At 37.8% G+C, this 72,089-nt stretch overlaps 2 long non-coding RNA genes and 2 other non-coding genes across 4 annotated transcripts; all 4 read right to left on the bottom strand.

The window, feature by feature from the left end:
- Positions 1-15,873: 15,873 nt before the first annotated feature.
- Positions 15,874-15,980, bottom strand: LOC141625595 (small nucleolar RNA R71). The gene has a single exon (XR_012535366.1). It is a non-coding gene; the product is annotated as a small nucleolar RNA R71 (small nucleolar RNA).
- A 2,100-nt stretch (positions 15,981-18,080) lies between these two features.
- Positions 18,081-18,537, bottom strand: LOC141621506 (uncharacterized). Its single transcript, XR_012532399.1, has 3 exons — positions 18,474-18,537; positions 18,276-18,348; positions 18,081-18,169 (listed from the first exon to the last, which is right to left on the bottom strand). It is a non-coding gene; the product is annotated as an uncharacterized LOC141621506 (long non-coding RNA).
- A 10-nt stretch (positions 18,538-18,547) lies between these two features.
- LOC141621505 (uncharacterized) lies at positions 18,548-19,896 on the bottom strand. The gene is made up of 3 exons (XR_012532398.1): positions 19,655-19,896; positions 18,922-18,974; positions 18,548-18,580 (listed from the first exon to the last, which is right to left on the bottom strand). It is a non-coding gene; the product is annotated as an uncharacterized LOC141621505 (long non-coding RNA).
- Positions 19,897-58,659: 38,763 nt separating this feature from the next.
- Positions 58,660-58,766, bottom strand: LOC141624279 (small nucleolar RNA R71). Its single transcript, XR_012534087.1, has one exon. It is a non-coding gene; the product is annotated as a small nucleolar RNA R71 (small nucleolar RNA).
- Positions 58,767-72,089: the final 13,323 nt, after the last annotated feature.

The following is a 72,089-nucleotide window of genomic DNA, read 5'->3' as shown; positions in this document are numbered from 1 at the left end:
ATCCGGAAGCTTGAGACTATCGACTTCACTAAGGTGAGTAGTGCAATACTTCAAGGGAGTTCACCTCCAAAGCTAAAGGATCCGGGAAGCTTCTCAATACCGTGTACCATTGGCGACACGACGATCAACAAAGCCTTATGTGATCTAGGGGCTAGTGTGAGTGTCATGCCGTACTCGGTGAGTAAAAGGTTGGGGATGGGAGAGCTTAAATGCACCAACATCACACTCCAAATGGCCGATAGATCGACGAAGACACCATTAGGGATATGGGAAGATGTCCCCGTGCGAATTGGGAAGTTTTTCATCCCGGTGGACTTTGTCATTGTTGATATGGAGGAAGATTCCAACATTCCAATCATTCTAGGAAGACCTTTCCTACACACCGCGGGTGCGGTAATTGATGTAAAACATGGTGAGCTCACTCTAGAAGTGGGAGATGAAAGCATAACTTTTAATCTTGACAAGACTATGAGAGCTCCTCATTTGCATGAACCATGTTTCATGATTGATCATTATAGCCGAAAGGATGAGAGGAAGAAATCGGAACTCCAATGGAAGAAGAAAATTGAAGATGCTCCATTCAAAGAGCAAGTGAATTATGACAAGGAGAGCTTGCAAAGCTCATCAAAATCAACCAAAGAAGAAGAGGAAGGCCTCATTGGCCAAGAGAAGAAATTGGGAGAGTTTTCTCCATCAAATCAAGAGATTTTCAATGATCAACTTAATGAAGTTTGTGGTCTTTGGGACAACGAATTTGAAGGGATTTTTAATCCCTACATTGGTAATGCCATCGATCAAGACCGACAACAAGGGCCAAGGTCTATTGAAGACCTCTACCATGATAATGAACAAGCTTTCGATTACTTTTTCAAGGTGTTGAGCAACATCAACAACACCTTGGACATGCCCCCTTGACACTCATCAAGAATGAGAGTTTGGTGGAGTCCCCCCTAAACCACCACTTGTAAATATTTCTAACTCCCTAACTTACATTTCAATTCTTGTATTGCATTTTTTGTCATCTTTGGATTTTTATTTACTTTGATCAAGATAATTGTCATGTTTGAGAGAAGTGAGGGAGGGACTAACAATTTCAATTAATGTGTAGTGCTTTACCTTAGTGTGGGGATGACAATTGCCTAGGCTATCCATGCCCTAGTAGTGCCCCCACAATGACGAACATGAGACATGAAGAAAGAATAGAAGAATGGTAAGGGAAATGCATTATACACGGATGGAACTGAATCCGGGTACAAGGGGTCGAATCCGAACGGATTCCAGAGAATCCGCCCGTCTTCAGTAATCCGAGCGTACCGGGTCGAAGACGCACGACTTTATAAGCTGAGATTTTGGAAGATTTTTGACTGTAAGAGAATCCGGCGTCCCGAACGAATCCGCCCGTCTCTGCAAATCCGTCCGTCCTGGACTGAAGACGCCCGTCTTCTCTGCTGAGGAAAACAAGAAAAATTTCCTGGACTGAAATTCGTCCGTCTTCAGGCAAATCCGCCCGTTTCGTATCAAGCAAATCCGAGCGTCTTCTTCTGAATCCGCCCGTCTTTAGGCGAGTTTTATAAAACCCAGAAAGAGCAGAATCCGCCCGGATTGGGTAGAATCCGCACGGATTGCCCCTGCAGTTCGAAAATTTCGGTCTTTATAAAATCCCTCCCACCTTCCTTCATTCATTCATTCATTCATTCATAAACACTACCCACAACATCAAAACCCTCATCCTCTCCATCACAAAAACAAAATCCCTCAACAACATTCACCAAAAACAAATCAAATCATCCTTCTAACAACAAATCAATCACTCCTTCTTCAATAAAAATCAAAACCAAGCACAAAATCTTCAACCTTTGAGTCGATTTTTGAATTCATAAAGGAAAAGCCTTTCACCTTTAAATCGATTTGGGTACACTACAAATTGAAGATTTTTCATTCTTTTCTTGGTTAGTTCATCAATGGCAAAGACTAAGGGAGCAACAAAGGCAACAAAGGTACCAAAGGCTAAGGCACTCTCACAAAGGCAAAAGGCTCTTTAAACAAAGAAAGCATTGGCTATGGTGGTAGCAACACCAAACTTGGAAGTGCAACAACAACAACAACCTTCTATGGGAGCAACAACACCTTCTACTCCGGAAATTGATCAACTTTTGCATTATCCGGAGGTAACTTTTATTTCCGAAACCCATAGAAATACCTTTGTCAAGTTTGCTAGGAAGTCATTACAATCCACCAAATTTATATGTGAAGATACCTTAGAAAAATTGGGTGTTCTTGAGCAAACTAGAGCCTTTTTCAAAGCCATGGGGTTGAAGAAATTGTTTGAAACAAAGGAATTGACATACCCCTCCCTTACCTTGGAATTTTTGAGTTCTTTGAAAGTAACCAAAGTTGAGAGTAGGGAGAATCTCGAGTTTCGTCTAGCTAATGTTAGTAGACGCATTTCCTTTAGGGAATTGAGTGAAATTTTGGGTCTTAGTGATGAACCGCGTTATTTTAAGAATTATGGAAAGTATGACCCCGACCCTCTTTGGGAGGCAATTTCCGGGAGGAAATTTGAGGACTTTCATGCGAGTCGTGCTCTTTTGGTCCACCATCCGGGCATAAGAGTATGGCACAAGGTCATGGGAAACACCATAATTGCAAGGAAAGATACCAACCATTTCACCAAACTTGATTTTATTCTTCTTGAATCGGCTTTAAACATTGGAAGAGTACACACCAAGCCTTACAATTCTTTGAGGCTCTTGGTAGATACATGGCTCAACATTGATTGTGGGAAGAAGGGCACTACCGTTATTGTCAATGGCGGCCTAGTCAATATCCTAGCTAAGTACTTTGATCCTAACTTCAATAAGGATAACAAGTATAAAGCAAAGGAGGGTGGTCATCTTGTTGATTTGCATACTATGATACACAATTACAAGTGGGTTGCTCATAACCCCCTTGACACTAAGTATGGATGGCTCACTAGTGAAGCTAGATCGTTCACCTTGCCTTCAAAGATTTGTCGTCTAAGCGTCCACCGGACCAATTATCTACTTCCCCTTTCTAAAGAGGCCGAGTATATTATCCAACAACAAAAGGGTGAACTTGAAACTCCCTCCTCTTCCATTGTCATACCACCTTATCCCTTTGAGTATCAAGAGTTCAAGCCGGAAGGAGTTGAAGCTAGAAATGATTATGTGACTCTTCTCATGCAATCAATGCACAAGCAAGCCTTTGAGGACCGGAAAAATGCTTACTTGGCTCAATATCCACCCCTCCTACACTTAGCTAGGCAAGGACTACTTGACCCATCATGTCCTTTGCCTAGTTGGGCGGATAGAGAAGTCCTATTTTCGGGTGCATCTAGGGTCGTTTCGGGTGACAATGAGGTTGTTGGTAATGATGAAGAAGTTGATGATAACATTGATGAAGAAGCAAGTGAAGAAGGAGAAAAGGATGGTGAAGATGATGATAAGCAAGATGAGGAAGAAAGTGAAGAAGCAAATGACGAGGGAAGTGGCAATGTGACCACTTCTAACGAGGAAAGTGATGATGGTGATGATATGATGGAAGAGTAGCAAGCCTTGGAGACTCCTACCCTCTCATGGTTTGTCTAATTCTCTCTTTGTGTTAATTATAATTTTGATCATTGTCGGAGTAGTCCTAGCACCATAGAGGACTCACACCTCGGTACCATTGAGGTGTTTTCATTTTATGGTTCCCATTTTCAAAATCCAAAATGACAAATTAGTTTCATGCATTGCATAGTGTGTGCATGAACTACACCCATCCTTGGACATTAGCAATACTGTCTCACTCGGTTTGGGGAAGTTAATGCATGCACAACGGGAGGTAATTTAAATTATCCTCTCCGTCATAACAAAAACCATGCATCATGTAGTGTAGCTTAGTGTAGATTGAATTTAGTATAGAAATCATGCATCATCTTTGCATAATTTCCATCATTTTGGCCATTGAGGACAATACCCATATTAGTGTGGGGATGGGAATTCTAACATTTAACTCCTATTCAAAAATCCAAAAAAATTGAAAAATTTCGGAAATCATAAAAATTTGAAAATTGAAAACCCAAAAACATGTTTATTTCCCTTTGTAGTCTTGTGTATATATTGTTTTGTATATATTGTGTTTGTTCTATCCTTGTTCACATTAATTGACTACGCCACATCCGAGACATGAGGATATTGAAGACCGCATGGTATGATCTTTCCAATCTCCTTTTTCCTCTTTATGTTAATGACTATGTGGCTTTATTTTGATTGATGCGGTATAACAATGTGAACTTAGGACTTGCATTTAGTTTATATGTCATATTAGTTTATAGAATCACTTGCATTAGGATGTTTATATTAGTTGCATCATGGCATGTAGTTGCATGTTAGAAATGTTTTGAAAAATGCCTAATTAGGAACTTTGACAAGAGCAACTAAGCCATTACAAATACTTGTTCAACTTAAGACTTTGTCTACTAGAATGGTTGTAAAACACCCTAGATAGTGTCATACTAGTGTCTTTTGATCCATGACCCAAAGCCTAGTCAAGGGTTTGCATGTGAGTCACCTATCCAACCCCGTGATGCGATGTGGACTTGGTTAACTTGTTTAGGTGACCTTGATTGACCTTGTGGTAAGGCAACCCAAAAATATTTTATATCAATAAGCTTGAAGTGCTCATTTCAAAGAATTTTGTCATGTGGAAGTAATCTAATGCCAAAGGAACCTCAAATGTTATGAATTGTTGAAAGTTGAGAGATTTAAGTTGTTTTGATGGAGGCGTACCACTTCGATGTGCTTTGGTGCGGGATCCATTGAATTGGGCCCCCATACGGTTGTGAATTCGGCCGCCCAGAGACAGAGTGACTATCACCCCGAAAAGCTATTGTCTAGAGGTTAACCGGTTGCCTAATAAGCGATTGGCGAAAGCAAAGGACACTAGCCCGGAAGGGACAAACCCCATGTTAAATTTTTGTAATGTGAATGTGAAATGAGGACACTAGCCTAGACATGAAAGCTCATCGTCCTCATATCAGTAATGAAAAAAATGGAAGGGAAATAGGGATTAGAGTGATCATACCAAGCGGTCTTCATATTCCCTTGACAATGCCTCAAATGTAGTGTTATATCTATGTGAGAAAAGAACAAAAACACAAGTATATACAATTCTACACTATTAAATTATAGAACATGTTTTTGATTTTTGAAATTTTCAAATTTTTATGGATTTCGTTTTAATATAATTTAAAGAACATATTTTTGGGATTTTTGAAATTTTTCAATTTTTATGCATTTTGGAATATAAATTCCCATCCCCCACTTTATTTTGGACATTGTCCTCAATGTACATGTAGGAGTAGGAATGAAAGGGAATACATGTTTTTTTTTTGGATTTTTGAATTTTTATAAAATTAAAGTACAAATGTAATGATATGATATGAATGAATGCATGCGTGCGCTGACTAAATGCAATTCTATATGACATATAAAACAAATAATGAATGCAATCTAAACTACACTAGATGATGCATGATTTCTAGTAAACTATGGGCACTTATGATCAAACCTCCCCAAACCGATTTAAGCACTATTTCTAGTGTAGAAAGGAATAGGTTTGGTCATTAGTGACTATGTATGAATTCTAGTCTATATGCAACTAACTACATGAATTATGTGAGATATAATATAATGCAAACTAATCTAATCATGTGAGATATATTACAATGCAATTATACGTGAGAGATAGGGAAAGAAAGGGTCTTACAATCACGATCTCAATCAAAGCCTCCATCATTAAGGTTATCATAATCTTCACTTTCTTCTTCTTCCTCTCCTCCTCTTTGATCATCTTTATTCATGCCTTGGTTTGGGAACAGAAGGTGAGGTTGTACCCTAGAAGACCTAGGACCATTAGGATCAATAAACCCTTGTTGCGCCATACGGTAGTATTGAGGATAAAGGGCCAAATAGTTGTCTTCTTGCCCTTGGTGGATCCTAAAATCCATGTTGCTCAACATACCCATCAAGATATCCATGGCCGATGGTGGGGCGCCGGGAGGAGGAGGAGGAGGTGAATAGAGTCGGTAGACATGGGGGTATGGTGGTATCTCCGCATAAGAGGGCCGAACACTATGAAGGAACGGTGGAAATCCAAGGCTTGGACTTTGGGATGGTGATGGTGTATGGGAAGGAGTAGAAGGTGTCTCCTCACGTCTCCTAGGTGGTGAAGCCACAATCCTCTCAATGGGGAGTTAGCTCAGCATAGGTGCAAGGTAGCTCGACCTAGGCATGGTAGGAGGAAGGTCCCAACAAGGAAGGTTTAATGTAGTGCTTCCCTTGGTGTACCAATCAATGCTTCTCGAATCATTATACTTGCACCATTTGTGACGCCTAAAGATAGCCTTCTCATCAATCAAAGTGTCTCCAGGTAGAGCTACATACCTCTCATCATCATTAAACACCGGACATAAAACATTGGCCATCCTAGTGACACGACCACCCATCACAATTCCCTTTAACTTTGTCATGCCCTTTGCTAGATTCCGAAACCGGACAAGTAATTCAAGTGCGGGATTAAAGTTGTACTTTGGCAAACCTTGGACATTCAAATATGACTCGAGAAAAGTCATGTCAAGTTGACTCATACTTCCCGTATCAATCCTACCATTGATAGTCCCCGCAATAAATTGATGCCACACTCTAATAACCGGATGATGAATGTAGAAACCATGACACCTCTTAAAACCATTTAATTATAACCCGGTGATCGCTCTCCACAAGTGTGACTCCGTGAACCCCACGGGTTTCTCAAGGTCGGTCTCGGGTATCACAAGTCCAAAAATTTCACCAAAGGTACCCAAATGTATTTGGTGAGTCTCATTACAGAACCAAAATTCCAAAGACACCCCATATCTTTCTCCTTCAAAAACTTTGAGACTACACAAGAATTCCAATGTGAGGCTAAGATATGTCTCCTCATGCATATAAAACAAAGTCTCAAGGCCCATTCCTTTAAAGAAAGACTCGGTTTGTCCTTCAATACCAACTTTATCCAAAATTTAATGACAAATGAAACGAGTAGGCTCAAATTCTTTACCTAGTAGTTTCACAAATCGTCTCCTATGCTCATTTTTGATGAATACTACTTCCGGGAAATCATCAAGTTGCTCTATCTCCAGTACTAGCTCCTCTTCTTGCATTTGGAACTCCGGTGGAGCGTTAGAATTACTTCCTTTTCTCCTCTTTGATCCCTTAGTAGTAGTAGTCTAACTCTTGCTCCAAAAACTCATTTGTTGTAGTCTTAAAATCCACCAAGTATCACTACTCAAATATGCTTCAAATCTTCACAAATAAGAGCCAAACAGCCTTGAAAATACCTTATTAGAACACTAGAAGTATTGAAGTGAAGCTAGAAGGCAAAAATCAAACCTGAAACACAATTGTAACTCACGGATTTTTGGAGCCTCAATTTTTAAAATGATGAAAATGGGTGATTTTGAGTATGTAGAAGGTTGAAAAGTTGGTTTTTATTGTGTAGAAATGGATTAGAATTATTTTTAGAGTAATTTGATGGTGATTTGATTGGATTTGATGGACATTTGAGTGATATTTGTGAGTTGGGGTTAAGCTTGAAGGTAGAAGATGAAGATGGTAGGTGAGATTTGAGTGTAGAGCTTTGTCACGGCTGGAATAATGAGCAAACACGGTTTTACAGCTCAACACGGGCGGGTTGGTAATGATCTGCCCGGATTCCAGGAAAATTTTTGCAATTTAAGCCTGGACCCGCTCGGTTTGAAATGGACTCGCTCGAGTTGGCTGCTGACCCGCTCGGGTTATTTTGGACCCGCGCGGGTTGAAGTCTGGAATGCTCGTTTTCTCAGAAAATCGCGCAGATCCTTGGGCAGGGACATTTATTTCTTTTCTTGCCCTTCAATACGCACGGGTTGGGCTCGGGACGCACGGATTTCAAGCGATTTTGACCCAACACCTTTTTGATGATAGAAAAGATGTGCACAAGCCCAAAATCTCGATTTTCTTCATTTCTTTACATTTTCTACCTTCTCATTTTCATCAATATCCTTCAAAAAGCTTAATTAAAAATATGAGATCCTTCTCTTTCATCTCTCATGCAATTTATTAAATGATTGAATGCAAAATAACACTAAATGCATATATACAAATTAATGGTTATTGAGGAACTCCATCAAACCAAAGATTATCAATAAACAATTTCATAAAATATTATCACTAGCACTCAAAGCACGTAGAAGTCGGTCAAATTCATGGGACTGGGATATAAATAAGCATGGATAACAATACAAGTTTATGCAATCAAATAATGCCCAAGTAATAGACCGAACAAGCATGTCAAGAACGTTATGACAAAAATTATAAGAGATGTGATGGATTTTAGGAACATGAAATGGGTAGTTGGTTGGCAATTCACTCAATTTGTCCTCCAAATAGTCAAAATCACCACATTCAATGCAAGTACTCTCATTGTCATCTAAGGTGATTTCAAGGGTGTCTATTTGAGGTTCCCAAATGTCCTCATACTCCTCTTCATCGTCACTCACTTCATCTATCATACCATCTTCCCAAGGAGGGGCAAATTTGTGGTCATAATAGGTAGGCTCAAGGTTATAGGAAGGTGTCTCATTCTCACAAATCTCATTTTCATCATAGTTTTCCTCAATGAATTTTTGAAATGTGGTTTTTATCGCTTCCATACCTTCCTTGGCACTCTCAAAGATGTCATGTACAATTTTCTTGAGACATTGGGTGATCATGAACTTAACAAATTCCCAAAATTCCTCACAACTCATCTCACATATCCCACCACCACTCAAGTGAAATGCCAAGTTGCGGGTTTCAAGGTTCATACCATTATAAACAACACAACATGCTTCATAAGTTGAAAGAGTAAAACCATGATGCCAAGCATAGGTCATATATTCTTCAAATCTTACAATATACTTATCAAATGACTCATTATCAAATTGCCAAAAAGTGAATGTTGACATGTTAAACATATGAAATAATGTAAGTACAAGAATTAAAATTCTCAAGGAACCAAGATCTCTCAAGAAGAAGCACAACTAAAACTAGACAAAATAACGATTAAAATGCACAACACCGTCCCCGGCAACGCCATTTTGATGGTGCATTTCGTTGTACACCCTCAAACACATTTATACTCATCTATTAGTATAGCAAACAAGTCGGGGTCGATCCACGGGACGGGGGTTTTGAAATTGTTCAATCTAATCGTAGTTGTGCTAAGGGTTGTCATAATTGGTTTGGGTTGATGATTCTAAACTAAAGAAGGCAATGGAATAAAACAAGCAATAAAACAAATAAAGATGTAAACAAGTAATAAAGGATACTAGGATATCATGGGATCATAGAGGAATCATGGTAAGATAGCATAAATGAGTTATATAGCTGCAAGCAATTTATTATTGTTGAATTTAAGTTAGTTCATGTCATATAGTTCAGAAGAAGATTTGGGTCCCGGAGCCGAGTCATTTGTGAGTTTACAACACCTACAAGTCGACTTAATTCTTCCTATTAGACTACATGCATGATAAACCAATTCCTAGGGAAACTTACATCTCGGAGCCGAGTCGGTTAAGACTTTACAATACCTACAAGTCGACTTGGGTTTTCCCTATTCAACTCTATGCAAGGTCTAACAAGGCTTGAGTTGGTTTATATCTTACAAGCCTTGTTGAATAGATAAGAGATGGACAAAAAATGCAAGGTTTTATAGTCTAGCATTTCATCAAACATGATATCTGCATAAGTTAAAGAACAATAAGCAAGCATTCATATGAACTCATTAAGCATAAATCTATCCCATGATTAACTCCCATAATCCCCCACTAATCCTAGTTAAGTAACTACTTACTTATTATCATGGAAGACATGTTATCAATGGTGTCAATCATTACAACAAGTATAAACATGATTAAAGAGTGAGGAAATAAACAATAAAAATTAAAGAGTAAAGAGAATATACCAAACTTAAGATGAACAATTGGAAAGGAAAGAATAATAGAAGAAAACTTGATTGATTGATGAAGAGTTGTCAATTCTCCAAAAATAACCCAATAAACTTCAATTACCCAATAATAAACTTGAACAATAATTAAGGAATGATTAATGTGTAATTTTGTGGAATGATTGAGATTAATCTATTCTAATGTACTCCTAATGAGAGCTTAATTAAATCTAAGAAAGCTTAGTCTCTTGATTATTAAAAATGGAGTATATATAGTGGTACATTATTAGGTTAAGCAAGGTTAGATTAGTAAATAACATTCTTAAGTGTTGAATAGAGCTTTTCAAGTCCCGAGGGACATGCGCGGATCATGTAGCAACTCCCGAGGAAATCCGCGCGTCCTAGCCTGAAGCACACTTGGTCCTGTAAAGGAATTCGCTCGTCCCGAGAGAAAAAAGCGCATCCTAAGCCTCAACCCGAGCGGGTTGATATTGTCCCGAGCGGGTTGAGCTGTAACTCGCTCTACTTGAGCTTGACCCGAACGGGTTGAGCCGCTGTTTCCCTTTTTCTTGCTTTTAAGCCTATGATCCTTCTATATACTCTTTATTCCTACACCCTTGGTCATCATTCTTGCCTCCTCTTCATACTAGTCCATCTAAGATCATCAACAAGCTTCCGAATATGCACGAGAGATGGGAATTCCACCTCATTATCTCTTTTCCTATAAGACATATAAAATGCACTAGGAAAGCAAAATAGGAAGGAATTGACGGATAAAATGGCCATGAAATGTTATATTAGTATGCAAAATGGGTTGAATTAGAGGACTAAATATGCGCAATTACGAGTCACATCATATTCATAGACGAAATTTTGGTCTACTACAAGACCTAGGAAGAGCACGAGGAGCACCTAAGAATCGTTTTGCAAACCTTGCGAGAACACCAACTTTATGCAAAGTTTAGTAATTGCGAGTTTTGGTTGGAGAAGGTGGCTTTATTAGGTCATGTAATATCAAGGGAAGGAGTTGCCGTGGATCCTACCAAGATCGAGGCCGTGTCTAAGTGGGTGGCACCCAAGATTGTAGCGGAAATTCGATACTTCCTAGGGCTAGCCGGGTATTATCACCGATTTGTGAAAGACTTCTCCAAGATTGCTAGCCCTTGACATCATTAATAAGAAAAGAGAACAGTTTCAAATGGGACGGTATTTGTGAGATGGCCTTCTTGACTTTAAAGGAGTGCCTAACCACAGCCCTGGTGTTAGCCTTGCCGGAAGGGAGTGAGAATTTTAAAGTATACATCGAGGCTTCAAAGAATGGTTTAGGGTGTGTGCTTATGCAAAATGGTAGAGTCATTGCCTATGCGTCGCGGAAATTGAAGACCTATGAGGAGAACTACCTAACTCACTACCTAGAATTGGGAGCCGTTGTCTTAACCTTGAAAATTTGGAGGCACTACTTGTATGGAGCAACCTTTAAGGTATTTTCCGGCCACAAAAGCTTAAAGTATATCTACACCCAAAAGGATTTGAACATGAGACAAAGGAGATGGATTGAAATTATTGGGGATTATGATACGGAGATAATCTATCATGAAGGGAAAGCTAATGTGGTGGCGGATGCTTTGAGAAGGAAGTCGGTGCACTCCTTGTGTACCGCCTTGTCCATGTTAAGGTTAAAGGAAGAAGAAAGGAAAATGGGTATCTATGTGATACGGAAGGGGGAAGCAATGGGATATTTGACCTTGGAACGCGAGTTGTATAATGAAATTTGGGGGAGGCAAGCAAGTGATGTGAAGATCAAAGAGTGGAAAGGAGTACTAGAAAGAGGAGAGCCCTCAAGATTTGAGTTGCATAAGGATGGAAGCCTTAGATTCAAGGGGACGTGGTGTATACCAAGTGATGACGATCTTAAGAAAAAGATAATGAATGAAGCCCATAACACACCTTATTCAGTGCACTCGGGTGGCGATAAGTGGTACAAGGATCTTAAGAAGACCTTTTGGTGGTCAAATATGAAGAGGGATGTGGCGGAATTTGTGGCAAGATGCTTGACTTGCCAAAGAGTGAAATGGGAACACAAGAGACCACAAGGGAAAGTGCAACCTTTAGATGTACCAGAATCGAAGTGAGAGTCGATATCTATGGATTTGTATAGTCGGACTACCAAGAACTGAAAAGTGGAACAACATGATTTGGGTTATTATAGATAGGTTGACCAAATCGGCTCATTTCATTGCAATGAAGGACACTTGGAGCAAAGTGAAGTTGGCTAATGCCTATTGCAAATATGTGGTCAAACCTCATGGATTCCCAAAGGACATTGTGTCAGACCGAGATTCGCGATTCATTTCAATATTTTGGCAAGAACTTCAAAGCTCCTTCGGTACCCAATTGAAGATGAGTACGGCCTTCCACCCGACAATGGATGGATAAATGGAGAGGACCATCCAAACGTTGGTAGATACATTAAGAGCTTGCATCCTAGAGTATGGGGGTTCTTAGGAAGATAGGCTACATTTGATTGAGTTCTCCTACAACAATAGCTACCATGCTAGACCGAAAGGTTAGGAAGACAAGACATGGCGAAAAGGTCTTGGTGAAAGTGTAGTGGTCTAACCATCTTGTCAAAGAGGCTACTTAGGAGGCCGAGGAAACCATGAAAGAGCAATACCCTCACCTTTTCGAGTAGGTATGAGTCTGTTACGAGTTCATAACCATGTTTCTAGAGGGGTAGGGAGTATTACGCAAGTACAAATAGCACGAGTTTTCTTAATTCTTTTACTTAGCCTAATAGCTTTTCGTTGTTCATAGCACATTAGTTTCATGATACCCGACTCACCCTACCCCACCTTGAGACTTTCATGGGATGTAGAATTGTGACTTTTATAATGCCGGGTGTGAACTTCGGGGACAGAGTTCTTTTTAAAGGGTGGAAGATTGTAATACCTCGCATTTATAAAGACATAGACTTGACCGAGTGGACGATCCACTCGGTCGAGTGGAGGACTGAGTACACGTTGGGCAGTAGGCTGGAAACCTGGAAGGGTGGTCACTCAACCGATTGACCATCCACTCGACCAAGTGGAGCCCCACTCGATCGAGTGGACCGCCCACTCGACCGGGTGCCGGCCGAGTTCAGCTTATACGGGAAGTTTGTTTGGTGAAATGTCGCTTTCGTGGCTTATCTTTTCAAATTTCCACCTAAAACCCTTCCCAAACCTTATCATCACCACTCTCTAAACTTTCCCAAATATCTCTCTAGAATATCCACCAACCAATCCTCTCAAACACCCTAGCATCCAAGTGAAGGATTCTTGCCTCCTTGTTCATCCATCTTGTTTGTAAGTTAATTTATACTTCATTTCCTTTAATCTTGTATTAATAACATTAATTATCCTAGTATACTACTGATGTGACTCAAATTTGAGCACATTTAGTCCCCGAATTTACCTTATTCCTATGATTTATAGTGCATAATTGGGTCATTTACTATCTATAGTTCCCCATTTTGCATATTCTTTGAGGTTTTGTCCCCCTTGGTAGGAAAGGAGAACTAACCTTGCATTTACATGGCGAAATGGAGCTAAATTGATCGCATCTAATGAACAAGCATCAAAGAGAAGACATTACTAGATGGCCTATGTAGATAATAAAGTAGATTGGGCAATTATAAAAGGATCCTTGCATCCTCAACAAGATCCCCGCGGATTGTTGAGGAACGAAGAGAAACGAAGCTTTCTGACCCAGGATCCGAGCGGTTTGCCACCAATCCGGGCATCTCCCAGCACCACAATCTAAGCATCTTCCAGTCAAGACGCTCGTCTTGAAGCCGAAGAATCCGAGCGTCTCCTCTATGATCCGCTCGGATCACAGGACAGAACCCAACGAGCCAAGACCAAAGCCGCTCGGGACGAGCATATCCACACGGGACTAGCAAAACAGAAATGCTCATTTCCTTGAAGAGGAGCACTTCCTCAACTTTTCTTAAGGGTCTTAATAATCATTTAAGCCCTTAGTAACCCTAATTTTTGTACTTAATATTTAGTATAAATACCCCTTTGTACTACTTAGATTATGAACAAGTTGTAATCAATTAGTAAGCAATCTTATTGCTATCTTAATAGTCTCTTAATCTTGTAATCAACTTTTAATCTAGTCTTAATACAAATCTCAATACTTAATCTTTTCTTAATTTCTCTATTGTTCTTCATTTATTTTGGGTAATTAGAAGATTATTTGGGTTTATTTGGAGGATTGACAACCTTCCATCAATCATCAAGTACTTCTATTATTCTTTGCTTTATTATTTGGAATCTCCATAGCTATAATTTTCTTAATCCTTGTTTTAATTATTGTTAATCACTTTCATTTATTCATCATGTTTTGCCTTGCTAGTATGATTTACAACCTTGTTAGCATGTTAAACTTGATAATGAATGAGTAGTTTCTTTAACTAGGGTTAATGGAGAATTAGGGGAAACCAACATGGGGATTAATTCGTGCTTAATCTAATATGTTTTCATAATTAATTTGCTTGCTTGTTTTGATTTCAACTTATGCACATGTTATGTTTGATGAAATGCGAGCCTATGAATCCTTGCATTTTTTAGCCATCACCTATCTTTTCAATGAGACTTGTAAGCTTATACACCAACTCGAGTCTCATTAGACCATGCATATAGTTGGATAGGAAGGATTAAGTCGACTTGTAGGTGTTGTACAATCTAATCGATTCGGCTCCGGGACCCAAACCTTCTTACGGATTGTAAGCTTATATACCAACTCGATCCCATCACAACAATAAGTGTTTGCATCTAGTAGAGAACATGTTTGTATGATCAACTCCCATGAATCCCCTACGAACCCATGACACCCTAGTGCTTTTAATCAATTGTCTACATCTCATTTTAATCACCTTACTTGTTTTTATTACTTTGCTTTTATATTGTTAATTAGTTTAGTTGATCTCCTATCTTAACCCAAATTGTGACACCCTAAGACACAACCATTTGCAATTGAAAATCCTACATCAATACCTGTCTCTTGGGATCCGACCTTTACTTACCTCTTTACTAAGAGTAGTTTGTGAAGTTATAAATATTTTTTTGGTTAGGTAGCTTTTGACGATAAGTTTAACCCACACCAAAAATGGCGCCGTTGTCGGGGACGGTGTTAACTTGATTTGATTTTCATTAATTGTTTTTAGTTGTGTCTTTCTTTACCTTGGGGAAGTAAATCTCCTCAAGGTTGTTCTAATTTTTTTCAAGTTGTTTGATATTTTGCATGTCTAGGAGATCACAAGGTAACTTGTTACCCATTGATCTTGAAATTGAAAGAACTTTGACCAACAATAGAAGACTTGCTAGAGGTACTTTGAGAGGTATTGGAGAAATTGTGAACATTCAACCAAATAACATTGAGTTTACCAACTTTTTTGCAAGAGAAGGAGAGGATAACCCAATACAAAACCCACCACAAAATCAACCCACAATGCCTAAATTCTCATCACATTCCGTACCAACCGAGGAGAACCTACCAAATGGTACTCCTACACCACAACATTTAACCGGTAATTTCATTGCCAAATTCGCATTCATACAATTAGTTGAGAGAAGTCAATTTGGAGGGATGCCTAGTGAAGACCCTCACTCACATATGGAGACTTTTTGTGACTATTGTGATGCGATTTCTCAAACCGGAGTTACTCAAGACCAAATCCGATGGGTCTTATTTCCTTTTTCTTTGATTGGTACCGCGAAACAATGGTTGAAAAGCCTAGACAAGGCTACACTTGTTATTGATTCTTGGAAGAAATTGACACTTTCTTTCTACAAGATATTCTATCCTCCGGAAAAGACTAACATGTTGAGAGCCCAAATCACCGGGTTCAAACAAAGGGATGAGGAATCTTTGTACGAAGCATGAGAGAGATTCAAGGACACTTGTCGTTCTTGTCCACACCGTGGACTTAGCGAGTGGTTCCTTGTACAACAATTCTGGAATTGTCTATATGAAGACTCCCGAAACGTTCTCAATATGGGATCCAATTGTATGTTCACCGAAGTTGATGACAATCAAACATGGAACAAAACTGAAGAAATGGCGGTCCATAACTCGTAATATAGTAGACCTCGGAAGGCTACTAGAGGAGGAAAGCATGAGGTGGATTCCATTACTCAATTGGGTGCTCAACTAAGTGCTCACATTGACACCATTAATTTGAATTTTGAGAAGGCCATGGCTAAACTTGAAGAAACCTCCTAATCACCCAAGCAACATGTTAATGCTATGGTGGCATCATCATCAATTCCAAGTGGAGTATGTGAGAGTTGTGGAACTTTAGGACATGACCAAAGTGAATGTAGGGGAACAAATGAACAAGTGAATGCTTTCCAAGCATACAAGAGTGGACCCCCTTATTCCAACTACTACAATGAGAATACCAAATTTTATCCCAATCTTTCATACAAAAGCCAAAATGTTCAAAATCCTCAACCAACATACACCCCACCTCCAATGAGAAATCAATCTCAAAGACCCTTTTACCAAAGACAAGGTTATTAAAATCAACCCGCTTACAATCAATCCAATTACCAAGGCTTTGATGTTAAAAAAGCGGTCCTCCAAATACAAAAGATTCAACAAGAATTTTTCACTCAAATGCAAAAAGATAGCCAAGTAAAAGATATCACCATCAACAACATACTAACTCACACAAAGATGTTGGAGACACAAATGTCTCAATTAGCATCTTCTAGCTCTCAAAGACAAAAGGGGCAATTACTACCTCAAAGTAATCCCCCAAGACATGAGTCAGTGAGTGCCATCCATTTGAGGAGTGGTACAAGGTATGAAGGGCCGAAGAGGCCCATTGATGAAGATGTTGTGAATGCTAGTGACAAGGAAAGAGTTGTGGAGAACTCTAAGGAAGAAGAACCCATTCAAGAAGTTTCAAAGAAGAAGAATGAAGAGAAGGCTAAGGAGAAAGAGCCTATTGTGATTAGACTTCTCGTTAAGCTAAGCCTAAGTGTGATGAACAACTTGGAAAGTTCATGGAGATTGTGAAGAACTTAGAAGTCTCAATTCCATTCACGGAGTTAATCAATCATGTTCCGGCCTATGCGAAATACATGAAAGATATTCTTACAAAGAAGAAATCACTACTACAGAAATCATGAAGGACATCGGACTTCTAGACACATGGACATCGGATTATAGGCCGATGTAGAGTTCAGTCCCGTCCATATGGGGTGTAATGGACATGGGACTTTAAACCGATGTCCATTAATATATGCACATCGGATTTTTAAATATATCCGATGTCCATATGAGTAATGAACATCAGATTTTAACATTAATCCGATGTCCATATGTGTAATGTACATCAGATTTTTATAGAAAGCCCATGTCCTTTGAAGCTAGAATTACATCGAACTTTTATAAATCCGCTGTCCTTTATATTGTTTTTTTTTTTAAAAAATTTGAAAAGAGCAGGCCAATTCATATTGCATTACACCAATTTGAATGCCAAAATATTAATACAAAACATGCCAACTGCCATTCAACCAAAATGATCGATTTCAATTAATAAAAACTGATCCCAATCAACATACAATGCAACCGTCTCCGTCATCCGAATTCAACAACTAACGAACAACAACAAAGGGCATAACAAATCCCAGCCAACATAACATATGGTCTTGCAGATCATGTAATCAGTTTTTCAAAATGCAACTACCTAATACATTACTACGCTAGCTAGCTATCTACGGCTAGATATTGAGAAAATAGTTCGCCCACAAGTCCCGAACCTCATCTAATTCTTCTTGTGAATATGGCGTGGTGTCTTGAAAAACCCGTAATGCATATTAATGACAATGGGGCAGATCAGACATGGCCTCACAAGGCACTTCATATAAGCTAATAATTAAGGGAAGAGGGTGCAGACTAGCTCATTGAATTGGCGCAAAGAGTTCGCCCACAATGCGTATAGGCAGCAGGTCAAAGTAGGATAATTACTTGAAAAAATACCGAGTTTTGCTATAATGTCGAAACTGACCTGATTGATAGCTTTTGTTGGATTAGAACGCGTGACGATTTCCATCATGTACCTCATGACGTAGTACCCGCATTCTACAACACCTTGTTGACGAGCACACTAAAACAACAACTCGACAAGAATTAAACCAATAACATGACTTTGTCAATTAAAAGTGATTGATGATCAGACATTGAATTTGTCGTCATAATAAGCAACAACTTACATTATGTTGCAGCCATTGCGGTGCTTGAGAACGCATTCTTTCCCCACCATTGTAGCCGTATACTCTTACCGATCTAAATATAAACATGGTTTCAAATAAATGATTGTCAGCCAATAATAGTTGCCATTTTTAATGTTCTAATCAGTTGAACATTTATTTATGTGCATATCAATAAATGAACTATTAAGATGAACTTACGCATTAATTAAAGATCTCAACTTTGACGGCACTGACTTTCCTAGTGAGTCGAACCAATGCACTTTGACGGCACTGCCTTTTCGCAATAGAACTTCATATTTATCAGCCTGCAAACACCACCAATAACCCGAGCTAATCATTAATTCAACCAGCTTAATGATAACCACTAGCCTGCTACTCAAAGGTAATACGCCACCCATTAATGAATGTTCATTGAAACAGACTAACAGCACAAAGGTTTAAGATACAGGGTGTCGTCTAATATAGTACAACTGAGTCAAAGTCTGCCAAAAACTCCTCTAACCCAAACAGTACAGTACAAAAGATTAATAGTTAACTGAATACAAGATTAAATTTCTTCGCTTAGGTAGCGAAACTAAGGCAAAAATATACTTTTTCTTTAGGGGTGGGGGCTCAAAAAATCCTAATTCAGAATAGATAGTCTTACCAGTAATGAGGTTATAGGCAAACTCGACTTCAACAGCATCTTGAGAAGAGCATCTGTCAAAGGTGAATCAAATAGACTTTACATAATTTGATCAATCCATAAAATTGTAAGGGAAAGGTAAGAAAATATGATGTCTGAAAGCCTCAAGGATATAGAAATGAAGAGAATACAAGGCAACCATAATTTGTGACAGGAAATAAGGATTTCTCTAAATTAGTAATGTACCTTAAACACTGCTACATAACTATTTCTCTGAATTATCTTCTTTAAGAACATAAGCACAACTTATCTATAGAGGATACCAGATCCCTGCTACACGAATAACACAAAGCACCAACTTAAATTTGAAAGCACGTTAGTTGGATAACTATACAAAAAATTCAGTAAATCTGAACCTACGATTGAGGTTCGAATCTGGGTAGAACAAATCCCTAATACATGAATGAATATCGTCTGAATTTGCATAAAAATCCATAATAGACATTTTACTTCAAACTGAAATAAATCTAACCCTAAATAATAAAATCATTGATATTCACTGCACATAAGCTAAAATTAATCCAACAAACAAGTTCACCATGGGAAAATCAACCTTCAAACCTAATCTAATCAAAATTGTCCAAACAAAACCCTAAATAATCAACATTTTTCAAAACTCCAACTTAATTAGTCAAAAAAACAATTCAATATGTAATCTATTGAAAGATTCAAAGCTTTGTGGTTATAAAAATACCTGCGTTTATAAACACGGACGGGAAAGAGCTGAGATGCGGTACGGGAAACAGTTGAGCGAGAAAGGAGACGGAAAGAGGAGATGTAGCAGGTCAAAGCGTCGTCGCTGTTGGGGGTAGCAATTCGTCGGCGTTGAGAGTGTAGGTCGTCGGCGTTGGAGTAGCAAGTCGTCGGCGTTGTGAGGTTTTGTGAAATGAAGGATGTGAATGAATGAGTAGATAGAATTCTAGAAGTGGCTATTTGTTTTAAGTTAATATCAATTGCAACTACTAAATTAGTCTCGAAAATAATAAAACGGTCAAAATTGCAGTCTAAAAAACGCTTATTTCTTGTAGTGTAGGATTTTGGGTTTTTTGATCGGGTTTTGAAGTGAAGAAGCTAAGGGATGAACGATGAGATAGAGAAGAAAGGGATGAGTAAGCTAAGGGTTTGGGTTTGGGTTTGGGTTTGTCTAAAAAAAAGAATGATATGGAGTAAGTATAATAGATTGACTCAGTATGCTAGTGAAAATAATTTGGGGCGGGGGAATTGTTTTCATTTTGCGCCCAAATTGAGGATTATATGGACATGGGTTGTAATTTAATCCGATGTCCATTATAATGGACATGGGTTGAAAATAACAACCGATGTCCATAAAATATAATTACATCAGACTTTTATAAAAATCCGATGTGCAAACTTATTACATCTGTTTTTTCAAAAATCCGATGTCCATCCACTGATGTCCTTGATGAATTCTGTAGTAGTGAATCCATCTGGAAGCTAGAGACTATTGCGTTCACTAAGGTGAGTAGTGCCATCCTACAAGGAAGTTCACCTCCAAAACACAAAGATCCGGGAAGTTTCTCTATTCCATACACCATTGGCGACACTACAATCAACAAAGCTTTATGTGACCTTGGGGCAAGTGTGTGTGTCATGCGATACTCGGTGTGCAAAAGGCTAGGAATGGGAGAACTAAAGTGCACTAATATCACACTTCAAATGGCAGATCGATCAACGAAGACACCTTTAGGGGTATGGGAGGATGTGCCGGTAAGAATTGGCAAGTTCATCATCCCGGTGGACTTTGTTATTGTTGACATGGAGGAAGACTCCAACATTCCTATCATTTTAGGAAGACCATTCTTACATACCGCGGGAGCGGTAATTGATGTGAAACATGGAGAACTCACACTTGAAGTGGGAGATGAAATAATCACTTTTAACCTCAACAAGACAATGAGAGCTCCCCGCTTACATGAGCCATGTTTCATGATCGATCATTATAGCCGAGAAAGTGATAGGAAGAAGTTGGCATCTCAATGCAAAGATCAAGCTATGGGTAAAGAATCAGCACCCATATGGAAGAAGAAAGAGGATAATCTTCAAGATGCTCTGTCCAAAGAGTAAGGAATTTGTAACAATGAGAGCTTGAATAGCTCACCACCAGTCATGACAAGTAATGAAGAAGGCCTCATTGGCCATGATAACAAGAAAGAGGAGTTGTTTCCATCAACTCATGATACTAAAGGGAAGCAAGCTAGTGAAGTATGTGGTCTATGGGATGACGAATTCGATGGGTTAGTCAATCCCTACATTGGCAATGCTATAGACCAAGGCTTTGGTGACTATTTTGACTTAAGTCACCACCATGAAGAACACAAATATGCAAAGGTCTATTGAAGATCTTTATAATGACAATGAACAAGCCTTCGACTACTTTTACAAGGTGTTTAGCAACATCAACAACACCATGGCTATGCCCCCTTGACATTTCATCTTAAGAGTGAGAGTTTGGTGGAGTCCTCCCTAAACCACCATTTGTAAATATTCTAACCCCTTAACTCGCATTTTTATTCTTGTATTGCATTTTTGTCAATTTTCGATTTACATTTGTACATTTTGATCAAGATTATCATTTTGAGAGAAAGTGAGGGAGGGACTCAAATGTCTCTTGATGTGTAGTGTTTTGACTTAGTCTGGGGATAGCAATTTCCTTGGCTATCCGAGCCTTCGTAGTACACCCACAATGAAGACCAAAGGAATGAAGAAGAAATGACTTGAGATATGAAAATACCAACGGGTGGAACTGAACCCGTGAGGTACAGGAATGATCTGAGCGTCTCATGAAGAACCCGCTCGTCTTGGATGAAAATCCGAGCGTCCTGACAGAGCGACGCTCGTCGTGGCAGAGCTGAAAAGAAAATATTGATACTGAACTACAATCTGAGCGTCTCCTCAAGAGTTCGCTCGTCTAAGTCCAAAGACGCTCATCTCAGTGAGAATCCGCTCGTCCTGGTTACATCAAAATTTGGGATTTCACTCTGACTAAAGATACGAGCGTCCCCAGAACAATCCGCTCGTCTCAAGCCAGAATCCACTCGTCTCCTCCTGAGGACGCTCGTCTCAACACGGGTTTCATTTTCTAAAGCTGCCTGAGCTATAATCTGAGCGTCCCATGCCTAAGACGCTCGTCTCCCTTTGCTGAAATTCAAAAACACGGGATTTAAAACTCCCTTTCCCATTTCATTTCATTCTATTCAAAACACAAACACACATTCAAAACCCTCAATCCCTCCATCCATAGAACTCAATTTACTCAAACAAATTCACCCAAATCAATTCCAAACTTCCTCAAAACTAAAAAAAACTACTCCTTTATCAACAAAAAGCCATTAAAACATCAAAATCCTCAAAAATTGAATCGATTTTCTAGGGTTAAAGGCAAAATTCGAAAATCCTAAATCGATTTGGGATTCATTGAAGCTTGAGGATACTAGAAAAATTCAACCAAATCATTGGTTGTTGATACATACAAGGAGAAGAACAATGGCTAGAACTAAAGGTGGAAACAAGGCACCTACAAAATCAAATCTTTCAAAGAGGCAACAAGCTCTTCAAGCTTCCAAGGCTATGGTGGTTCAACAAGCAAGTGTAGAAATTCAAGAAATTCCTCTTCCTATGGTGGAAGCTACTACTTCTATCCCGGTTATTGAGCAATTACATGAATATCCGGAGGTAACTTTCACATCCGATTCTCATAGGAAAAATTTTATGTCTCTTGCTAAGAAATCGATTTTGCCCACCAAGTTTATTTGCCAAGATTCTTTGACCAAATTGGGTTTCCTTAAAAGGACCAAAAACTTCCTTGAGTCTATGGGGTTGCTTACATTATTTGATATGCAAGAATTGACCTACCCCTCCCTCACCTTAGAATTTCTAAGTTCATTGAATGTCACAAAGGTGGAGACTCGAAGGAATATTGAATTCCGCCTTGAGAATGTGGATAGAAAGATGTCCTTTAATGAGTTTGGCAAGGTGTTCGATCTTGATAATGACTCGACTTATGTGAAGAAACCTTCAAAATATGATCCCGTCCCTTTGTGGAATGCTATCACCGGAAGGAAATTCGAATCATACCATGAGTGTCGTGCCCTTTATGTTCACCATCCGGGCATAAGGGAGTGGCACAAGGTTGTGGGAAATACTCTTATTGCTCGGAAGGGGACTAATCATTTCACCGAACTTGATTTCATCTATCTTAAGTCAACCTTGAATGTTGACAAGAAGTTCACCAAGAAATACAATATTCTTAAACTCATAATCGAAAGGTGGCTTACAATACATCATGGCAATGAAGGTGCGGCCTTTATAGTAAATGGGGGATTGATAACATCGTTGGCAAAACACTTCATCCGGGATTTCAACAAAAAATGGGACTTACAAGTCGGCTAAGGGAGGCCACCTCATTGATCTAGCCACTATGGTTTACAAATTCCATTGGGTCATGAATGACAACCTTGACAACAAATTTGAGTGGCTTACAAAAGATGTCAAGTCCTTCATTCTACCAAACAAGATTTGCCGACTCAATGTCCGAAGCACAAACTATCTTCTTCCACTCTGCGGTGAAGCCGAGAGGATCATACAACAACAAAGGGAATTCAATGCCGAATCCTCCTCCTCCGCTATTGTGACTCCACCCTACCCGTTCACCTACCAAGAATTCTGACCCGAAGGTCTTACGGTAGGTAACGATTACTTTGTTGGAGTATGGGTCCTCGACAATAATGCGATCACACGTTTAAATCTCATATTAAGAATATTAAAGGGAACGTAACATTTTATTGTCAACTGATCCACATTAATCGGTAATGATTGGCTTACAAGAGTTTGACATTACTGTCGTGTGACGGTGGTGATCAGTTGATCCCTTAAGGTCATACCTCTAGAGAAACATTCGTAATTGACTAATTAATTAATTGTATGACGATACAAGTTAATTAATTCCGTAAAATTGAACAAATGATTTTGTGAGAATTAATACGTATCTTATTGTAATTCGATTAAATAAGATTCGTAATAAGTAATTAATTTTTTTTATTACTTAGGTTAGTTATTGTTTATGAAACAATTATAATAAGAATGAATTTTTTATTATAAATACAAGTAGTTGTGATTTATAATTATATGACCCATTTTAAGTAATTGTAATTTTGAATTACTAGTTAATTTTTGTATGTGATTTATTTCATTTATATAATGATTTTTAATTTGTTAAAAATGCATTATTTAAACTACATGTCTAGTAACATATCCAATTTGTCAAACAATACAAATTAACAAATTGACAAAGTTAAAATGGATCCATATTACACATATGAATCGTGTAAATGGAGGGGAAAGGGAATTTTGTGCTTTAATTATTCTTATTAGTGGGGAGCATGATGATTACCTAGTAATCATAGGCATTCATACCTACAATCTTGAGAAGAGAAAAATAAAAAGAATTGGGCACTCTTCCCTTGGGTAAAAACCGGTGTCTTCCCCCATATACACTCAAGTAGTGTATTTTCATTTGACATCAATTCATTTTAATTAGTTTTACAACTTGAGAAAAAAACTTATCTCTCTAGTTTTGTTGTTGAACAAAATAATAAACTCTCACTAAAATCTCTAATATTATTCATATATTACTAGAAGTAGTAATCACTTAATATTAGTTTTTTTAAGGGAACAAATTTTAATTTCTAGTAACACTATTAATATTTGTATTAAGAAGGATTTCCTTGGTACAATCCTTGAGGAGTAGATCTTGCAATTAGATCTAGGTTTTTTGGGGGCATTTGGATTATTCTTAAGAAGATTAACTAGGTAGGAGACCAATTTAGTATAAACTATTTTCGGCCTCCTTGTAAGAATGACTAAATTCTTCTCTTTTCTTCTAATTGTTATACATGAATAAGTTCCTTTATGATTTATGGCTAAAATTATAAACACTTAGATATTAGAGGAGTCTAATTAGAGATATATGAATCTTTCAATTGGTATCAGAGCAAGAGTTGTTGCATGCATAATCGGTTTTGTTTTTCCGAGTTAATATGTTAACATATAAAACGTAAAATTTGTGATTTATGAAGATAAATGTCATGAAAATTTTGCATGTTAAACCTTCTGGTCTTAAATTGATTTTAGGTCATTTTGATGATTTATGGTAATTTATTGCTCTTTAAAATGATTATTAGTATTTTTATTACATTTTATTGAGTAAAATGACAATTAAAATGCTAAAAATAGTTTGACCTGTGATTCTGACCTTGAAATTTTTACACGACCTCAGATGCATATTTTACAAGTTCTATGTAAAATTTCATATAAAATGGTTTTATATAGCATGATTTTTAATTTTTAGATGTTAAAAGTCGATTAAACAGAGGTATTTATGTTAAAAATGGTTAGACTTTGTTCCTGCCCATAAAAATTTAGTATGTTGTCACATGCAATATTTACACACTGTATATAAATTTTTAGATCAAATGGTTTAATTTTGCATGATTTATGATTTTTAGATGTAAAAATCGAATAAATAGTGACTATTTCGGCAAAAATAGCTAAAATAAATTTTATGGCATGAAAATTTTTTCAAATGTTGTATATATGATATGAACTTCATATCTGAAGTTGCATGTTAATTTTCTTATGATTTTAATGGTTATTAATTTTTATGGTATATAAATTGATAAAAAGCAACTTTAATAGTCATTAAAATAAAAATTCGACTTTTGGGCTTAAAATTTGTCATTTCCAGGTTCTAGAAACTTGTTAAAAATATTAAAAAATTTAATTTTGATTTATTGCCTAATTTTATGTTTAATTTGGAATTAAAGGGTTAAAATTATGTTTTATGCGATTTATTTGTGAAATATATTAATTTAATCTAAAGGCATTTTTAATCTAGAATTTTGGGATTTTGTGTTTTTTTCCAAAATTTACAAAATTTTGATTTTGATTTTTTCGAATTTTTATGACTTCTTGGGAATTATTTCCTTATTATTATGAATAATAGTTTTTTTTAAGAGCAATTGTACAATATAAAGTTGAATTATTGTCAAATGTTTAGTGAGACTAAATTTTTAGTCTTAAGAGGTTAGGGTAATTAACTTGGACATAGATGTGATTTATGTAATATTTTGTGATTTTAATTGGTTAATTGTCACAATAATCCATAAAACCGGACCATATATACGATATTAGCTTAAATAGGGCGATTTGGCACATAACATGGCATGTTTTATACATATACTAATGCTGCACTTTTAGTATGATTGTCATATTTTATTTTATGTAATTTTTGAATTATGTAATTTGTACTTAGTATGGCCTTAGTTTAATTGGTATTTCCCGAAATGAATAGGGATATCAATTCGGTTGTAATTATTGTGATCTCGTATCACTTTTATTTTATTTAGTTTTGTTTTTCTTTTTATATTATATAAAGTAGAAAAGCCATGTAATTTATTTATATCGGAGTTCCTTGAAAACGGTGCAATTCGAGAAGGTGGTCCGACAAAGACGGCGTTACCTTGAAGTGCGTGCCATATGAAGTTCAAGGGATCAAAGGAGTTGGTTTCCGAATTTGTAAATAGTTTATTTGATTTACTTTTTTAGCAAGGCCATACTAGGATTTTATCGTTTTTGCTTCGCCATAACTACACATGCATATCTTTTTATCGAGTCATTAAAATTATCATAGTTCACCTCTTTAGTTCACTTAAAAAGTGATAGATAATAATTTGACAAGACATCTCACTAAATAATAATAATTGAGAATTAGCCTTACCAAATAGTAGAAACCATGAATCCCAATTTCATAAGGAAGTAGGCTCGGCTCACCGGGGTGCTAAACTTGTTACGTTGGGTAAGTGGGTAGTAAAATGTTATTACATCGAAATTTGGATTGAGCTCAATGGAAGTATTCGTGACCGTAGTCGCATGTGTTCCGAGCTAAAGATAAATATTAGAGTAATTTTATCGACTGAGAGTTCTAGAAGTAGAATCGATTAAAGAGTTAATCCACCGAGTTATATTGATAAGGGATGAATCGGCTCACCGTGCCCAAGTTAATATGAATTTGGATCTCGGGATCATTTATAATAGTTGGGTAGAGGTCACTACATAAATTCTTAAACTTGTTTAAAATGTTTACAAGTATAATTAAAACAATAAATGTTTATTAATTCCTTCACTTTTAATTTTGTAGTCATATATTGTTTCTCAATTGCAATGGCAACTCCACATTCATCCGCCACCACTAGCTCGAACACTCTCACCAATGTTTCATGGCTCCGATCCTTCATGGATCGTTGTAGATTAGAAAAGAATGGGTCCAATTTCGCCGATTGGGACGCACAACTTGGCTTGGCTCCGGAGGGTGACGATAAGATTCATTACCTTACCGAGGCCTCTCCCGCCGCACCTACCGCTAGGTCTACTCCCGCCGCTAGGCAAGCCTATGAGACTTACCAAAAAGAGTCGGCCGCGATTAAAAATGTGTTGATCTTCTCTATGGCGGCCAAACTCCAAAGGAGTGCTATAAAAATTAGCACCGCCTATGAGATCTATACGAAGCTTGTGACCATGTTTTCACAAGCTCCGAGGATCATTCAATATGAAGAGGCATCCGCATTCTTCGGTCTCAACATTAAGGAGGGCCAAAAAGTTAGCCCTCATGTGCTCAAGTTGATGGAGCATGTTGAGACCTGGAAAATTCAAAAGGTAGAGATTCCCGAGGAACTCATCATTGATCGAATTCTTCATTCCTTGAATAAGGCTAAAGCATATGTCCAATTCAGGGTGAATTTTAATATGCAAAACTTGAAAGTATCCCTCGATGAATTGCACAAAATGCTTGTGCAAGCCGAGAGGGACATGGGGCTAAATGCTAGCACCACCAAGTATGTGCTCAACATTAATCAAAAGAGCAAAGGGAATTTCAAGAAAGGTGGTCACAAGGGAAAGAAGCAAACTCCCTACAAGAACAAAGGAAAAGCTTGTGAAGCTAGCTCCTCTAAGCCCGAGAAGGGTGCCCCGTCCGGGGACAAATGCCACTATTGTAATGGTGTTGAGCATTGGAAGAGAAATTGTCCTAAGTACCTTGGCGATATCAAAGCTGGAAAAGTTATTCCAGTAGTTAAATTACTATCCCTATCTTTTATGTTTCAAATCTCAACTTTGGTATTTTGATACAAGTTGTGATATTTACCCTTTTTATTGTAATTAGGGCATCCTAGCAAGGACAAGGGCAAAGAAAAGCAAGCCTAGAAGATCTTGAGGGAAGCTAGATGTAGCCGCCCATGATGCTAGATCGATGGAAGCTTGGCTTTATCTTATTTTGTCTTTACATTTTTATATTGTATTTTGAGATTTTAGAACTATTTGATTTCCTCGTTGGACTTGGAAATTTGTTTGTTTCCGTAAACAATGGTTGTATTTTGGATTTTAGTGACTTGGTTTGCAACCCAAGTCACTTATTTTATCGTATCGTTTGTTCTAAAATTTGTCATCATACACTACTTGCTTCAAGAAACATTAAGATCTTTATCAACTTAAATTGATCAAAAGAAAAATATAATGATCAAGTCATTATATGTCTATGAGCTATGAATTCGATTCTCCTCATGCAATTGTGACTAAAGTCACAACTTACTTATGTAAGATCAATTATAAAGTTATGATTGAATTGTTGAACTCACACAAGGGAACGTTGCCAACCTTATTTGATACACCAATCAAAATTAAATCACCTAGTCTATATTATCCTTTTAATATGTCTCGATTATATCACTATTAAGTTGATATGTACTGCGTTTTCCTCCTTCTCCATCACTATTAAGTTGTTTTGTGGCTCAAAAGTTATCTTTGAAGAAAAAGGGCATTTTTCCTAAAGATAGAGTGGGATGGAATTTAGCCACAAACTCTTCACATAGAGGAGACCAAAAGAAGATGTTCTTGAAGAAACTACGTGAGGAGACCAAAAGAAGATGTTCTTGGATTGTAAGATTTTGATCTATTAAGGGATATAACTAGAGATTTTAAAAATTCGACATTTTACTTAAGAGCCTTATGAAACTAAAATGGTATCTATGCAAGTAAATGGATTTATTTGGGATTATTGAGATCAATCCAAAGTAAATGGAAATTTATGATTAAGAGTTGCATAGAAAGAAAGCTAAGTTAATTGTTAGCTATGCTAAAGACTCAAAATCATTGCTATACTTCATTATGGAAATAAGTAAGTTATTAAGACCACTTTCCAAAATGGGTATTTTGAAAGGGATATGTGAATGACATATATGGTTTTAACTAACACTTGGAAAAGCAATGATTATTTCAATTCATAAAATGCTTCGATTGAGTTGTCAAAAACGAAACATGTGGAATTGAGTGGGAGTCGGTGACAGTCATGTTTAGACATGAAGTTTAGTGGGAGAAATCATCCTTTATGAATTGCATAACATATTACTCATTGGGAATGACGAGCATATACTGTCTTTTAATAAAGAAAGTATTTAGGTTTTCAATTCTGGATGATATTGGACATCAAGTGAATCTATTAAAACATGGGATATTGGATTGGCACTCAGATAGGTATCTTATGTTGATAATGATCCTTCATCTTACAGAAATCAACTAGTTAAGTAGGTTATTCATGTCGATGAATATAAAATTACCATGATATAGTCATGGTTATTTACCGAACCTAAGAACTGTTGTCTACATGAATTGATTGCTAATGTTTCTGCCATTAGTATAATCATGTATGCCATGATGCACATGTCCTAAATACTAATCCATATGAGAGTCATTGGTAAGCCTTAAGGAACCGTCATGAATTCTCAAGGAGAACTAATGATCTGTTCTATCGTTTGGAAGAGAAACAAGTTGTGTGTTAAGAAGTTACACAAACTCAAGTTTCCAGACTCATTTGGATTTATGAAAATCCTAGGCAATTTATTGACATAAGGAGTAAGAGACTAGAAAAGTGTATTTTATTGTCATCCATTGCAAGATTCTACGAAATGAACCTAAGTACGTTGTGATTGGGTGGTGAACTTTAAAACTACAAGTAGTGTTGTCCACCGAAACCCACATCACAAGTTATATGATAACAGTAAGAGCTTCTTTCAATTTAAAGAACCTAAGTCTAGTATGAAGTCTAGACATGTACTTAGTAAAATTCATGCTACAAGGGATAACATGGAATTAAAGGAAATCGCAATTAACAAAGTTTGAACACTTGAACACATGGTATGTTCACAAGCTAAACTTTTATTGCGTTACACAAGTGCATGAGTACACTTATGATTATAAGACATAGAATAGTAATATGGTATTGACTACTCGTGTGCGTGATAAGCACATTTATTGTTTGAGTTTTCGTTAACTCATCTTGTACCTTGTTACATCCAAATGGGATTGTTAAGACAATATTGAACCCCATTAAAGTGAACTGGATTAACATAGTATTCGCCCCTAGTTTCTTATATGAGATGACATCTCGAAGCAACTAGAGTGTGATGCGATTGATGGCAAGTTCAAATGCCATAGAGTCATAAGGGATGACTAGTCGATCACATAGGCAGACTCTGAGGGACACTCTGTCGGGGTTATGACCGCTTATAGAGTTCTGGAAATTTTTATAGCCTTGTCGTGGCGAGAGCTACTATGGTATTCTTATGAGTCGATTTTTGACTAATGACTGTTCGCCTAAGATGGCATAGTTTCAGAGTGACTTTGATTTATGTTCGGCTAATCGAAGGGAAGAGTGCAATAGGAATTTTCCATCCCGTCAGGGTTATCTTATATCTCAAGGCCACTTGAGGAGCAATGAACTGGAAATGCGTGGCCACGCTCGGAAGGTATCTATGGTAGATAATTCCAGTCAGACAGTTATTCTTCAGATCGAGGAAACCACTCAAGATATGATCAAATGCAAGTACGACCTGCAAGACACCTTGCATTGAGTGGGAGATAGTAATAGGACAAGAGAATTGGTGATGCACACTTGTCGCGGACAAGTGGGAGATTGTTGGAGTATGTGTCCTCGACAATAATCCGATCACACGTTTAAATCTCATATTAAGAATACTAAAGGGAAAGTAACATTTTATTGTCAACTGATCCACATTAATCGGTAATGATTGGCTGACTAGAGTTTGACATTACTGTCGTGTGACGGTGGTGATCGGTTGATCCCTTAATGTCGTACCTCTAGAGAAATATTCTTAATTGACTAATTAATTAATTGTATGACCATACAAGTTAATTAATTCCTTAAAATTGAACAAATGGTTTTGTGAGAATTAATACGTATCTTATTGTAATTCAATTAAATAAGATTCGTACTAAGTAATTAAATTGTTTTATTACTTAGGTTAGTTATTGTTTATGAAACAATTATAATAAGAATGAATTGTTTATTATAAATACAAGTAGTTGTGATTTATAATTATATGACCCATTTTAAGTAATTGTAATTGTGAATTACTAGTTAATTTTTGTATGTGATTTATTTTATTTATATAATGATTTTTAATTTGTTAAAAATGCATTATTTAAACTACATGTCTAGTAACATATCCAATTTGTCACACAATACAAATTAACAAATTGACAAAGTTAAAATGGATCCATATTACACATATGAACCGTGTAAATGGAGGGGAAAGGGAATTTTGTGCTTCAATTATTCTTATTAGTGGGGAGCATGATGATTACCTAGTAATCATAGGCATGCATACCTACAATCTTGAGAAGAGGAAAGAATTGGGCACTCTTCCCATGGGTAAAAATCGGTGCCTCCCCCATATTCACTCAAGTAGTGTATTTTTATTTGACACCCATTCATACTAATTAGTTTTACAACTTGAGAAAAAAACTTATCTCTCTAGTTTTATTGTTGAACAAAATAATAAACTTTCACTAAAATCTCTAATATTATTCATATATTACTATAAGTAGTAATCACTTAATATTAGATTTTTTTAAGGGAACAAATATTAATTTCTAGTAACAAAATTAATATTTGTATTAAGAAGGATTTCCTTGGTACAATCCTTGAGGATTAGATCTTGCAATTAGATCTAGGTTCTTTGAGTGCATTTGGATTATTCTTAAGAAGACTAACTTGGTAGGAGACCAATTTAGTATAAACCATTTTCGGCCTCCTTGTAAGAATGACTAAATGCTTCTCTTTTATTCTAAATGTTATGCATGCATAAGTTCCTTTAAGTTTTATGACTAAACTTATAAACACTTAGATATTAGAGGGGTCTAATAAGAGATATATGAATCTTACATACTTGACTCAATTAATACAACACATGCATAAGCAAGCTTATAAAGACCGAGTCAATGCCTATAGAGCTCAATATCCGCCCCTCTTACACCTAGCTAGGCAAGGACTTTGACCCATCATGTCCTTTGCCTAGTTGGGCGGATAGGGAAGTGTTCTTTCCTAATGCTCCTAGGGATGCTAGCATGGGTGGTGAGGAGATTGTTGTTGAGAGTGAAGAAGTTGAAGAAGAAGAAGAGGAAAATGAGGAAGAAGAGGATCAAAGTTCAAGTGATGATGGTGAAGTCTCCGGGTCTTTGGAGGTAGATGATGATGATACTAGTGAGGAAGTAGATGATGATGATGATGATGATGATGATGATAATGGAAGTGATGTCGCCATGGGGCAAAAATTGAGGATTAGCAAGCTTTTTGGAGGATGCCACAATCCATTGTTAGTTTCCTACACCTCCTTTAGCTTTGTTCATTTCTCTTGTTTTTAATTTTTTTTTATCTTGATCATTTGTTTGAGTCCTAGAAACACTCAAAGGACTCCCACCTTGGTCCCATTGAGGTGTCTTTTCTTGTTCCCACCATGTAAAATCCAAAATGACAAATTTAGTTTCATGTATAGCATTCTTCTGCATGAACTTTCCCATTTTTGACATTAGCAATAGTGTCTCATTTGGTTTGGGGAAGTTCAAGCATAAGAATTGGGAGTTAATTCAAATTATGCTCTCCAACCAAACAAATTCATGCATCATATAGTATAGTTTAGAATGCATTCACTTGTTTATATGTCATATAGTTTGCATTTAGTGTAGAAATCATGCATTTTCATATAGCGTGCATAATTTCCTATCGTATTGGCCATTGAGGACAATGCCCATACTAGTGTGGGGATGGGAAATTCTAACATGACTTTTAAAACAAAAATGATAAAAATTGAAAATTTTTGAAAAATACAAAACATGTCTTTTTATTCCATAAATCATAAAAACCATAAAAATTTGAAAAATTGAAAAACCCAAAAACATGTTCATTTAATTTATAGTGTAGTCTTGTATATATATTGTGTTTTTATATATTTTGTGTGTTTGTCTACCCTTTTTCACATTGATCGACTACGCCACATCCGAGACATAAGGATAATGAAGACCGCATGGTATGATCTTTCCAATCTCCTTTTTCCTCTTTATGTTGATGACTATGTGGCTTTATTTTTATTGATGCGGTATAAACAATGTGATTATAGGATTGCATTTAGATTATTTGGCATACTAGTTGGTAGAAGCATATGCATTAGGTTGTATATATATGTTAGTTGCATCATGGCATATAGGTGCACTTAGAAAAAATTTAGTGAAAACATCTATTTGGGAAACTTGACAAGTGTATATAAAACCCTTGTAGATACTTTTTATTCTTAAGACTTTGCTCATTAGAATTCTTGTAAAACACCCTAGGATGTGTCATGCTAGTATCCTTTGACCCATGGATTAAGGCCTAGTCAAGAGTACCTTGTGGTGTGATAACTCCTTGTCTACCGTTTATTCCAAGGTGACCCTTGAAACCATGCAACCATCTTCCATATTCTACCACAATTTTTTCATCAAAAAGGGAATGGGCACAAAAATTGTTCAAAATTTGAGTTCAAGAATTGAAATGATAGTCAAAAAGTTTGCAGTTGCATCAAAAGAAAAGAGGAGTAACAAAAATGAAAACTCCTATGCTTCAAATATAAGCACCCTCGCTACAAATGGGGTGACTTTGAAAATATTCAAATGAAAATGCAAGAAAAAGTTGAAATTGTCAAGTGTTGAACTGCCAAACATCAAAAGAAATGGCAAAGAAATGTTCTCAAAAATGTCAAATGCCACAAGAAATTGGGGGGAAAAACAATAACAAAAGCAAACTCCCATATGAAACTCAAATACAAATGATCCCTTTATCCATCGAAGCCACTTTTGTGCATGGTAGAAAGGGGAGGACCCTTTTTCTTGCCTAGGCAAGAAGGGGAATTCCGCGATCCTCCAGTGTTTCTAACACCATAGGGAGTCTACCCTTGACGAAAGCATCTAACGATTGAGGACAAAGGCGCCCTAGCTTGACACAACTTGGAGGTGATTTATTGGTATCCTTCTAGGCTTAGTAGTTTGAAGAAACCATATCTATGAAGGAGTGTGTACTCTTAGATTGCTTCCCAAGTAGATAATTTCCGCCACATAGATGAGGAAAGTGGCTATTCATTTTTGTAGATGCATCCATTACTTGTTTTGTGTGCTTTAATGCTTGGATGTGCCGCCATTTTGGCAAGCCCCACCTTGCCTTGCAAGAAGGCATCCTTCCTCATGGTTGTCTTGTTTTGAGTTGAAGGGGCGGAGTGAGACCCGCTAATTGTCTCACATCGTCTATATTAGTAGGTTAGTTTAAATAAGGGTCCTTGTTTTTGTCACCTCTTTACTCGGGACGAGCAAAGGTTTGGTTTGGGGATGTTTGATGTGACTCATATTTGAGCACATGTAGTCCCCAAATTTACCTCGTTCCTATGCTTTATAGTGCATAATTGGATCATTTACTATCTTTAGTTCCCCATTTTGCATATTCTTTGAGGTTTTGTCCCCCTTGGTAGGAAACGACAGCTAACCTTGCATTTACATGGCGAAACGGAGCTAAATTGATCGTATCTAATGACCAAGCATCAAAGAGAAGACATAACTAGATGGCCTATGTAGATAATAAATTAGATTGGGCAATGATGAAAGGATCCTTGCATCCTCAACAAGATCCCCGCGGATTGTTGAGGAATGAAGATAAAATAAGCTTTCTGACCCAGGATCCGAGCGGATTGCCACCAATTCGGGCGTCTCCCAGCACCACCATCCGAGCGTCCTCCAGTCAAGACTCTCGTTTTGAAATCGAAGAACCCGAGTGTCTCCTCTATGATCCGCTCGGATCACAGGACATAACCCAAAATGCAAGACCAAAGCCGCTCGGGACGAGCATATCCATACGGGACTAGCAAAACGGAAATGCTCATTTCCTTGGAGAGGAGCATTTCCTCAACTTTTCTTAAGGGTCTTAATAGTCATTTAAGCCCTTAGTAACCCTAATTTTTATACTTAATATTTAGTACAAATACCCCTTTGTACTACCTAGATTATCAACAAGTTGTAATCAATTAGTAAGCAATCTTAATGTTATCTTAATAATCTTTTAATCTTGTAATCAACTTTTAATCTAGTCTTAATACAAATCTCAATACTTAATCTTTTCTTAATTTCTTTATTGTTCTTCATTTATTTTGGGTAATTAGAAGATTATTTGGGTTTATTTGGAGGATTGACAACCTTCCATCAATCATCAAGTACTTCTATTATTCTTTGCTTTATTATTTGGAATCTCCATAGGTATAATTTTCTTAATCCTTGTTTTAATTATTGTTAATCACTTTCATTTATTCATCATGTTTTGCCTTACTAGTAAGATTTACAACTTTGTTATCATGTTAAACTTGATAATGAGTGAGTACTTCTTAACTAGGGTTAATGGGGAATTAGGGGAAACCAACATGGGGATTAATTCATGCATAATCTAATATGTTTTCATAATTAATTTGCTTGCTTGTTGTGATTTCAACTTATGTACATGTTATGTTTGATGAAATGCGAGCCTATGAATCCTTGCATTTTTTACCCATCACCCATCTTTTCAATGAGACTTTTAAGCTTATACACCAACTCGAGTCTCATTAGACCATGCATATAGTTGGATAGGAAGGATTAAGTCGACTTGTAGGTGTTGTACAATCTAATCGATTCGGCTCCGGGACCCAAACCTTCTTAGGGATTGTAAGCTTATACACCAACTCGATCCCATCACAACAATAAGTGCTTGCATCTATTAGAGAACATGTTTGTATAATCAACTCCCATGAATCCCCTACGAACCCATGACACCCTGGTGCTTTTAATCAATTGTTTACATCTCATTTTAATCACCTTCCGTGTTTTTATTACTTTGCTTTTATATTGTTAATTAGTTTAGTTGATCTCCTATCTCAACCCAAATTGTGACACCCTAAGACACAACCATTTGCAATTGAAAATCCTACATCAATATCCGTCCCTTGGGATCCGACCTTTACTTACCTCTTTACTAAGAGTAGTTTGTGAAGTATAAATATTGTTTTGGTTAGGTAGCTTTTGACGACAAGTTTAACCCACAGCAACTACGCCATTATTAATTAGCTTATGAGAATTAAGAGGAACAATTAAAGAGTTTAATTAGTAGATTTATTATAATAGTTTATAGTATTTAATGTAATAATTAATGTGTGTAGGAAGCTTCATTGAGGAGCACTTCTAGTGAGTAACTTGTGGATTTGTGAAGATAAGCTTGAGGTAGAGTTTTCCCTACTTAGCTATAATGATATGGGTGTTTAATTGTGCATTAATTGTCATTAATTACATTTATCTCATGGTAGTTGTATTATAACATGTTCTTGGTAATTAATTAGGGTTTATCACATAATATAGCTTTATAATGATTATGTGAAGGTAAGTATGGTAAGTAGTCACATGGTTGGTTACATTGCATTATAACATGTTAAGGAGCAATTAATTGAGAAGAAATAAATTAATGAAGAATTGAGCATGATTATAGTTGTTGTGATAATATGATTGCATAAATGCTTTGGTTGGAACTATTTGGCTTGGTTGTGGTTTGGTTGATAATGGAGGATGTTGGAGGATTCTTGGTTACGATTTTCGAGACGGAAGGCGGTTGGGAAACCGTCTTCCGCTCAAGTCACCCTTGGAGCTTCCCACTCCAAGGGAGATGTGCACATTTAGTACTTGGGTTATAGAGGGACTTGTGTGGTGAGCCACGACGTCTGACAGGGGACTCGAATCGCACTTGGGCTCGGTACCACGGACGTGTTCTGAGTACCTTGTGTTGATAGTGGCGTCGTGGGCGTGTCCTGGTCACCGGTTTATGGAGATGTATGTTAGAGGATGACTTCCATGTATTATCATATTTTGTTGGAATGATTGTTATTGCCTTTGCATTGTCACAAGAGTAAATAGGCTTAGTTATTGCATTCATTGAACATTTGTATCGTTAAGCTAATACTTGGGTTTTGAAATATCTGTGGTGAACTATATGGTGATTTTCTGTAATACCCTCATCTACCAAGGAGCCTTAACAAGACCTTCTCTAGCAGATAAGGGCGTTACCATCTCGGTTGCCCGAGGACAGTAATAATCAAATGCAGATAAAAGAACATTTATATTAAATTACAATTGATTTAAACCAAACAAACGATACAAAAGATATAACTCGTGATAACTATAAACTAGGTGAAACTATCTCTGGCAAGACTCATGGTAGACTCGCCCCTCCAAGCACCCTGCTATGATCCATACATCAACCTGCTAAGACTGACTGCTCACCATAGTGGATCACGGCAGACACAACACAAGAAGACAACACAACAATACCACATAAGGTCAGTAACTGAGGTAACAAGTACAAAAGCAGACACAACGAACACAGTAATACACATACACCACCACCTCCAACCAACCACACCTCTCTGACTGCCCGAAGTTCCAGTCCTGCCAGTGGGGGACCGCAGCCGTTCCCACCTAAGCCCCGCCCATCTGATCCGAGCGATAACCCATGTTCCTTAATGTACACATCCCCTCTGTGGCGGGTTCCACAGAGGGCGAATCAAGGACGTGAATCCACTCCCGCAAGTGACTCCACTCAGCCAAGGGCGCACCTCGAGAACCACAGACAAACAATCACAATGACCAATCACAATCAATCCACAGCACCATCAACAATACTAAAACTAACTATACAATACAACCGACACACTAGACAATCAACAGTACTGAGTAGGAAAACCTACCTCTAGCAACTCGCAGCAATTCCGCGCACGACCACAAGATAACAAGCAACCACCATAACCACCTATAACAACCAGCATAACCATCTATTACTACTACAACAACACAACTGAAATCAAGGAAGGTGATGATGATGATGATGACAACTTACCTATACAAAGCAATCTGGCGTCAAGACCACTACCCGACTCAAGCATCCCATCCCTATGGTGTAACAACTCTCAAAGGCCTCAAGGAGATGAACCATGGTGAAGGAGAAGTGAAATGACGGCATCTAGGTTTAGGAAGAAACGTGGATAAATGATTTGGGTTTCACGACTTTACGATTTATAATTCCCCGCTGAACTCCCGTTACTCGATCGAGTAACCCACTTACACGATCAAGTGGCCTCTACCCGATCGAGTGCCCAAGCTACTCGATCGAGTAGCCCCAGCTAGATCGAGTAACACAAACTCTAAGGCTCATAACGTCACAAGGTTTAACTCGCAAGGTTTTCGAAGGTCTAGATAGGTGTCTCAGGTCAGTCAACGTCGGTCAACGGGTCTATAAAGGACGGATATTATATTTTCGCCCATATGGGGAGCAGTGTTGACAGTTAGCATGCTAGATACGAGGATTTGGGGAGCGGTCTTCATTAGTCATCACCATTCTTGTTTATCTTAGTTTTTGACACTTAAACTCCTTTCACTTCAATTTGGTTATACTAATTGGGATAACTTTTAAATCCCATAAACTTGTAACCGTTTAACTTGTTACAACTTAGCTATTTGAGTTTTATGCTAAACACTTCTTTACTTGATTGTTTGCACTACAAGCTTAGGAAACCAAGTATTGTAATGCCTCCATGTGTTGGGAATACCTAGAAGAAAGGGTTCTGACTTATGGGGTGTTACACATAGCATTAGAAACAATTTCTAGACTAGATGGTATTTTGAATTGTGATTTGTAGGTGTTTGAAGATGAGAAGAAGACAAATTTGGAGGGTTAACACGCTACCCCATGATGAAACCCTGTCTGGGGTCGTAACTTTCAAATTCAAGACGAGAATAAACAAAGAAGTCAAAAATCCATGGATCAGTCAACCCCGATCGGGGGTGGCAATCCCGATTGGGGTCGTAAGTTACATTTTTTTTTTTGTTTCTCATTAAACACTGGATTTTTGTCTAACTTCTTCATTTGCTTTATCTTCACCCGACGATATGTACTATCCTTCTTCTTTCTTTTCTTCATTTTCCACTAAAAATCACACTCAAATCCTCTTGTTGTTAGATGGTCCCCCATATAGGCTAGCTTGGGGGAGGCTAGCTAGTTTAGTAAGTTTCTGTTTTTTGCACTTTAGTTATTTCTTCCCACTTCCCATTAAATATAACCTCCTGTCTTGCTTATTTGTGTGCTTTGAGTCGTTCTAACGGTTAGCTTGGATGTTTTACATCTGGGCACATTGAGGACAATGTTGTGTTTAGCTTGGGGGGAGGGGGGATTGCATTTGCATCTTAGGCCCTGTTCTTTTGGACTTAATTTCAGTTCTATTAAATTTAGTTCAGCTCCATTAAGTTCAGTTCAGTTCCATTCAGTTCAGTTTAGTTCAGTTCAGTTCATTTCAGTTCAGTTCAGTTCATATTAGTTCATTTTAACATTAATATTAATATTCTTATTTTATATTCTTATTGATATAACAATTATTATTATTATTATTACTATTATTATTATTATTATTATTATTATTATTATTATTATTATTGTTATTATTATTATTATTATTATTATTATCATTATTAGTATTATCATCATTATTATTATTATTATTATCATTATTATTATTATTATTATTATTATATTAATGTATTTACTATTGTTATTACTATTACTATTATATAATTTTTATATTTATTATATTACTATTATATTTATTAATAATTAATTCCTATTATTTATATTTAGTATATTTATATTTAGTATAGTTTTTTTTTTATTATTATTATTATATTATATTTATTATTTTATTAATATATTCATAATTATTCATATTATTCATAACATATTTATTATTATTATTATTATTATTATTATTATTATTATTATTATTATTATTATTATTATATTTAATATTATTATATTAATAAGTTCTTATATTATATTTATTATTTTATTAGTATATTCATTATTATTAATATTATTAATCACATATTTATTATTATTATATTTAATATTATTATATTAATAAGTTATTATATTAGACCTATTATTATTATTATTATATTATTTATTTTTTAGTTATTATTATTATTATATTATATTATTATTCATAATTGTATCATTTATATTACTAATATATTATTACTATATTTATTGTTATATTACTATATTATTTTTTATATATCTTATTAGATTATTATTATTATATTATATTAATATATTATTATTCTTAATGTATAATATTATTATAATATTTATTATTATTATTGGTATTATTGTTATTATAATATTTATTATTATTATTTGTATAATCTTTTTATTATTATTTCAGTTCAGTTTAGTTCAGTTCAGTTCAGCTCCATTAAGTTCAGTTCAGTTCAGTTCAGACAATTTCAGTCCAAAAGAACAGGGCCTTAGTTGTTTGCATCTTCAAAAAATAAAATTCTGAAAATTGAAAATTGAAGTTGTTTTTGCTTCATATGCTTTGCTTGCCTAGTTTTTGTCATGGTTAATATAATTATGGCCGCTTGTTTGTCCCAATGATAGCTTGATAGATAATGATTCTTTATTATTGACGGGATAATTGCATTCATGGGGATGTCTTGACAAAGTAGGTGGAAGATGGACTTTGGACCAAATAGGCTTGATCTTAACTTTTGGAAAGCAACAATATGGTAAGGTAGAGCCTCCTTGGACCGGTTCATCGATACCCGATGTCACTTATGTGAGTGTGTGTCTCCTTATGGTGTGTGGTACATCAATAACGCACAAATATGGTCTTAATTTTATCTCTTTATAAGCATTACATTCATAATTTGTAAGCTTGAAGCCATTCACATTGACTTGTTGCCCTTATTTTAGCCCCTTATACCACATTGTCTAACAAATAATCCTAGCTACATATAAACTTTCCTACCTTGTTGATCTAGTAGCTTATTCATGTGTATTTGGGTGCTCATTTGGGATATTATTATTATGTTGTCATTGTGAGCTTGGTTAGATAGGATTACTAATTTCCGTCTAGTTGGTTGTTGAAATAAAGAAAAGAAAGATGAAAAAAAATGAAAAAATGATGAATGGCAGAAAAATGAAAAATAAACTAATAGAAAGAAGCATGTTCTAAAATAAATGAGAAATTGAGTTGTCAATTCACAAAGAAGAAACGATTTTGAAGTAACATCCAAGTCCAAATGAAATTTTTGAGAAGTTCACTTATGATTTGTATTGAGTATTAGCCAATTTACTGTTTTGGCACAATTTTTGTCAATTGATTATGGGTTGGGGTTTGGATTTAGCATCCATGCATACTTTGGTTAGTTCTTAGCTTGACTTAGCTCCACTTTCCATAATACGATTGTTCCCCCTTCTTACCCATTTCAATTAGCCTTATTCTTATAATTGGCTTCTTTCTATGCTTGCATTATTGAATGTTTTGACATGTGGTTTTGAAAGGACTACCATATTTGATTGCGGGCACACTCTCATGAGTCGAGGATAGGTGAGTGCTATTCACACAAATATCCTTCCACATATAAATGAGTATTGAGTGAATCGCGCGAGTCCAAAGTCAAAAGATCATGCAAGGGCCGAAAAGTTCATTTAAAATCATTAGCTGCCATATAAATCACATCCATGTTTATGCATTATCCTTATGCTCATATTGTTTCGGGATTTGAGTCATTATGTTTGTTGGCTTGTTTTCGGATTACGCAATTGATGGGATTTGTTTGCTTTATTGAGGACAAGCAAGGGTTTAGCTTGGGTCTTGGGGGAGTTTGATGTGTCTAATTTATATATGATTTTACTCCCTATTTTAGCTCGATTTTATTCGATTATTACACTTTTATTAGTGTATTTGTGAGCTAATTCTGTTTTCTAGGTATTTTGCTTGTATTCATTGCATTTTGTTGGAAATGAATCATTCGGTAGCTTTTTCCCCACCAGTTAGCAAGTACCAAAGTTCACGAGCCTAATGGAAATAAGACTTGACCATAGAGGGGCATTTTGGGAAATCGCAAGCATTGAAATCCCGAGCATGAAGAAACCAACTTTGGTTTATGGACAAGTGAAGAAATAAAGCCCAAAATGAAGATTAAAGAGCAAGCTTAAGATTCCCTTTTCGCATTTAGACGAGGGAATTAAGAGGCATTAAAACGGGTCATTGGATTCCTTAAGAGAAAATAGTCGGATTACCACGTCACTGATCGGGGTGGGGCGTCTCCGGTCGGGGTGACCCTGGTTTAAGACGCTTACGTTTTTACCTAAAAATCCTATATAAGGGGTGTTGAATCTCTCATTTAGGACACACTTCTTACGCCTTAACACACAAATATTGCAGTTTTCAAAAATAATTTAGATTTCCTTTAAGCTTTCCTTGTTGTTCTAATCAATTCCATTGAGTATTTCCAAGTTATAATACAAGTTTTCTTTGCAAGTTATTTGGGTTTTGTTTGTGTTCTTCATATTCAAGTTCCATTTCCTTTGTTACGGTAATCTTATTTCTAGTATTGTATTGTTAAATCACATGTCATTTTCTTTGTTAGTTAGTTTGTTAAATCACCAACAGCTTGTCCTTATCCCACTTATTTAATTGTTATATTATCAATAGTATCGCCATATGCATTTCCATATTGTTATAAGTTTATATTTTATTGATAAGTCATTTTCATTATAGTTATTCTCTAGCATTTTCATATTTATATTTATTCATAGTCATTTTGTTAATTACATATTAGTTTAATTTTTAGCTATTTTATTAATCATATTTCTAATCTATATGTTATTGTCATTACTTAGCATCATCTCTATTCTTGAATATTCATTTAGTTATAATTTTATTATCATCATGTTTATCATATCATAAGCTTTTAGTTTATTTTTTAATATGCGTGAGTAGTTCATTAGTTTAGGGATTAGGGGAGCCACGCATAAATAATATTTGTAATTGTTGAAATATGATGTTATAATATCGATTAAACGTTTCTATCACATGCTTGTATTGTTTTGTTAGTCTTTGATTATTGATCACAGTCATAGATTTTATTTGTTAATTCACTTTTAAAAGTCTAGAGACACGAAATTGAATTAGACTAAGCATGTTTTAGTAGACCGATCTAGTAATAACGAGAGGTCGCTAGAACCCGTTCTATGGTTGACAATAATGCCAAGAGGTGGTTGTCATTAGGCCTAAACAATTATCGTTATTAAGAATTCCTAGTTTGACATGAACAATGGCATTTTTGCATGTGTGACCCGATTTCCCTAGGCTCTTTTATTATTATTGATTTTACGTTATTTTTACCATAGCTTTACCAACAAAACCAAATAACTAATCGTAACCGACCTTGAATGAATTATATTCATAGCATTTCACTAAGCAACTCTCGTCTCCTTGTGTTCAACCCTTACTTTACTACATTCATTTGTTAGCCAAGTCTAGGGTATTTTTGCTAGGTATGCAATAGCCTATCAAATTTTGGCGCAGTTGCCGAGGAGCACGGTTTTGTTGCATTTTGATTTGTTGAATTTTATCTTGTTTTATTTTGTCCCGGGGAAGACTTGTTCCTTGGGACCGTTCTCACAGTTTCTTTGTACTTTTAGTACCTATTTTGTAGGTAATGAAGCTATCTGAAGGGAATCCGCTTAGCCTGTCATAATGGATGTATTCTCTTTCTTGCAACAACCAAACTAACCCTTTCATGACTATCTTTCCCAATTTAAAGAATATGTAGGCCGTATTGCTTATTTTGGATGTATTTACAGTGAATATGAATTGGGTCTGGTCGTGCTTGAAGGTATGGATTCTGAGTCACGTGATTTGGCTATCTCCATGAGTTGTGGAAGTGTCTACTATAAGAGTGGGGAGGAGCTTTGAGTTTTCCTAAGGTTCATGGCTGCCCAATGTCGAGAGGTAGCTCGTCAACATAGTATCGAAGAGGAGCTTAAAGTGGTTCAGGCTCGTTTGCGACAACTTCTTCAAAAGAAAGCGAGATGGTGTGCGCCTATTATCTCTCCTTTTGCCATTTTGCCTTCTCAATGTGAGTCTATAACCTCTAATGATTTTGAATACTTGGATGACGATGACGATGGTCCAACTTTCTCTTTTGAAATTTTCCCTAATGTCATTCCAATTCACCATTTAGAGACTCATGTTGATGACATTCTGCTTGTGGTAGAAGACATACTAGCCATGGGTGATCTTGAGCCCGATCGTAGTGAAAAGGATGAGGTTTTGTCCGAGCCTTTATACAACTTTGAAAATCCTTTCGTGGAAGATATTGTTGCTCCATTTGAGGTTGATGTAGGACTTAGTGATTTAAATTTAGAGGTTAAATAGGATAAACCCCCCATTTTTTTTGAGTCCCATCTCCTCGATTCTTCATGCCACCAATTTGAGATCATTTATGATGATATTTTGAGCACTAATGGTTTGTTTCATGGTCTTAAGCTTGTTTCTCCATCTCTTCTTGACGAGTGGAGTAGTACGGTGGTTCTCTTTGAAGTATCTCATGCGCACATTGAGAAGATATGTCATTCTTTACTCTTGATATTTCATGCTTTGATCTTATCAATTGCTTAAATTAGCTTTTGTATTGCTCGTGCGCAGGTATATGATCGACTTCTAAGGGCTTTGACTTACTTTTTAAAGATGAAGATGTCCGTGACATTAAGGTGAACCATAGTCTAGCAAGACTTTAAATTTGCGCTTCTCGGGAGGCAACCCGTGTTTTTGGTTGTAATTTTTGAAAATTTTACTGTTTTCGTAGCATTAGAGACAATTTCTAGACTAGTTGGTATTTTTAATTGTGATTTGTTGGTGTTTGAAGATGAGAAGAAGACCAATTTGGAGGGTTAACACGCTACCCCATGCCGAAACCTCGTCTTGGGTCGTAACTTTCAAATTCAAGATGAGAATAAACAAAGAAGTCAAAAAGCCATGGATTAGTCAACACCGATTGGGGCTGGCAACCCCGATCGGGGTCGTAAGTTTCATTTTTTTTGTGTGTTTTTCATTAAACACAAGATTTTTGTCTAACTTTTTCATTTGCTTTATCTTCCCGACGGTATCTACTATCCTTCTTTCTTTTCTTCATTTTTCACTCAAAATCACACTCAAATCCTCTTGTTATTAGATGGTCCCCCATATATGCTAGCTTGGGGGAGGCTAGCTAGTTTAGTAAGTGTGCTTTTGTTTGCACTTTAGTTATTTCTTCCCGCTTCCCATTCAATATAACCTCTTGTCTTGCTTATTTATGTGCTTGGAGTCGTTCTTACGGTTAGCTTGGATGTTTTACATGTGGGCACATTGAGAACAATGCTGTCTTTAGCTTGGGGGGGTTGCATTTGCATCTTAGTTGTTTGCGTTTTAAAAAAAATTCTAAAAATTGAAAATTGAACTTGCTTTTGCTTCATACGATTTGCTTGCCTACTTTTTGTCAAGGTTAAAATTTTATTAACAAAATATCATATTTTACCAATTTTATCGTATAAACTCGTAAAATCGTGTAAATGTTACATGCATGTACTTAACATTGCTCTGATTCCACTTGTTAGTATTTTAGACCATATAAGACTATCTTAGTAATAATAAAATTACATAATAATTTTATTAGGTGGTCTAAAATCTACATGCATGCAAACTAAAATAAGATTAAGGAAGAAAAATACTCACAATGGTAATATGGCAATAAATGGGCACAACTAAAAGACTCCTTCTTTTAGTTGTTCTTGTGCTAATAGTTGGTGGATGATCCTCCTAATACTTAAATTAGAGTATCTCCTTTGGAAGCACCTAAGATTAACCCAAAAATCTTAATATTACTAACTAGGTAATAGAAAGACTACCTTGTATTTATATTACTACTAATATTATTACAACTAATAATATTTGATGTAAATTATTATGTGTGAATTTATTTGATTATTTTTGCTTGATCTTTGATCAACTTTTGATAAATTTTGATGATGAAAAATGGACAAATGAAGGTCCTGTTTTACATCAACAAAACCGGCCAAATGAAGAGATTTTGGTGAATTTTTTTGGGTGCTTTCAAAAGAGATACTCTAATTTGATTATTAGGAGGATCATCCACCAACTATTAGCACAAGAATAACTAAAAGAAGGAGTCTTTTAGATGTGCCCATTTATTGCCATATTACCATTGTGAGGATTTTTTTTCCTTAATCATATTTTAGTTTGCATGCATCTAGATTTTAGACCACCTAATAAAATTATCATGTAATTTTATTATCACTAAGATAGTCTTATATGGTCTAAAATACTAACACGTATTATTATCGTCGTCCTACCAGGAGGTTGGAGTCTATGTTGTTGTCTTGTGAATACATGCTAAGTACATGTCTTACACTTGTTAAGTCGAGCCAATATGAAATTGGTTGAATTTGTTATTCTAATTTCTTGAATGCATATCTATTCTTAATGTATCATGCCTACCTCGTTATGAATGTATTATGCCTATCTCATTATGTTTATTATTTATCTCCCCTTGTTCATTATTATTCAAGTATGATGGATGATTAATACGTTTAATTAAGTGTCTATTACTTGTATTTTGACATATTGTGGCTGGGAGATCCCTGAGTTGCTCCCCACTGACTGTGGCTTTCATATTTATATGATCGACATGTTCGTGATGCATTTTATGGGGTGAAGACATGTGTGAGCTAGCGAGCACTTGACCCTTGGACTTATTTATCATTTTGCTAAACTCACCTGTTTTGACTTGTTTATTCGTGGGATATCTTTTCCCCAATTCACTCTATCTCGGTTTGTAAAACCTTAAGATTTACATCTTGCGTGATCATTTTATCTATGCAAAGTGAATCCCGCGCTTTTAAACTTAAAAAGTTTTTGAAAACCCATATTTTCCGTCGTTTTATTTAATAACATTACGTGGTCTTAACACGGGGGTTCGCAATAAGTATGAGTAAATGACAAAAGTAATATATCTCATTCATGTAATCACTCATTAACATATTTGTAACACCCCCTTATTACCCGGCAAAGGTAATTGGAGGGATGTTACCTTCTCGGTTTCCCGAAGCGGTAGATCAAATATACGATAAAGAAACATTTATTATAATTAACAAGTTTAGTGATTACAAACCATAAATTAATAAATAAATTACAACTCATGGCTACTATTCTCCTCTAACTAGTGATACTCATCTCGTGACTCAACAAGCTCGTCCCGTCTCCCGCACACTATCCAAAACTATGTACCTAGCCTGCTCCCCATATGACCAAAGGACATCATATGGATCAACATAGGCCATCCCAAGAGAGACAGGTGACAAAACACAGACACACAAACGTCAGTTTTAATGGACAATAAAAGACGACATGACTAAAGTGTAAGCATGTAATTGATGTGACCATAATTAGCGCATATTTAGCCCCCGAATTAGCCTTGTTCCCATGCTTTTTAGTGCATATTTGGGTCATTTCTTATCTTTAGTTCTTTGTTTTGCATATTCTTTGAGATTTTGATCCCTTGGTAGGAAAGGAGTAAGAATCTTGCATTTTCATGGCAAAACGAGACTAAATTGATCGAATTCAATGACCAAGCATCAAGGAGAGACAAGATTAGAAGGCCTTTGTACATATTATAGTAGAAGAGCAATGTTGAGAAAGGATCCTTGAGTCCCCAAGGAAATCCCCAAGGAATTTATGAAGAAAAGGGAAGAAAAGAAGAAGATGTGTTGCTGAGTGACAAATCCGTGCGGATTGTCACCAATCCGTCCGTCCCCCAGCTGCACAATCCGTGCGGCTTTGCTCGAATCCGCTCGGATTCCACCCCCACAATCCGCCCGGATTCCCTCGAATCCGCTCGGACCCCATCACCAGAATCCGCCCGTCCCGACCTTATTCCGCCAGGATTCCAGCACAGCGTGATTTCCTCTTCTCCAAGCTACGAAGAAAGAAGCCCTTCCTTCGAAAAATACCGGCTCCTCCTTGCTCAATCTAAAAAGTGTAATTACTAGTTTAGCCCTTAGTTAACCCTAATGCATCCTCCCTGATTTCCACTATAAATACCCCATTAGTCTAATTAGAGGAGCATGTTCTTCTTATCAATAATTAGAGTAGTTAATATCAATCAAATCTCTCTATAGTATTGTAATCAACAATTAATCAAGTTCTAATATAAGTTTTATTTCCTCAATCTCTCTTTTGTTCATCCTTTATTTTGGGTTATTGAAGATTATTTGGGTTATTGTTGGGAGATTGACAACCTCTCAATGAAGCATTCAAGTACTTCTTTTATCTTTGCTTTATTATTGGAATCATTAGTAGGTATAATCTCTTAATCCCTTTTTAATTATTGTTAATTACTTTCATTTATTCATCATGTTTCATATTGTTGGTATGATTGACAACCTTGCTAGCATGATCAACATGATAATGAGTGAGTAGTCTCTTAGCTAGGGTTAAATGGGTGATTAGGGGAAACCAACATGGGGAATGATTCATGCTTAAATTAATATGCTTTCATGTTTTATTTGCTTGCTTGTTTTGATCTCAACTCATGCACATGTTATGTTTGATGAAATGCTAAGCCTATGAATCCTTGCATTTACCACCATCACCTATCTTTTCAATGAGACTTGTAAGACATAACCCAACTCGAGTCTCATTAGACCATGCATGTTGTTGAGTAGGAAAGATTAAGTCGACTTGTAGGTGTTGTACAATCTAATCGATTCGGCTCCGGGACCCAAACTTTCCTAGGATTGTAAGATATAACCCAACTCAATCCATCACAACAATAATTGCTTATTTATAATTTGAGAACATGTTTGTATGATCATATCCCATGATTCCCCTATGATCCCATGACACCCTAGTGCTTTTAATCAATTGTTTACACCCCTTTAATTCATCTTGCTTGTTTATTTTCATTGCTATTTTAGTTTAGTGACCTTCTACATCAACCCAATTTGTGACACCCCTTAGACACCACTAGTGGTAATAGAAATCTCATTTCAACTCCCGTCCCTTGGGATCCGACCTTTACTTGCCTCTTTACTAATTGTAGAGTTGTTTGTGAAGTTATAAATTGTGTTTTGATTCGACCGTGACCCAACGACCACATCTTTAATTGTGAACACGAAACGGACTCCGATAAAAAATGGCGCCGTTGTCGGGGACGGTGTTTGTTTGATTTAGATTTACTTTTTATTGTTATTAGTTGTGTCTTTCTTCGCCGTGGGGAAGTAAAACTCCTCAAGGTTTGTTCTAATTGTTTTCGAGTTGTTTGATATTTTGCATGTCTAGAAGGTTACAAGGTGATTTGTTACCTTTTGACCGTGAAATCAAAAGAACCTTGACGAACAATAGGAGACTTGTTAGGAGGAATTTAAGGGGTATTAGTGAAGTTGTTCAACCCACTAGTGTGTTCGTCAACCCTTTCGCAATAGAAGGAGAGGAGAACCCATTACACAATACCCCACAAAATCCACCTACAATGCCTAAATTCTCGTCACACTCCGTACCCACCGAGGAGAATCTACCAAATGGTACTCCTACACCGCAACATCTAACCGGAAATTTTATTGCCAAGTCCGCCTTCATCCAATTAGTTGAGAGGAGCCAATTTGGGGGGATGCCTAGTGAAGACCCTCATTCTCATATGGAAACCTTTTGCGACTATTGTGATGCAATCTCTCAAACGGGCGTGACTCAAGACCAAATTAGATGGGTCTTATTTCCTCTTTCTTTAATCGGCACCGCGAAGCAATGGTTGAAGGGCCTTGATAAGGCCACCCTCGGAATAGATTCTTGGAAGAAGTTTGATACCCGTCGTTGTGAGTACCAAAGATAATATTTATAATTCCTATTAAGACTAACCTAGGCTAGTGGTAACAAGGTCGAACCACAAGGAGGCAGATGTAAATCCTAGCTGATTTATATTTAGTCTAAGGTAACAATTGTGGGGGTTGAGTTGAGATGGTCTATAGCTAAGAACAAATAAAGATAATAAACTAAAAAGATATGGATTAAACAGATTAAGAAGGGGTACTAGGATGATCGGTTCATTATAACTTCGGCGGCAGCAAACTAAGTCGGTCTGAGCTAACACAGGTGAGGCGGGAAATAAAGAGGTCCTCTCGGTCCACTCTTAACAAATAGCATCTTTCGATCTCGCTATAGGTCCCTAATATCGCTAATACTAACTTTCGTTCTGAAAAGTGACTAATGGTCTAAACTATACCTATCTTTCGAACTTAGCACAGTTTAGTCGATTCAATTGATGGTCCATCGACTTACCCTATCTTTCGATCTAACGGGTCGGTCACAAAATAAGCATCTAACTGGTCGCATGCATTCGATTCGTTAAACACAACATTAAAATCAATTAAAACGAAATAAAGCTCACAAGGTCAGTCGATCGACCGGGTAAGGTGGTCGATCGACCAACACGCTGGTTCAGTCGTGTCTAACTGATGCCGCCTATGCTACAATTAGCCTACATCCTAGCACAAATTATTTAGCTACTCATGGCAATGATGGAAACTATAACAACATTAAAGATTAAAACTACGGGATTCATGCTTGAATTGATGATATAAAGAAATTGCATAAGATGATAATTATGGCTTTCGGGGAACTAACTAGCAAATCTATTTCTACGAATGCAATAAAGATGAACTGAAATAAGAACAAGGGAATACCGAAATTTCAGAGGAAAGATTAAAACCGCGAATGAAAATCCGATGCAAAACCAATATTCCGAACCCTAATTCTTGATAAAACTGAAACTGAATGTAATTTCTGATAATAAGGCTTGATGATAACTAAAAGTTTCTAGGTTACGTTATATAGACAGTAACGTAACTTCTAATTTCCTAAACCTAGCATCATGGGCTTGCGCTTCCTGAGTCTTCTAATTTTCGTCTGAAATAGCAGTTGGGTCGATCGATCGATAGATCGGTCGATCGATCGTCCTCGATGTCAATGAGCTTCGAACCCGAACATTGGTCGATCGACTGAGGGTGATGGTCGATCGACCACTTGAGCTGCTACTTGACTTCTTAAAACTCGTGGACTTGTCCTTTGGGCCTTGAATTGCGCACCAAGCTCGTTCCCTAAGCAAATACTCCTCGTCACATACAATGCAAGATACTCGGGGACGGATTTAGCTTGATTTCCGCTGGATTCTTCACATTTCTGCAATAATGTACAAAATACGGAAGTAGACGGAAATAGGGAGAAATGTAGCATAAACTACAAGAATGAGCTCTGAAATGCGTGTAAAATGGGATGTAAAACATCATATAAATGACACGCATCAAACTTCCCCAAACCAAACCCTTGCTTGTCCCCAAGCAAGAACTAGACTCGATCTAATGACCTAATGGAACGAGTTCAATCTCAGAGCGAAATGCAAACTGTTAAACCTAAACCGAATTTAATGCACAACCAACAATCAACTAGCAAATGAATCATGCAAACGAGTTATGAAGCCGTCAAAAACTGCTGAGCCGCCAACTGTAGAGACTTATCAAATTGGACTCTCACGGATCGCTCAAACCACTCAATAAGTACAGGTGATTATATGTAAGATAGAAATAATTAATTTTGTAGTGACTCTCACCTAACTACGACCTATGAAGACATGCCAGCAATGAAATATGAAAGAAATCTCTATGACCGTACATATGCATTCCAACCAAACAGATGACCAATGACACATGCCGAGGTATATATGGGATATGTGAGGTATGGGTAAGAAGAGGCAAAACATTTAATGGTAAAGTGGAGGTACAGGTGATCAAGCTAGTACCAAAATGGAACCAAGTGGCAACATCCAACTTCTTGCTCATAATCAAACGAAACGGTGCTATAGCAAGCACAAAGCTCACAATCTCCAAAATACTAAATCAATAAACTCCCCATAAAATATAAATGGAACATGGGAGCAAAAATCGCCAAAAGATAAGGATTAAATTATGCGAATTGACTTTTTCTCGGATCTTCAGTCGATCGACCCATTTGGGCAGTCGATCGACTTCCTTGAACAGTACAGAACTCTTTTTTTTTTTTTCTTTTTCGAGTCTTTTTCATCTTTTCTTTTCTTCTTCTTTTTCTATTTCTTTCTTTCCCTTATTTCATCTTCCCAACACTCATCTCAACAGAGCATATGCCACCAAAATTGAGTAACAATCCCAAAAACTAAACTACTAGCTTGACAAAGGACAGGCTAAATGTAGGATGTAGTAAATGGGACAAAAAAAGGGATATTTTGGCAGTGTGGAGTTTATGGGCCTAATAAGGAAAGGGAAACCTTTACCACATGTGTCAACAAACCGCAAACCGAATGCATACAGGTGTTAAGTAGATCAAGTTCATATTTATGCAAATTAAGGAAACATGTCTCATAAGGAGTACTACTCACATTCCTAAATAAACCGGTCATGAATGTCACCAGTTATAGGCTCTAATTCTCAGAATGTATGATGTAGGTTGCCAATTTTCAAAGACAAGTCTAAGGTCCAGCAAAATGATGTAACGAAAACTCGTAGATATGCATAAACGATTCTACTAATAACATGTTAATCTAGCAAGGCTCAGGCAAAACAGGTGTAAATGCAAGATCATCATGGAAATACTACAGTTCCGACTCGACCTATATGCCAAAATAAACGTGCATTTTATGGAAATTGTTTTTGAAATTTTTCAATTTATTGAAATTTTTCTATTTTTTTGGATTTTTGTATATATAAGAGAAATGAGATGAAACAATGCAAAACAAAATTTAAACGTGAATGCAAGCAAATGATATGCGACGCAAAGCCCTTCCCCAAACCAAATCGCACAATGTCCCCATTGTGCAAAATCATATAATAAAGGAAAGAGAAATGGGAATTTGCGAGAAATAAATAAATATGACATGAAGTAAAGAAAGCAGGAACTCACAAGACTTTAAGCGCAAAGGAAACCTCCCCAAACCAGCGTGAGCTAGGAGGTTTCAGTAGCTAGGAGTGCTACCATAAGTGCCTGAAAAGACAAACAAAATACCACGCATAAAACGAGAAAAGCAATTTTGGAGCGGTAAAATTGTGCATAAATAAGAGAATTTGAAGAAATAAGTAATATGACGGAAAGCAAGGCGGAGTAGAAAACTCCCTTAGATCCGCATATCGACCAACCACAGCAGGGGAGAGGTCGTGAACAAATATAGCAAAGAAGAGAGGGTCGATCGACCAAGACGATCGACGATCGACCAAGTGGGCATGAACAGAGCTCTCAAATCGGCAAAACCAAATCCGATCGACCATATAGGCCGATCGATCAAAACACTGCTGCAACATCTTAATTCTTCGTATTAGCTCAATAACTAGAGCTACCGGGGTCTAAAACCTGCAAGTACACAATAATACGCGCCCAAAATTGCGCAAAACCCAGAATAAAGTCTAAAGTGCTTAAAAAATGAAAATCCTAAAAAAAACGAAATAAAATGCGAAGTTTTCGCACACACAAGAGCAATGAAAATTGTTTTAACAAAAGCAAATAAAATGAAGTTTATAACGAACTCGATCAACTAATAGTTGATCAAGAAGGACCACGGTATGGCCCACTTCGTCGGCTTCTGGCTATTAGAGGTAGCCTCAATGGTGCTCATCTTGTCGGCTGCACCCTTCTCAACTTCAACAGTCGGAGAGCTCAATGGATCAACTTCGTCATCTCCCCAATCAAGGACTCCCTTGGAATCGTCGAATCCAAATCACCCATCTCACCTTGGGTGGCTCATCTTCCACTTCCTCATCAATCCCATAGCTTAGGCATCCAAGGCCTCCTCTTTCAATGATAGGCTTTGTCGCAGCTAGAGTGACTGACCGCACTCATCCTTCCCCAAACCGGCTCCCCGCAATGTCTAAAATAACAGATTCCTTCTCCTTTTTGCTCCCAATCGGGCGGAGGGGTTAGCACAGAGTAGTAATAGAGACAGCAATTCAGGGAAGCACAAAGTACGATTTCTTTTCGTAAACCGTATTACAAGTAACAGCCACATGGGGTCCTTCTTCTTAGCAGTTGGGCAAAAATGATAGAATGTTTCCCAACTTTGAAGGTCAAAGTTCCAGAGCCTACGTCAATAACTACACCAGCAGTGTGCAGAAACGGCCTACCTAGGATGATTGGTATATGGGCATCCTCAGGCATGTCAAGGACAACAAAGTCAACAGGGAAGAAAAACTTCCCTATTTGGACGGGTATGTCCTCTAGGACTCCTATAGGCTCGACCGCAGATCGGTCAGCCATTTGAACTGTCATGTCTGTGATAGCAAACCGGGTCAACTTAAGCTTCTTAGCTAAACTCAAGGGCATGACGCTTATACTAGCCCCTAGGTCACATAATGCCTTCTCAATAGAGAAGGTACCTATTTTGCAAGGAACAGAAAAGCTACCCGGATCCTCTAACTTATGGGGCGCAGTGTGAGACAGATAGGAGCAAGACTCCTTAGTAAGTGCGACAGTGTGCACTGTTTCAAGTGACCGCTTTTTGGACAAAAGTTGTTTCATAAATTTAGTATAAGCGGGTACTTGGTTAACTAACTCGAGAAAAGGGACCTGTACATTCAGACTACGGATAACTTTTTCAAATTTGCTGAAAGATACCTGTTCCTTGGTCCGCACTAGCCTCTCCGGATAAGGGGCTCAAAGAAGTACCTTAGCCCTCTCCTCCAAATCACGCGCGCATCCTTGGACTTAGGGCCGAAAGTCCGTCACCTTCTCTTTGTTGAAGCTAGATCCCTCCTCAGACCGTCTCAAATGTGAGCCATTAACCGTCATTGGGTCGAACTTTGGGACCGGATCGACCCATCAAAGACTCGGGTCTTGTCCTAAAGTCTTCGGATCGTGGTACCCCGAAACAAGTGGTCTCGCAGATTATTTGGCATCAAAGGACGAAATTCCTCAAGATCGCAGCCGATCCCAATCGATCGACCACGTCCTCGCCGATCGACTGAGATGTACAGATTCCGAAGCTCCTGTCCGTGCTTCGCCGATCGACTAGGTATATCGATCGATCGACCAAATACCTCGTAGACGCCTTTTTCTTTGATTTGCTCGTTGAAGCTTTCTCTTGACTTGTTTCCGGCTCATCTTTTTCAACAAAGATCCTCGACCATGGCAGTCCCTCCAGTGTGGACCCACTCCTCAAAGTGATGGCATTTAAAGTCTCCTTTTGGTCGGTTTGAGTCGGCAAGTGTCCGGGAGCTCGAGTGTTGCTTTTGCTAGCCAATTGAGCAATTTGGCTCTCTATTAGCTTCATCCCGGCCTCTCTTGCTTGGGACTCCTTTAGCAACAAGTTCTTCAGCTCGGAGAATTCAGAATTCTGTGATTGTTGCTGTTGCGGCACATAAGGAGGTTTCTGATATTGTTGTTGCTTTTGATGAGGGGGCACATAAGGTTGCTGCTGCGGCGGAGCTTGAGTTGGGTTCAGGACATTTTGGCTCCTCCAACTCAAGTTCGGATGGGTATTCGGCTCATAGTAGGTGTTGGTCTGCCTATAGTGTTGAAAGGCAGCACAAGATTCAAAGGGACTAGGGCAGTTTTTCGAGACATGGCCCTCACCTCCACACCTTTCACAGATGAAGGGACCGTCGACACAAAGATTTACCCGGTACATCCCACCTTTAGAGGCTCCTCCTAGTTCATACTTGTCAAATCTCGCAAGAAGAGCCTCAAGCGCAAATGACAGAGGAGGATTCAGCAGCTCTCCTCTGGTTCCCTCTAGAATTTCAATACTCGGCCTTGTGGGTAGCTAGATCGTCAATGATCTTCCACCCCTTGGTTGCTCCCAGATTTTTAGCGAATCTTCCATTGGCTGCAGCATCCAAAATGGCCCTCTGATCGTCGTACAACCCATTGTAGAAATGATTGCACAAGCTCCACTTTTCGAACCCATGGTGCGGTATGGTTCGCACCAACTTCTTAAATCGGACCCATGCTTCGTGGAAATTCTCATCTGGCCCTTGTTCAAAGCCCGTGATTTGAGCTCTAATAGCAATCGTCCTTGAAGCAGAAAAGTACTTCTTGTAGAATGCCAATGCCAATGTATTCCAATCGGTGATCCCCTGAACGGTTCGGTCTAAATCTTGATACCACTCCTTGCAAAGATCACAAAGGAGAAGATGAACATAGTCTCCTTGATCTGGTCCTGGGTCACGCCACCGTGGTGGGGGTATGGAAAGCAGTAGTCAATAAAGGTCTCCATATGCTTAGTGCATCTTCATTTGCGGCTCCCCGAATCGGTTCTTCTCAACCATGCTAATGTATGAAGGCTTTGGTTCGAACTTCCTGGCATCTCCCGGTAGTTCGAACCCCTTGTATAAGTTTTCACTGTCGGCTCAGAATGACTAGCTATACTTGCTTCCTCGGCCATGACTGGAATTTCAGGAGAAGTAACTGTCTCGGCTGAAGAAGTGGAAAAGGGTGAAGACTGTGGGTCGTCTTCGAACAGATTGTGCTCGTAATAGCTTGACAGAGTACTCAGCTCTTCCTCTGTCGGTAGTACTCTTTGTGTTCGTCTCAACTCGCGCAAGGATTTCTCTATCTCAGGGTCAAATGGCACTAGTTCACCACCCTGTGACTGCGCGCATAAGAGGAAACTACAAAAAGAATATAAGAAAAGTTTAAGGAACAGAAGTCCCTGAAACTAAGAAAGACTAAAAAATAAAACAACTAAAATTAGGACTATTGCTTCCCCGGCAACGGCGCCAAAATTTGATACTCATCGTTGTGAGTACCAAAGATAATATTTATAATTCCTATTAAGACTAACCTAGGCTAGTGGTAACAGGGTCGAACCACAAGGAGGCAGATGTAAATCCTAGCTGATTTATATTTAGTCTAAGGTAACAATTGTGGGGGTTGAGTTGAGATGGTCTATAGCTAAGAACAAATAAAGATAATAAACTAAAAAGAGATGGACTAAACAGATTAAGAAGGGGTACTAGGATGATCGGTTCATTATAACTTCGGCGGCAGCAAACTAAGTCGTCTGAGCTAACACAGGTGAGGCGGGAAATAAAGAGGTCCTCTCGGTCCACTCTTAACAAATAGCATCTTTCGATCTCGCTATAGGTCCCTAATATCGCTAATACTAACTTTCGTTCTGAAAAGTGACTAATGGTTTAAACTATACCTATCTTTCGAACTTAGCACAGTTTAGTCGATTCAATTGATGGTCCAACGACTTACCCTATCTTTCGATCTAACGGGTCGGTCACAAAATAAGCATCTAACTGGTCGCATGCATTCGATTCGTTAAACACAACATTAAAATCAATTAAAACGAAATAAAGCTCACAAGGTCAGTCGATCGACCGGGTAAGGTGGTCGATCGACCAACACGCGGGTTCAGGCCGTGTCTAATCTGATGCCGCCTATGCTACAATTCGCCTACATCCTAGCACAAATTATTTAGCTACTCATGGCAATGATGGAAACTATAACAACATTAAAGATTAAAACTACGGGATTCATGCTTGAATTGATGATATAAAGAAATTGCATAAGATGATAATTATGGCTTTCGGGGAACTAACTAGCAAATCTATTTCTACGAATGCAATAAAGATGAACTGAAATAAGAACAAGGGAATACCGAAATTTCAGAGGAAAGATTAAAACCGCGAATGAAAATCCGATGCAAAACCAATATTCTGAACCCTAATTCTTGATAAAACTGAAACTGAATGTAATTTCTGATAATAAGGCTTGATGATAACTAAAAGTTTCTAGGTTACGTTATATAGACAGTAACGTAACTTATTATTTCCTAAACCTAGCATCACGGGCTTGCGCTTCCTCAGTCTTCTAATTTTCGTCTGAAATAGCAGTTGGGTCGATCGATCGATAGATCGGTCGATCGATCGTCCTCGGTGTCGTAGCTTCGAACCCGAACATTGGTCGATTGACTGAGGGTGATGGTCGATCGACCACTTGAGCTGCTACTTGACTTCTTAAAACTCGTGGACTTGTTCTTTTGGTCTTGAATTGCGCACCAAGCTCGTTCCCTAAGCAAATACTCCTCGTCACATGCAATGCAAGATACTCGGGGACGGATTTAGCTTGATTTCCGCTGGATTCTTCACATTTCTGCAATAATGTACAAAATACGGAAGTAGACGGAAATAGGGAGAAATGTAGCATAAACTACAAGAATGAGCTCTGAAATGCGTGTAAAATGGGATGTAAAACATCATATAAATGACACGCATCAAAGTTGGCTCTAGCTTTCTACAAAAAATTCTACCCACCGGAAAAGACTAACATGCTAAGAGCTCAAATTACGGGTTTTAAGCAAAGGGATGAAGAATCCTTGTATGAAGATTGGGAGCGGTTCAGGGGAATTTGTCGCTCATGTCCTCACCATGGACTTAGCGAATGGTTTTTGGTACAACAATTTTGGAATGGTTTATATGAAGATTCTAGGAACATTCTCAATATGGTATCGAATGGAATGTTCACCGAAGTTGATGACAATCAAACATGGAACAAGATTGAGGAAATAGCAGTCCATAACTCATAATATAGTAGACCTCGCAAGGCTACTAGAGGAGGAAAGCATGAAGTGGACTCCGTTACTCAATTGGGTGCTCAACTTAGTGCTCACATTGACACAATCAACTTGAAGTTCGAAAAAGCTATGGCTAGACTTGAAGAAAACTCAAAATCATCAAAGCATCATGTTAATGCCATGACGGCATCCTCATCAATCCCAAGTGGGATATGTGAGAATTGTTAACTTTGGGACATGACCAAGGTGAATGTAGGGGAACAAATAAACAAGTGAATGCTTTCCAAGCATACCAGAGTGGTACCCCTTATTCCAACTTTTACAATGAAAACACCAAATTCAATCCAAATCTCTCATACAAAAGCCAAAATGTTCAAAACCCTCAAACAACATACACTCCACCACCCATGAGAAACCAAAATCAAAGACCCTTTTACAATCAAAACCAAGGTTACCAAAATCAAAATCCATACAATCATCAAAATGACCAAGGTTTTGATGTCCAAAAAGCGGTCCTCCAAATGCAAAAGAATCAACAAGAATTTTTCACTCAAATGCAAAAAGATAGCCAAGCAAAGGAAACCACCATCAACAACATTCTAGCTCACACCAAGATGTTGGAAACACAATTGACTCAACTAGCATCTTCAAGCTCACAAAGACAAAAGGGCAATTACCACCTCAAGGTAATCCCCCTAGACATGAAATGGTTAGTGCCATTCACTTGAGAAGTGGTACAAGGTATGAAGCACCAAAGAAGCAAGTTGAGGATGAAGTTGTGGAAGCTAGTGAAAAGGAAGAAATTATGCAAAGCTCCAAAGATGGAGAATCATCAAAAGAAGAAAGATCAAAGAAAAATGAAGACAAGGTCAAGGAGAAGGAGCCCATTGTGATTAGACTTCCTTTTCCAAGTCGTCAAGCCAAGCCCAAATTTGATGATCAACTTGGAAAGTTCATGGAAATTGTGAAGAATTTGGAAGTCTCAATTCCTTTCACGGAATTAATCAATCACGTGTCGGCCTATGCGAAATACATGAAAGATATCCTCACAAAGAAGAAGTCGATCCGGAAGCTTGAGACTATCGCCTTCACTAAGGTGAGTACTGCAATACTTCAAGGGGGTTCACCTCCAAAGTTAAAGGATCCGGGAAGCTTCTCAATACCGTGTACCATTGGCGATACGACGATCAACAAAGCCTTATGTGATCTAGGGGCTAGTGTGAGTGTCATGCCGTACTCGGTGAGTAAAAGGTTGGGGATGGGAGAGCTTAAATGCACAAACATCACACTCCAAATGGCCGATAGATCGACGAAGACACCATTAGGGATATGGGAAGATGTCCCCGTGCGAATTGGGAAGTTTTTCATCCCGGTGGACTTTGTCATTGTTGATATGGAGGAAGATTCAAACATTCCAATCATTCTAGGAAGACCTTTCCTACACACCGCGGGTGCGGTGATTGATGTGAAACATGGTGAGCTCACTCTAGAAGTGGGAGATGAAAGCATAACTTTTAATCTTGACAAGGCTATGAGAGCTCCTCGTTTGCATGAACCATGTTTCATGATTGATCATTATAGCCGAAAGGATGAGAGGAAGAAATCGGAACTCCAATGGAAGAAGAAAATCGAAGATGCTCCATTCAAAGAGCAAGTGAATTGTGACAAGGAGAGCTTGCAAAGCTCATCAAGATCAACCAAGGAAGAAGAGAATGGCCTCATTGGCCAAGAGAAGAAATTGGGAGAGTTGTCTCCATCTAAGCAAGAGATTTTCAATGATCAACTTAATGAAGTTTGTGGTCTTTGGGACAACGAGTTTGAAGGGATTTTTAATCCTTACATTGGTAATGCCATCGATCAAGACCGACAACAAGGGCCAAGGTCTATTGAAGACCTCTACAATGATAATGTACAAGCTTTCGATTACTTTTTCAAGGTGTTGAGCAACATCAACAACACCTTGGACATGCCCCCCTGACATCTCATCAAGAATGAGAGTTTGGTGGAGTCCTCCCTAAACCACCACTTGTAAATATTTCTAACTCCCTAACTTACATTTCAATTCTTGTATTGCATTTTTTGTCATCTTTGGATTTTTATTTACTTTGATCAAGATAATTGTCATGTTTGAGAGAAGTGAGGGAGGGACTAACAATTTCAATTGATGTGTAGTGCTTTACCTTAGTGTGGGGATGACAATTGCCTAGGCCATCCATGCCTTAGTAGTGCCCCCACAATGAAGAACACAAGATTTGAAGAAAGAATAGAAGAATGGTAAGGGAAATGCATTGTGCACGGATGGAACTGAATCCGGGTACAAGGGGAAGAATCCGCCCGTCTTCAGTAATCCGAGCGTACTGCAGAAAAGACGCCCGTCCTGAACTGAGCTGAATTTTGAAAATTTTTGACTGTGACTGAATCCGGGCATCCTGACCAACAATCCGCCCGTCTTGAAGAATCCGCCCGTCTTGAAAGAAAGACGTCCGTCTTTGCAGCTGAGGAAAACAAGAAAAATTTCCTGGACTGAAATCCGTCCGTCTTCAGCCAAATCCGCCCGTCCCGCATCAAGAAAATCCGAGCGTCTTCTTATGAATCCGCCCGTCTTTAGGCGAGTTTTATACAACCCATAAAGAGCAGAATCCGCACGGATTGGGCAGAATCCGCACGGATTGCCCCTGCAGTTCGAAAATTTCGATCTTTATAAAATCCCTCCCACCTTCCTTCATTCATTCATTCATTCATTCATAAACACTACCCACAACATCAAAACCCTCATCCTCTCCATCACAAAAACAAAATCCCTAAACAACATTCACCAAAATCAAATAAAATCATCCTTCTAACAACTAATCAATCACTCCTTCTTCAATACAAATCAAAACCAAGCACAAAATCTTCAACCTTTAAGTCGATTTTTGATTTCATAAAGGCAAAGCCTTTCAACTTTAAATCGATTTGGGTATACTACAAATTGAAGATTTTTCATTCTTTTCTTGGTTAGTTCATCAATGGCAAGGACTAAGGGAGCAACAAAGGCAACAAAGGTACCAAAGGCTAAGGCACTCTCACAAAGGCAAAAGGCTCTTCAAACAAAGAAAGCATTGGCTATGGTGGTAGCAACACCAAACTTGGAAGTGCAACAACAACAACAACCTCCTTCTATGGGAGCAACAACACCTTCTACTCCGGAAATCGATCAACTTTTGCATTATCCGGAGGTAACTTTTATTTCCGAAACCCATAGAAATACTTTTGCCAAGTTTTCTAGGAAATCAATTCAATCCACCAAATTTATATGTGAAGATACCTTAGAAAAATTGGGTGTTCTTGAGCAAACTAAAGCCTTTTTCAAAGCCATGGGGTTAAAGAAATTGTTTGAAACAAAGGAATTGACATACCCCTCCCTTACCTTGGAATTTTTGAGTTCTTTGAAAGTCACCAAAGTCGAGAATAGGGAGAATCTCGAGTTTCATCTAAGTAATGTTAGTAAACGCATTTCCTTTAGGGAATTGAGTGAAATTTTGGGTCTTAGTGATGAACCGCGTTATTTTAAGAAATATGGAAAGTATGACCCCGAACCTCTTTGGGAGGCAATTTCCGGGAGGAAATTTGAGGACTTTCATGCGAGCCGTGCTCTTTTGGTCCACCATCCGGGCATAAGAGTATGGCACAAGGTCATGGGAAACACCATAATTGCTAGGAAAGATACCAACCATTTCACCAAACTTGATTTTATTCTCCTTGAATCGGCTTTGAACATTGGAAGAGTACACACCAAGCCTTACAATTCTTTGAGGCTCTTGGTAGATAGATGGCTCAACATTGATTGTGGGAAGAAGGGCAATACCGTTATTGTCAATGGCGGCCTAGTCACTATCCTAGCTAAGCACTTTGATCCTAACTTCAATAAGGATAACAAGTACAAAGCAAAGGAGGGTGGCCATCTTGTTGATTTGCATACTATGATACACAAGTACAAGTGGGTTGCCCATAACCCCCTTGACACTAAGTATGGATGGCTCACTAGTGAAGCTAGATCGTTCACCTTGCCTTCGAAGATTTGTCGTCTAAGCGTCCACCGGACCAATTATCTACTTCCCCTTTCTAAAGAGGCCGAGTATATTATTCAACAACAAAAGGGTGATCTTGAAACTCCCTCCTCTTCCATTGTCATACCACCTTACCCCTTTGAGTATGAAGAGTTCAAGCCGGAAGGAGTTGAAGCTAGAAATGATTATGTGACTCTTCTCATGCAAGCAATGCACAAGCAAGCCTTTGAAGATCGGAAAAATGCTTACTTGGCTCAATATCCACCCCTCCTACACTTAGCTAGGCAAGGACTACTTGATCCATCTTGTCCTTTGCCTAGTTGGGCGGATAGAGAAGTCCTATTTCCGGGTGCATCTAGGGTCGTTTCGGGTGACAATGAGGTTGTTGGTAATGATGAAGAAGTTGATGATAACATTGATGAAGAAGCAAGTGAAGAAGGAGAAAAGGATGGTGAAGATGATGATGAGCAAGATGAGGAAGAAAGTGAAGAAGCAAATAACAAGGGAAGTGGCAATGTGGCCACTTCTAATGAGGAAAGTTATGGTGATAGCATGATGGAAGATTAGCAAGCCTTGGAGACTCCTACCCTCTCATGGTTTGTCTATTTCTCTCTTTGTTTTAATTATAATTTTGATCATTGTTGGAGTAGTCCTAGCACCATAGAGGACTCACACCTCGGTACCATTGAGGTGTTCTCATTTTATTGTTCCCATTTTCAAAATCCAAAATGACAAATTAGTTTCATGCATTGCATAGTGTGTGCCTGAACTACACCCATCCTTGGACATTAGCAATAGTGTCTCACTCGGTTTGGGGAAGTTAATGCATACACAACGGGAGGTAATCAAAATTATCCTCTCCGTCAGAACAAAAACCATGCATCATGTAGTGTAGATTGCATTTAGTGTAGAAATCATGCATCATCTTTGCATAATTTCCATCATTTTGGTCATTGAGGACAATGCCCATATTAGTGTGGGGACGGGAATTCTAACATTTAACTCTTATTCAAAAATCCAAAAAAATTGAAAAATTTCAAAAATCATAAAAATTGAAAAACCCAAAAACATGTTTATTTCCTTTTGTAGTCTTGTATATATTGTCTTGTATATATGGTGTTTGTTCTATCCTTGTTCACATTGATTGACTACGCCACATCCGAGACATGAGGATCACGAAGACCGCATGGTATGATCTTTCCAATCTCCTTTTTCCTCTTTATGTTAATGACTATGTGGCTTTATTTTGATTGATGCGGTATAACAATGTGAGCCTAGGACTTGCATTTAGTTTATATGTCATATTAGTAATAGCATCACTTGTATTAGGATGTTTATATTAATTGCATCATGGCATGTAGTTGCATTTTAGAAATGTTTTGAAAAATGCCTAATTAGGAACTTTGACAAGAGCAACTAAGGCATTACAAATACTTGTTCAACTTAAGACTTTGCCTACTAGAATGGTTGTAAAACACCCTAGATAGTGTCATACTAGTGTCTTTTGACCCATGACCCAAAGCCTAGTCAAGGGTTTACATGTGAGTCACCTATCCAACCCCGTGATGCGATGTGGACTTGGTTAACTTGTCTAGGTGACCTTGTTTGACCTTGTGGTAAGGCAACCCAAAAATATTTTCTATCAATAAGCTTGAAGTGCTCATTTCAAAGAAATTTTGTCATGTGGAAGTAATGTAATGCCAAGGAAGCCTCAAATGTTATGAATTGTTGAAAGATGAGAAATTTAAGTTGTTTTGATGGAGGCGTACCACTTCGATGTGCTTTGGTGCGGGATCCATTGAATTGGGCCCTCATACGGTTGTGAATTCGGCCGCCCAGAGACAGAGTGACTATCACCCCGAAAAGATATTGTCTAGAGGTTAACCAGTTGCCTAATAAGCGATTGGCGAAAGCAAAGGACACTAGCCCGGAAGGGACAAACCCCATCTTAAATTTTTGAAATGTGAAAGTGAAATGAGGACAATTTTGAATACTAATCATATCCACACGTTGTGAATAAAGATTTGAGCATTTCATTCCCAAAAAGCCTTTTTGTCAAGCCACTTGGTCGAGCTTGGGACGATCCATGACCTTTACTTTTGTAGAGAATTCGAAACTTGTCATGTCATATGCCACTAGCATCATAGGGATCATCATTCCACCACCATCCGATCGCTCTTGACGAAAGCATTTGGAAATTGAGGACGAAAGTAGTCTAGTTTAACACCATTTGGAGGTGATTTGGTGCCATCCTCTTAGCCTTAGTAATTTGTTGAACTAGTATTTGTGAAGGATTACATGCTCTTAAATTTGTTCCTCTTTAGTGCCTCCGCCACTTGATGAGGAAGTGGCTATTCTTTTTGTAGATGCATCCATTATGTGATTTTGTGTGCTTAATGTTTGGATGTGTCACCATTTTGGCAAGACCCACCTTGCGTTGCAAGAAGGCATCCTACCTCATGGTTGTCTTGTTGTGAGTTGAAGGGGCGGAGTGAGACCCGCTAATTGTCTCATATCGGCTATTATTAGGATAGGTTAGTATTGGTCCTAGTCTTTGTCACCTCTTTACTCGGGACGAGCAAAGGTTCGGTTTGGGGATATTTGATGTGACCATAATTAGCGCATATTTAGCCCCCGAATTAGCCTTGTTCCCATGCTTTTTAGTGCATATTTCGGTCATTTCTTATCTTTAGTTCTTTGTTTTGCATATTCTTTGAGATTTTGATCCCTTGGTAGGAAAGGAGTAAGAATCTTTCATTTTCATGGCAAAACGAGACTAAATTGATCGAATTCAATGACCAAGCATCAAGGAGAGACAAGATTAGAAGGCCTTTGTACATATTATAGTAGAAGAGCAATGTTGAGAAAGGATCCTTGAGTCCCCAAGGAAATCCCCAAGGAATTTATGAAGAAAAGGGAAGAAAAGAAGAAGATGTGTTGCTGAGTGACAAATCCGTGCGGATTGTCACCAATCCGTCCGTCCCCCAGCTGCACAATCCGTGCGGCTTTGCTCGAATCCGCTCGGATTCCACCCCCACAATCCGCCCGGATTCCCTCGAATCCGCTCGGACCCCATCACCAGAATCCGCCCGTCCCGACCTTATTCCGCCCGGATTCCAGCACAGCGTGATTTCCTCTTCTCCAAGCTACGAAGAAAGAAGCCCTTCCTTCGAAAAATACCGACTCCCCCTTGCTCAATCTAAAAAGTGTAATTACTAGTTTAGCCCTTAGTTAACCCTAATGCATCCTCCCTAATTTCCACTATAAATACCCCATTAGTCTAATTAGAGGAGCATGTTCTTCTTATCAATAATTAGAGTAGTTAATATCAATCAAATCTCTCTATAGTATTGTAATCAACAATTAATCAAGTTCTAATATAAGTTTTATTTCCTCAATCTCTCTTTTGTTCATCCTTTATTTTGGGTTATTGAAGATTATTTGGGTTATTGTTGGGAGATTGACAACCTCTCAATGAAGCATTCAAGTACTTCTTTTATCTTTGCTTTATTATTGGAATCATTAGTAGGTATAATCTCTTAATCCCTTTTTAATTATTGTTAATTACTTTCATTTATTCATCATGTTTCATATTGTTGGTATGATTGACAACCTTGCTAGCATGATCAACATGATAATGAGTGAGTAGTCTCTTAGCTAGGGTTAAATGGGTGATTAGGGGAAACCAACATGGGGAATGATTCATGCTTAAATTAATATGCTTTCATGTTTTATTTGCTTGCTTGTTTTGATCTCAACTCATGCACATGTTATGTTTGATGAAATGCTAAGCCTATGAATCCTTGCATTTACCACCATCACCTATCTTTTCAATGATACTTGTAAGACATAACCCAACTCGAGTCTCATTAGACCATGCATGTTGTTGAGTAGGGAAGATTAAGTCGACTTGTAGGTGTTGTACAATCTAATCGATTCGGCTCCGGGACCCAAACTTTCCTAGGATTGTAAGATATAACCCAACTCAATCCATTTCAACAATAATTGCTTGCTTATAATTTGAGAACATGTTTGTATGATCATATCCCATGATTCCCCTATGATCCCATGACACCCTAGTGCTTTTAATCAATTGTTTACACCCCTTTAATTCATCTTGCTTGTTTATTTTCATTGCTATTTTAGTTTAGTGACCTTCTACATCAACCTAATTTGTGACACCCCTTAGACACCACTAGTTGCAATAGAAATCTCATTTCAACTCCCGTCCCTTGGCATCCGACCTTTACTTGCCTCTTTACTAATTGTAGAGTTGTTTGTGAAGTTATAAATTGTGTTTTGATTCGACCGTGACCCAACGACCACATCTTTAATTGTGAACACGAAACGGACTCCGATCAGTAATACGACTACTAATGTAAATGACATAACACAAAAAGGACCGCCACCACGATACCGGGACACGCCCAGGCATACCGACAACCACACTGGTACCGGGACACGCCCAGTCGTACCGATAACCACAAACAGGTACCGGGACACGCCCAGACGTACCGGGTCCAGAAGCCAAGCAGATCCCCTACCAGACATCGTGTCTTAACCACACGAGTCCCTCCAACTGAAGCCATTAATGTGCACATCTCTCTTGGAGTGGGAAGCTGCAAGAGGCGACTCAAGCGTAAAACGGTCTCCCAACCATCTTACGTCTCCAAAACAACAACAACCACACGACAACAACAACAATAACAATTCCTCCCACATATATGATGACAACCAATACATGGACCACAACCAACATATCATAATCGTCCTCTTAATGATGTGATTACCACTAAGCATGTTATAATGCAAATGCTCTAATTATGCAAGACTAACTACAACATCAACATAACTAAATTTACATCATTGAAACCGAGTAGGATTAACCTACCTATTGCATAATCCATAGGCTAGGCGAAATCACCAAGCATCCATCTCACAAAACCATCTCATCCTACATAGATTACATAATAACTATCACAATGCATCCCATACTAATATATACTACAAAGCCCCTTATTACTACCCCTTAATTACCCCAAATACACTTACTAATTGCTAATTAACTACCAATGACGAATGCCCCCAAAAGTTAGGGTTTAAAGACTAGAAAGGGAGAGATCTTTACCTACTAAGTGAAGGAGGTGAAGAGGAAGGTGGTAGATCTTCAAATCCTAGCTTGAATCCCAAGTAGAAGGTGTTTGTGAGGGAGTTTGGAGAGATAAGGAGGAACGTGGAAATGATTTTAGGGTTAGGGGTGAAAGGGATTAAATCCCGTGTTCTAAAAGCAGCGGCACTCGACCGAGTGCCAAGTCCACTCAGTCGAGTGAACTAACTCGGCCGAGTAGCACTCCACTCGGTCGAGTATACCGTTCACTCGACCGAGTAGACCCACTCGATCCGCTGCAATACCATTCGGTCTAGGCTTGGGTCTAGTGTAAGGCTATCTTTCCTTTCCGAGTGCTCTCTTATCGGTCTAAACCTTCTCTCACGTGTCCCGAGGTATAAGTACGGGTCCCACAAAGGCCGGGTATTACAATCTTCCCTCCTTAAAAATGAACTTCGTCCTCGAACTTTGCCTCGTCCTCACTTTTCCTTAACACTTTCTTACGTCTCATTCGTGTCATGCCTCGCCCCTCCCCCAACACTCTTCCTCACACATTTGCTCGTCTCTCTCGCTAGTGTTTTACCGTACGTGCTCTTTTGTGTTCTTATGTCCTTTGTTATTCCTAATGTTACATTCACTCCCCCTAAAAAAGAACTTCGTCCCGAAGTTCGCCACTCGATCTCTCGCACGAAGGATTCTCTTACTCACTCGATCTAGGCCCAAGGGTTCGAGTACAAGTCAAGCTCAACATTCATTCCCACTCTTATGGCTACGGTCCAGTCGTATCATGCATAGTGTGTAGTTTAAGGTATATGTGTATAACTCATAACTCCGTACGCAACAATCATAACGCGGTCAGCTACCTCACCTATCGGGGTTCACTTTCTTCCATATCCCTTATTCCCGAGTAATCCATGGTGTGCACAAACCATGTGATTACGCATGTATTCTCATCCATCCTCGTATCATAACATCTCACTCTAGTTGCCACAAGACTCGATCGTGTAAGACTCATAAAATTCTCATTTATGTTTACCAATTACCGCATCATTATTCACTAGTAGAATAATATTTTTTTGCGGCGTCATAATAAGGCCCATTTGCGACGTTTTTGCAATAGCAGCAAATAAGGGGGCCGCAAATAGAAAAAGCTATTTGTGGCGGAAACAAAACACCGCAATTAAAAAGCTATTTGCGGCGTTTTAGCGAAAAAAACGCAGCAAATAGGTGTGGTATTTGCGACGTTTTTCTAAAAAGGAGCCGCAGATAGCCTTTTATTTGAGGCATTTTTTTTAAATGGAGCCGCAAATAGTGATACAAAATAATTTATGCAAACGCCTCATATTACCTATATTTATGAATTTAAATTTATTTAAATATTTATTTTAGTTGTTTCTTTCGCACATTACAGAACTCGTGAACATTTAGCCATTTCATTTGAGTTAGGCTCTTACCAAAAATTTAAACCTGCAATAATGGCAATGTCCAAAATCAACCCAAATACCATTACATATAACCATAACTTTCATCCAATACATATACTTTATTACAACCACTACCATCAACAATCTTCACAACTAACTGATGTGACTCATATTTGAGCACATTTAGTCCTCGAATTAACCTTGTTTCTATGCTTTATAGTGCATAATTAGGTCATTTACTATCTTTAGTTTCCTATTTTGCATATTCTTTGAGGTTTTGTCCCCTTGGTAGGAAAGGAGTGCTAACCTTGCATTTACATGGCGAAATGGGGCTAAATTGATCGCATCTAATGACCAAGCATCAAAGGGAAGACGATACTAGAAGGCCTATGTAGATAATAAAGTGAAATGGGCAATGACAAAAGGGTCCTTACATCCCCGGAATGATCCTCGCGGATTATGAAGGAAGAAAAGAAGAGAAGCAGTTTGCCGTGGGATCCGAGCGGATCACACCCAATCCGGGCATCTTCCTTCACCACCATCCGAGCGTCTCCCAGCCAAGATGCTCGTCTTGCAGCAAGAGGATCCGAGCGTCTTCCAAATGATCCGCTCGGATCACAGCCCAGAGAGCCCGTGCCACTTCCAAAGACGCACGGATCATGGCGAGACTAGTAAGACGGATATGCTCATTTCCTTCGAGATGAGCGTTTCCTCAACTTTTACTAAGGACTTAATAGTCATTTAAGCCCTCAGTAACCCTAATCCTTGTACCTAATCTTTAGTATAAATACCCCATTCTACTACTTAGTTTAGCATGCTCTCTTAATACTTTCTTAATCAAGTTCTAATCATTCCTTAATCTTGTAATCAACTTTTAATCTAGTCTTAATACAAATATCAATACTCAGTCTTTCCTTAATTTCTCTATTGTTCTTCATTTATTTTGGGTAACTAGAAGATTATTTGGGTTTATTTGGAGGATTGACAACCTTCAATCAATCATCAAGTACTTCCATTATTCTTTGCTTTATTATTTGGAATCATCTTCATAGGTATAATTCTCTCTTAACCTTGTTTAATTATTGTTAATCATTTTCATTTATTTATCATGTTTTGCTTTGCTAGTATGATTGACAACCTTGTTAGCATGTTAAACTTGATAATAAGTGAGTAGTTTCCTTAACTAGGGCTAATGGGGAATTAGGGGAAACCAACATGGGGATTGATTCATGCTTAATCTAATATATTTTCATAATTAATTTGCTTGTTTGTTTTGATTTCAACTTATGCACATGTTATGTTTGATGAAATGCGAGCCTATGAATCCTTGCATTTTTTACCCATCACTTATCTTTTCAATGAGACTTGTAAGCTTATACACCAACTCGAGTATCATTAGACCATGCATATAGTTGGATAGGAAGGACTAAGTCGACTTGTAGGTGTTGTACAATCTAATCAATTCGGCTCTGGGACCCAAACCTTCTTAGGGATTGTAAGCTTATACACCAACTCGATCCCATCACAACAATAAGTGCTTGCATCTAGTAGAGAACATGTTTGTATGATCAACTCCCATGAATCCTCTATGAACCCATGACACCCTAGTGCTTTTAATCAATTGTTTACATCTCATTTTAATCACCTTGCTTGTTTTTATTACCTTGCTTTTATATTGTTGATTAGTTTAGTTGATCTCCTATCTCAACCCAAATTGTGACACCCTAAGATATAACCATTTACAATTTAAAATCCTACATCAATACCCGTCCCTTGGGATCCGACCTTTACTTACCTCTTTGCTAAAGAGTAGTTTGTGAAGTAATAAATATTGTTTTGGTTAGGTAGCTTTTGACGACGAGTTTTAACCGACACCAAAAATGGCGCCGTTGCCGGGGACGGTGTTAACTTGATTTGATTTTCATTAATTGTTTTTAGTTGTGTCTTTCTTTAGCTTAGGGAGGTCAATCTCCTCAAGGTTGTCCTAATTATTTTCAAGTTGTTTGATATTTTGCATTTCTAGGAGATCACAAGGTAACTTGTCACTACGCCAAATCTGGCAATCAATAAGGAGCGTATCACAACGGTCTAATGCATTTAATAATGACACTTTGATTACCGTTTTCAAAATATTGGCGGAAACCTAGACAACGCTAATAAGAATAACGGTTTCCGTTGAGAACCGTTCTTATTATAATGTGACAACGGTTTTTTAACAAACCGTTATCAAAAACGTTAACGATTTCCAAAAGCTCGTTATAAAATCGCTCTTATCAACGGTTGTTAGACAACCGTTACCAGTTTAAGAAAACTGCATTTCGAAAACCGTTACTAAATTAGCACTAGCAACGGTTTGTGGTACCCGTTGTTATGTTATAGATACGCGTTTCTTGTAACCGTTACCAGTTTAAGAACTTTAATAAATATACAGTTTGACCAATAATATTCAATTTGACCAAAATAATTCTATAAATTTGTCTTCATAATGTTTTAGGTCAAAATCTAAATTTTCAAACATTTACTCTTTAATTTATCTCTAAATTTATCTCTAAAAAAAATATGGTTGGTGTATCGGAGCTACAATCACGTCATCGTTACGCACAG

This window comes from Silene latifolia, chromosome X, assembly GCF_048544455.1.
Source record: "Silene latifolia isolate original U9 population chromosome X, ASM4854445v1, whole genome shotgun sequence".
In the NCBI taxonomy this organism is placed as follows: domain Eukaryota; kingdom Viridiplantae; phylum Streptophyta; class Magnoliopsida; order Caryophyllales; family Caryophyllaceae; genus Silene; species Silene latifolia.
The sequence above is the reverse complement of the archived record's forward strand: the minus strand, read 5'-3'. Positions and strand labels throughout refer to the sequence as shown.